Source organism: Ricinus communis, chromosome 1 (assembly GCF_019578655.1).
Source record: "Ricinus communis isolate WT05 ecotype wild-type chromosome 1, ASM1957865v1, whole genome shotgun sequence".
In the NCBI taxonomy this organism is placed as follows: Eukaryota; Viridiplantae; Streptophyta; class Magnoliopsida; order Malpighiales; family Euphorbiaceae; genus Ricinus; species Ricinus communis.
Genome location: NC_063256.1, coordinates 26,840,808 through 26,912,896, shown reverse-complemented (window position 1 = coordinate 26,912,896; position 72,089 = coordinate 26,840,808). Strand labels below are relative to the sequence as shown.

The window sequence follows — 72,089 nt, the reverse complement described above, 5'->3', positions numbered from 1 at the left end:
CATCGCACATCAGTTCAAAAGGCAGCCCCCAATCGGGAGAAACCATGATTGGGGTCGAGAAGTTTCTTAAGTAACTCAAAAGTCGCCAAGCATGCATCATCAAAAATAAAAGGTACATCTTTAACTAACAATTGAGTGAGAGGCCTAGCAATCTTAGAGAAATCTCTAATAAATCTCCTATAAAACCCTACATGGCCCGTAAAACTCCTAATACCTTGAACTAGGAGGAGGTAGCTTAGATATTACTTCTACCTTAGCTCTATCCACCTCCATCCCGACTGAGAGATCTTATGCCCCAAAACAATCCCCTCTCACCATGAAATGGCATTTTCCCAGTTTAGTACCAAGTTAGCCTCAATACACCTAGCTAACATGCACTCAAGGTTTGCCAAACAAAGAGAGAAAGAATTACCAAAAACAGAGAAGTCATCCATAAATACCTCCATAGACTCCTCAATCATGTCCTCAAAAATAGCCATCATGCACCGCTGAAATGTAGCCGGTGCATTGCACAGTTCGAATGGCATCCGTCTATAAGCAAACGTCCCATAAGGGCAGGTGAAGGTAGTCTTCTCTTGGTCCTCAGGTGCAATAGGAATCTGAAAGTAACCTGAAAAGCCATCAAGAAAACAATAAAACATGTGACTTGCTAAACGTTCAATCATCTGATCAATAAAAGGAAGAGGGAAATGGTCCTTCCGAGTTGCATCTTAAGCCTACAGTAATCAATGCAAACTCGAAAGCCTGGGATCAGCTCATCCTTCTCATTCCTTACCACTGTGATGCCTCCTTCTTGGGTACAACTGCATAGGACTAACCCAATCGCCGGAAATGGGATATATTAAACTGCATCAAGAAGTTTAATTACCTCCTTCTTTACCACTTCTTTCATGTTTGGATTGAGTCGTCTTTGAAATTTGAACAACCCAAACTGCCCTCCAATGAAATCTTATAAGAGCGGAAACTTGGATTTATGCCCGGGATATCTGCTATATTGAAAGCAAAGGCCTTCTTGTACTTCCTTAGAACTTCCAATGACATGGCTTTTCTTGGAGTTAGATCGGGCTGCTATGATTCTTGGTAAGCACTTCTCTTCATCCAAGAAGGCATAAACCAAGTGGCTCGGTAACTCCTTGATTCTAAGGCGGTGGGTCCTCGAATGAAGTCTTTACTTTCCGCACCCCGGACTGTCAAGAAAAGATAGGGATCGATTGACAAGCTCGGCTCAGAAGCCAATAAAACAGCGAGTTGCTCCAACACTTGCTCGTTGGACAACTCCTCCTCATCCTTAGCTATTGCTACTTGCAAAGGGTCAGACTATAAAATTTCTTGCAAATGGGACTCAACCACATCATCAATCACATCAATAGAATATACAGTATTATCATAGTCCAGTGACTGTCTCATGGAAGTGGCTAGGTCAAAGGTAATGGTCTCATCATCAACTCTAAGCTTAAGCTTTCCATCGCTTACATCGATAACAGCCCTCGATGTAGCTAGGAAAGGCCTACCCAGGATAAGAAGATGCACAGTGCTCTCACCCTCCATATCCATTACCACAAAATCCATAGGAAAGATAAATTTATCTACCTTTACAAGTACATCTTCAACAATACCTCTAGGAATTTTAACAGTTCTATCTGCTAACTGAACACTCATCCTAGTAGGCTTAGGTTCATGCAACCCTAATTTGGCAAATAAACTAGTGGGCATTAAGTTAATGCTAGCTCCTAAATCAGCCAATGCACCACTAATTGATAAATCACCAATCATACAAGGGATAGTAAAACTCCACGGATCCTACGTCGCTTGAGTGGCGTTTGTTCGGAGAATAGTTGAACACTCCTCATTAAGCACCACCTGACCAAGATCCTCCAACTTCCTCTTGTTGCTCAAAATCTCCTTTAAAAACTTGGCGTACTTCGGCATCTGTGAAATTGCCTCAATAAAAGGTAAGTTAATTTTCAGCTGCTTAAATAAGTCAAGAAACTTACTGTATTGCTTGTCCACCTTATCCTGCCTCAACCTTGCAGGATATGGAACCGGGGGCTGATGCTCCCGCACAGGGCTCTTTTGCCTGTATTCTTTCATTCTCTCATTCTCTACCACCTCAAGGTCTGGTCCTTCCTTAGCTGGCTCGACCTGCATTGTATTATCCTTATCAGCTAAAGGTGAAGAACCAGTCAATTTCTTACCTGAACGCAAGGTGATAGCCTTGCAATGCTCCCTCGGGTTTGACTCTATAGTGCTAGGGAGTGATCCTGGAGGTCTCTCTGAAAGCATCTTAGAAATTTGGCCAATTTGAGTCTCCAAGTTCTGAATCGAGGCCTGCTGATTCCTAAGTGCACTATCAGTCTGCTGGAATCTCGTTTCCGTAGATGTCACAAACTTCATCATAAGCTCCTCTAAATTTGACTGCTTTTCTTGTGGAGGAGGAGCTTGTGCGAGCCCGGTGGTTATTCTTTGTGGCGGTTGATGAAGTCTTTGAAAACTGGCGGACCACGGGCATTATTGTTCCTCCAAGTGAAATTGGGATGATTCGCCATCCAGGGTTGTATGTATTACTTTGTAAGGGTTATTCTACTTTGCCTTGGGAATTCCCCATATAATCAACTGTTCAACATCATAAGACATAGCGAATTAGATGGAAAACTAGTAGAAGATGAAGCAAACATACCTCCTTGATGCAGTTCGCCTTTATGTCGGGCCACCACAAAACTTCGCGACCAACGTTATTTGCATGAGCCATCCGGAGTTGGTTGATCTTCTTGGCTAGAAGCTCCACTTGGTACCAAGGCTGTAGAGTCCACTTGGTTGACCACTCCCTGTCTTCCTGGTCGGCTCCTAGAGGATTGCCAACGATAGTTGTTCATGGCCATTTCCTCTATCAAGTTCCCGAGCACCGCCGGGCGTCTTATTGTTTAGTGCCCCACTGTAGCATCCACCATCGCCTCGTTGCAAGGTTCAACCCGCCGTAGAAGGTCCGAACTGCATCCACAACCGCAATCCGTGATGTGGGTAGCATCTCAAAGATCTTTAAATCTCTCCCATGCATCGTACATGCTTTCATCATCAAACGCACAAAGAAGATATGTCATTTCTAAGTTTAGCAGTTTTAGCGGGAGGAAAATACTTATATAAAAATTTTGACCAACGCCCTCCGGTAGTAATTGTTTGTTGTGGAAGAGATTGCAGCCATCTCTTTACTCTGTCCCTCAAGGAAAATGGAAACAATCTCGGTAGAATGGCATCATCGATTGTTCCATTTATCTTGAATGTCACAAATCTCCAAAAGTTAGAGATATGTGCATTGGGATCCTCACTGGGCAATCCTCCAAATTGCACGCTTTCTTTGGATCATCCGGATAACATTGGCCTTTATCTCAAAATTATTGGGTACGCTCTGAGGTCTGACTATACTCGTTTTCGTCCCATCTAAAGATGGTCGAGCAAACTCGTACATCGTCCTCCCGATCGTCATTGGCACGGGGGTCATGGTTTTCCATCGTGTCTAGTCTATCCACAGGTACCTCAACCTCAATCTCCTCCTCTTCTAATTGCAACCTCTTCCTTAAGAGTTTGAAGGATCGTTCGGATCGGATAGAGGCTCTATAAGATTCGAGTTTGAGCTCCCCGGTTATAAACTACACCAAACCGAAAGTCCACACAACCACCAATCAACAAAACAATATAATAATAAATAATAAATAATAATTAAAAAAATTAAAAATAAAAATAAATAAAGAATAAATGAATAAACAAATAATGACTAAATTAACACAAAAACAATTCACTCTAGTTCACAATTCTGTTTATCCCATAGCGGCAAAACTTGATGGGCTCTTTATGCAACCTACACCTAAGGCGTTGAACCTACTGATGCAGCCTAGCACTAGTGAGTATCAAGGTCGTATCCACGGAGATCGGGTGAACCTAGAGTTACTACTGTTGCTATGTTATCTAGTCCGAAATAGGGTGTGAAAGTTCTAACGTACCGGTAATGGTTATGAGTGCAAATAAGTAAATGAAGAACAATGGATAATCAAAAGACAATTGCAAAGAGAGAAACAAACCCAAAAGGGAGCCTAAGTGATGGAATTCTAAAGATGGATTTTATGGATTGCCGATCTTGCTTACCTGTGACTAAATCCTGAATTGAATCCCGGTTCCTCTCTCGAGCTTACCGGATTCCTAAACCTGCACTAACCTAATGGAATCTCTTCCTATAGGATTACTACAGATTAGCATTAAGTATGATTTAAAACTATTAAGAGTTATTAGTTCTTAATCCGGCGAGTAAATCAACCTTATCTCTAAGTGTTAACTACCAGTTCTTACTATTCAATGTCCAGTTGTAACAAGCATTTCTCAATGTCAAGAAACAACCTAATAAACAATTAATCCAACGTCTCAAATTAACTGAATCAAACTTTTATTACTGAATAGTAAGAAGATTGCAAGAATGACAATTATAAAAACTAACAATTAAGCATAATCCATCAACAAAGGTGAACCCTAATGGATTCAAAAGATCTAGCTACTCATGTTCATGGTTAAAGCAATTAGGGAACAAAATAAGGAAAAACAAATTAAAGGCATGTACACCCTTCTCTTTCAAGCTGAATGAGAAACCCTAAATGTGCAAATTCGAAATCTCAAACCCTAGTTGCCTCTTGAATGCTCCCAAAGTTTGTCTTGATCTTCAATTCGATGTTGGAACAAGTGAAATCCCTCCTTCAATTGATGAAATTGATCTCTCAAGGTCTACAATTGAGGTATAGGAAACAATTAATTAAGTGTGTGTCTTGGAATTAAGTCCAAAAATTGTCCCCCTTCAAAAAGAATTCAAAATCGCTTATATAGTTGATTCAGCATGGCCGGTCAGTGTGATGATCAGACACGAGTCCGGTGTGATGATTCAAGACCGAGTCCAGTGTGATGATTCAGCGGAGTCAGTGTCAATCTGTGGAGTCTATTGTGCTGACTCCTTCCAGGCTATGCCCAAGCCTGTGCTGATCCACCACAGGCCGTGCTGGAGGCCGTGGTGGCTACGGAAGTCGTGCTGAATTGGCACAATTGGGGATAGCCTCTTGGTAATTTAGCACGGCCGGAGTCCAGCCTGTGCTCAACCCTCTGGGTGCTACTCCTCGCCCAATCTGATGGATTTTGGTCCGTAATCACACGTATGTCCCTCGATTACTGATGATGTCCTTCGAAAATGACCTGAAATGAGAAAGGAAACAAAAGATAGGTGATTCTAGCATAAAACGGGATAATCATGCATAAAAAATGTAAACAATCGGGCATGAAAACATGTGTATTATGATGCTTATCAGAGACTAAATTGCAAACTTTTCACAAACTTCCTCTATTTAGGGCCAATCAGTTCTATGTAGAGCCGACGGCTCTACACAATGTCGATTTGTGTTTTCTTGGTTTGACGTCATTCTTTTTATACTTTTACATCCAGATACATAATCTAGAAGGTATTTAACGATAATTGACAGACTATAATAATATTTTTTTGAATTTTAAAGATTTAATTTATTAGATATTGGTAAATAATTATCGATCCTTTAAGAAATAGCTTAAAATAAGATTGAAGTCTGTATGCTCCTCTAGGGTTTTCTTAAAAACCTACCTCTATAAATAGAAAGTGATGACTAGGGTTGGGGGGACGAACAACAATGATCGATCAAAAGATTATTATTGAAAACCCTACATTGATTTTAAAGTAGAAGGTATTTTTAGTAACTAAGGAGCGAGGATCACTAAGAAAGGATTCAAGATTTGGAAACTTTTGTGAAACGATAGAAGCTTATTCAATACTTTATCCAGTACTGCATTTCCAACCGATCTTCGATTCAACTACGTCATCATCTCCTGAGACTCGCAGAATAATCAACTACGGTGACTACTTGAGGGTTCCCCAACATCCATCATCATCAACATCACTCTCCCATTAAACTAGTTTTTCTGTTCTTTTATGTTTTTAGAAACATGATTAGGATTTCCTTATTGTTGTTTTACATATTTGATGTGATTAGAGTAGAATTTCTTATGAATTAAAATTTTACTGATTTTATTGGGATTGAATTTTATAATAAGAACACTAGGGTTTTGAATCTAATAATATGTCTATCTTTGGATTTTGAATATGATAGGTCAAATTATTAAGATATTATTATTACATTTGCATTCTCTTTATGTTTTGTCATCATATTAGTTTATTAGGGTTATATAATTAAAATATGAAATTTGCCATGTTTGTTCATTGTATGTTTAGACTTTTGGGGTTTGCATGACCTTTTAGGGGTTCTGGTTTAATTTGATGTTATTTGTAACTTTTATCTTGTTTATTTCGTGTTCTAATTAATTATTTACCTTCTGTGCATGTAAAATTAGCTCTAGGACATGACAATTGTAAAAAAAAAAAAAACTGTAGAAACCAGCCTGGAGAAGCCCTAGAGCCGATCGGCTCAGTGTAGAGCCAATTGGCTCTATGTTAGTAGATCGGCTTAGCTCATTTTCACTGATTTTTGGAATTTTATGGGTTTTTGATGTATTTTTTGTGATTTTATGTACTGTGACTTAGTTTTAAGGTTTTTCTTTACAATTTTCAGTTGTAGACTGAATTATAATAGCTAGATTTACTTTCTGCACTTTATTTTTTATTTATTTTTGGTTTAATGTATATCAAATAACTGTAATATGACTAGTTAACTAAAATAGGACACATAGACTTTAGGTTAAAATCAAATTCTATATGAAAACTGTAGTCCATTAGGATAATCAATATGGGCTTATGTTCTAAAATTAATATAGATTTAATTGGCTCTACCATGTTTTAGTTAGGTTAGTTGGGCCATATTAGATTTAGGTTCACACAGTTAGGCTTTATCGTAATAAGTAGTCCATCTAGGATTAAAGACTTGGTAAAACACAACTTATAATTAGGCTAGACTAAGAGGACCTTATACATAATTAACAAGTAAGTTAGATTAATAATTTTAACATGGGTTGGGCTTGATAAAAATAGGCTAGACTTAAGTGAACTATATGTGTTATTTGGTATGCTTGTTTATAAACTGTTGTGTTTATACGAAATGATTAGTTAAACAATAAAATTAAAGACTAAGACACACAAATAAGGAAGTTGGCTTCTGGATCCATCTTTGGATTTGTGACATAAGCTTCCTTAGTCATTAGTAAAGGTGCCCCGATGAGTTACCTCGGTGGCGACTCCCATCTCCGTGCTAGTCTCAGTGACTCCCATCGCTCGAAATCGCCGCCCATAGTGGCGACTCCACTTGAGAACTTGATTTCAGTGTATGTTTATCTTTAACTTTATTATTTAATAAATTATTCTTGCATCACTACACCATTTTCACACACTGTGCACTTTGGTTCCTGTAGCCCCGATGGCATTAGATAATGGTTTTTTGGTTCCACTCGAATCCTAGAATTGCAACACTAACTAACCATCACTCACCAGTAATGAGTGAATTCCCTTCATCGTATGGACCCTTCAGTGGGAAGAGGAGCCAAGGAAGACCACTTTTTACTTATGGGAGTCTTTATTCTTACCCAAGATTCAGCTCATGGTAATGACTGTAAAAATCTCCCTTAGGAACCCTATTGATTGCTTTATGAAATTTTTATCCTTATAAGTGTCTAAAACCCAAGTATAAAATGCTTGGGCCCAAAATATATGGAATCAGGCCCTAGACCCAAAATATTCAGGCTTTTATGCTTATACTGAGAAATATTGTCTTATTTAGTTTAAAATCTACTTTGAGAGCTTATGGCATGTGTGTCAGGCCTACTATCCCCTATTGATAGAAAGCCTAAACCCAAATTCCTAGGGAACAAAGCCTCACCACTAACCGTGTGTAGGAGTAATAAGATTGGAAGGATGAATTGTATATTATAATGTTTGCTAACCCTTTTCTTTTCTTTTTTGTCGTTGTGCATTGCACGTGCATCATACATATCACGTACCGCATGCATCATACTAATTCTTTTTTTAGCTACATAGATTCTCTTGTGGGTTAGAAGAGGCAAGATAGTGGGAGGCTGGAAAGAATACCTATTTCTTAGAGAATCCAGGTTATGTTAGAACATCTTGAAAGACCAAGATGTCAAGCTATTGAAGCTACATCTGAACTGACCAACGAAAGAGCTAACAAGCAAGACGTTGAGATCCTCATGAATGTCATCATTGATAAATTGAGAGGTGTAATTCGGGAAGAGCTCCAACAACTTTTAGCTGGGATGGCTGCAAACCAAGCCCCACATGCTGCTCCTATTGCACCAACTAATCCCCATGTTGCTGCTAACCCGGCTGTAGTTGCCATTGCAGTTGCTCCTGCTAATGCCAATGCTGAGGACCCAACTAGGAATGGAGTGCCCCAAAAAAAGTTTTGGGAACTTGATGAATTTATGCTAGATCAAGCTAAGAGGGAGACTGCCTTTACTACCAATAAAGCTACAAGTGGCTTGAGCGCTAGGCTTGACAAAATACAAGGCATGCTTGAAATCAAAGGTTTAGGCCCTGCATATGATTTCGAAGAGTTGATTTTGATAGGTGAAGACAAGCTGCCTGCAAAGTCTAGAATGCTCGAGATGAACAAGTTCAACATGACTGGTGATTCGAAAGTTCATATGAAATAGTATGTAACAATCATAGGAACTCTCAACTGAGTAGAACCCAAATTATCAAGCTATTTGTGTTGTCTCTTAAAGACCCACTGTAAATTGGTACCATGGTCTTGAAAAATCTGCCAAAGTTGAATGACGTGATTTATGTAACTCTTTTGTCAAACAATATAATTACAATACTCATTTGGAAGTGTCAATTAAAGATCTCGAGTCCACCAAGCAAAAGCCAAATTAGTCCTTATCTAATTTCTTGACTAGATGGAGGAATAAGGCTGGATTAATGAAAAATAAGCCCTATGAAAAGGACCAAGTTCATATGGTGGTCCGTAATGTTTTTCCAGGATTGGTTGAAAGGTTGTAGATGATGAACCCGAAGACCTTCATGGATTTGTACAATGATGGGCTAAAGGTTGAAGAGATCGAAAATGACAAAATATGTACTTTGATAGAGTAGTGAATGCAAGAGGTGTAGGGTTAGGAGTAGTTTTGATCACGCCAAGAGGAGAAATGCTACCAATGGCCTAAAGATTGGACTTTAGAGTGACCAATAACATGGCGAAGTATAAAGCATATTTTTTGGATTAGAAGCAGTCGTGGTAGCAGGATCTAAGCAGTTGATAGTCTACGAGGACTCCATATTGGTAATCCAACAAGCCCTCGAGGAATGGAAAGTAAAAGAAAAGAGGTTGAAGGCGTATGTTAACTATTTCAAGACTTTAGTATGTAATTTATCCAAGTGTTCCTTTGTACACTTACCTCGAGATGAGAATCAGATGGCGGACGTGTTGGCTACCCTATCGTCTATGTGGGTCAATCCCTCATAGCTTTCGGTGAAACCTTTGGTGATTGTGAAGTCGAGTGCGCCATGTTATCAAGGGGTCGGATAATGCAAGTTCATATATGAACAAAAGAGAAGCCTTGGTTTTATGATCTAAAGAGGTTTATAGAAAATAGGGAATATCCAGAGGAAGTGACTACAAGGGAAAGATACATGCTGAGGGTTCAAGCCAAAAATTGCATCAGCCATGAGGGAGTCCTGTATAAAAGGATGGTGTCTGGTGTACAGCTCCGATGTGTGACTAAAATAGAAGCTCAAGTAGTGATGAAAGAGATGCACAAAGGAGTATGCAGGCCTCATATGAATGGCATAGTGTTAATAAGGAAGATCATGGAGCAAGGATATTATTGGTTAACGATGGAAAAGGATTGTATAGCATTAGTGAGGAAGTGCTGTGAATGCCAATTATACAGTGACTTTAGTCACATACCTCCAACCGCGCTGCAAAAATAGCTTGGGGAATCGACATCATTTGGAGAAATAAAACCTCCCTCGAATGGTCACAGGTTCATAGTCGTGGCAATTGACTACTTCTCTAAATGGGTCGAAGCTAAGTCGTTCACTACTGTGGGAGCAAAGCAAATGGCCAGATTTATAAAAAGCAACATGATTTACAAATATAAGGTCCCACATCATGCTGTGATGGATAATAGGTACAGTTTATGGGGGAGACAGTGGACCTGCAAGCAGAATATAAGATCAAGCATCATAAGTCTTCTCCGTATAGACCTCAAGCAAATGGAGCGGTAGAAGTAGCCAACAAGAACCTGAAGAAAATACTCTTTCGAAGATGGTGTGGAATCATAAGGACTGGTCATTTTGGTTATCCTTTGCATTTTCGGGATATTGAACAACTGAGCAAACATCGACTGGGCAAACACCATACTCTATGGCTTATGGGACTAAAGCGGTTTTTCCGGTTGAGCTAGAATTGAAGTCTTTGAGAGTTGTATTTAAGGTTGAAATATTAAAGTATCAACGGGTTGAGGAAAGCTACTAGTAGTTGGCTTTAGTTGATGAAAAAAGGATGAAAGCCCTATACCACAGGCAAGTGTATCATAAAAGGACAGCTAGGGCATTTAATAAGAAAGTGAAGTCAGAAAAGATCAGAGCTGGTGATCTAGTATTGAAGCACACAAGACCTATTGCATTTGACCCGAGAGGAAGTTTAGACCGAATTGGGAAGGCTCATACTTGGTAAAGAAGATCCTGCCTAAATGTGCTGCTAAAATCTCAGACCTGGAAGAGAACGAGTTCATTGAACCAATCAACTTATATCGTCTCAAGAAATACTATGTATAAAAATAAATAATAGAAAAGAATAGCCTACTAATCGAAAAACTTAAAAAGGATGGTCAGGCAAAAAGAGAGAAAATAATTAGCTAGAAAATCTAAAAAGACTACTGATAATAGGAGTTATATCTTGAGAAATCAAAATGTACCCATCTGGACTTCTACTAAATGAATAAATTATTTAGAATTATTATCAAACAGATATATGTTTGTTTACCATTATCCGTACTAACTGAAAGAAAAAACAAAGCTAAAATTCCTAAGCAAAATAAATGAGATCTAAAAAAAAATATATTTTCTATCTTCTTCTCGCATATGCATCCCTAGATAAAGCAGCTAGCTCTCGAGTCCTCTTAAATCATGCAAAACAAGGAGAAGTGGAAATCTGAAGTTGAACCCAAGCCTTGAAGTTATCATCAGTAGTCAGATCTCCCTCAAAGTCAAGGTTGCGCTCTGTGTCTCGACGGGGTCAAAGTCTTTCAACCTTATCCAAGAAACCTTGTATGAGTGGGAAGCCTTCGAATTCAGGTAGGAATTCCAAGATCCATTGCTTCTGCCTATACTAACGGCAAAGTCTCAAAGGTGTGTAAAAGGTGGATGCCTGTAATTCAGGTAAGGGTACACGATCACCATACACCATGAGTGTGACTTGCTTGATTCTCCACCAAGGGCAAGCCCTGCCAATGACTGTGTCCAGGATGCCTTTTATCTAGGAAATCCAGCCATCATGTCCTTGTGGGGCAATAACAGATCGAATGTGCACGTGCTTTGGCTCGTACTTATCGACGTTCCTCGGGATGCTCAATATATAAAGCTTCTTGGCACAGCCAAATCTACAAAAAGAGATAGAAAAATAAAAAAAGAGAAAAAAGAGAAATAAGCTAAATCGAAAATTTGAAAGGGTGGCTTAGGCAAAACTAAAGTCTGCTAAGTCAAAAACTCGTAAGAGCGGCTTAGGCAAATGTTGGGATAAAAGCCTACTAAGTTGAAAATCTGAAAGGGCGACTTAGATAAAAATTAAAATGAAAAAAATGAATAATAAAATAGTAAAAGAAAGGAGATCTGGCTGTATATGTGTAAGAGAACGAGGCTACCACCAAACTGTTGATGGATTTTGTACATGTCTAACCCAATGATGATTTCAGCCAAGATGACTGAAATTGGATCTACTCCATGCTCCATATGGTCAATAATGCCAGTAATTTTGATATTTCCCCCTCTTTGGGGAGAAATCAGTAAAAATTAGGCATAAAGGCAAAAGCCCAGCATCCGAATCCAAGAAGCTGTGCCCTTTTCCTTCTTCTCACAACAAGAGATCAGCAAAGTAAGGGTAACGTATTCACCAATAGGATGGAAAAGTACCTCATCTTGGGGCATATCGAACAATTCCACCAGTTTGCCAGGAAAAGGCTCATCGAGTTTTGGCAGGGCAATAGGATGAGTAGAATCCATGGGGCCTACAAGAATAGCAGAGAATTCTTCAATTATGGGGCACAACTCTTGTCCATTGAATCTAAAGACATGGTCCCTTAGACACCAAAAGTTGATAGTATAATAGAGTAATCTATAATCAAGTTTGGCGTGTTACATGGCTTTGAAAGATGAAAGATGGAATTTTCCAAGTTTAATCCAATCATCACTTGTTAGTGTTTTTAGGAGAGTTTTTAGGCTTTTAGCACTCTTTAAAGACATATCTTCTGGCTGTTTAAAGTGTAAAAACACATATGAAGAAGTGAAGAGGCGCATGGGTAAATATAGGCCTTGAATCAGTGTCTAATTTGGACTCTGCAAACTACAGAGCTAATTAGGTAAGAGAGTGCACTTCCTACTTTCTCTTATAATCTTATTCAAAGTTATCATGGCTTCAGGTGTTAAAATACCCTTCCATGTGCAACCTTTTACATATCTATTGTGTAGTTGCACCATACATTTTTACTTAAGTACGTCTATTAACTTCACAATTGGAAAATTTCTAATTTTTCCTATCCAAGAGTTAAAAGACTATGTCATGTTGTTAGTGACATGATCACTCTTGGCTTCTTCATTGCCTCTTCCTAAGTATTAGTTCAAGCAATCCATGAAAAACATCGACCTAGCTTTGCACTCATTCTCTACAACTACTATTGCCAAAGGTAAACTCCTTTATTCATATCAAATAAAATAGGTGATAAAACACATCCTCTAAATGGCCCTTCAAGTAGCAGCCATCTAAACCTATAAAAGGCCTACACCCTTCTACAAATCCTTTAATAATTGGCTCAAAACTCAAAAAGAAGTACTTGAATGTTGGTGGGACATCAAATGATTTTATTCCTTGAAATTCCATTTTAACAGGTACTAGGATTGATTTGTCTCAAGAAATTAATATAAGTGTTGAGTTTCTTAAATGACTCCTCATGGGTAGATGCACTACATTCTCTTCCTTTAGTTCTAGCCCTATATAATTGCCACATAGGCACATCTATGCCTTATTTCTTTGTTAACTCGGCACACATCAATTCATAACTCAATTTAGGATTAATCTCCAACATATCAGATAACTTTTCAGTTACCCATTGAGTGGATGCATTTTTGTCTTTATTATCCACTGGCATTATACAAGTATGTTCCCCTTTCAAAGTCTTGATCATGAATGTTTTCTTGTCTAGAAGTTCAGAAGCAGGGATCCTCCATTGGCAATTTTCACCTAAGCATATAGTTGTCCCTCTATCTATATCATTCTTTGTCTTTTTAAGAGCATACCCTCCTTTTACAGCATAGTCTCTTAAGGCATTCCTAAAATCTTGCACACTAACAAATGTATGGCCTACTTCAAAACTATAGTCACCATCACCAGTACTATTGAAAGGATTAGAGTACATAGCTCTAAAAGGATCCCTCCCTCTCCTTTTCCTTTCTCTAGTCCTACCTATACTATCTTCATTTTCAAATGAAGATATCCCAATACTCACATCGGACCTTATATCACTAAGGCTATCATTATTATTCATTATGCAAAACTCATCCTCTCCAAACATTTCTCCATTCACTTAATTTTTAGAGCTACTGCTAGTATCTTCATCACCAACCTCTTTGATTTGTTATGTTTATCCTGGTCTATAACGGACGTGAAATATTATTAATGACCAATTAGATTTGTATATGGCATGTTAGACATGATTAATATTATGTTTTCTTATGCATTTTATTGAATATCGATTAGTAAGACTTACTACGGTACTTGGTAGCCTTAAGCCTACTCATTCCCTAGTACCGGTCACGGGCCCACAGATTCGGTCGTGATAAAGTTGGTATCAGAGCAGGACCCCTTTAGTAGATGTGCGATTCGAGGAGGAACCAAGCGGAAGCTGGTGGGCATGTGACAGCCTGGCCTAGAGAAGCGGTCCGACAAGGGCGGAAAGTGGACGCCGGAGCAAAAATAGGATGCCTGTACAAGGAGCGGCTTCTGGCAGGCTTCTAGGATGGCAGCACTCTAAGGTACAGAGGTACATGAATGAATCGAATTACACATTGAAATGGGATGGGAAATAGTTGATAACATATATATAAAGAGTTGGAACTAATCACATGAGGTGCCTTTTGGTTGTTTGGCTATAGAGTTGTAGGAACTCTAAAGTTAAACGTGCTTTGTTCAGGATGGGGGACCTCTTGGAAAGTTTGAGTAGGACCTCCTGGGAAGTTCTTGAACTCGCCAAAGGGACAAAATCGTGAGGCCAGTGAGGCTAAAGCAGTTAATATCTCATTTAATCCAGTTCCGGGTCGTTACAGATTGTTGAGGTATTTCAAATTCCAGTATGGTTGATTCAGCTATTTCAAGTCATGTTATAATTGGTTCAAGTACTTCAGGTTTTAGTATAGGTTGTTCAGGCATTTTAGGTTCAGGTATTTCAATTTCTGGTATAGTTGGTTTTAGTGTCTCAGGTTTTACAAGTGGATGAATACGAGTTCTATTCATAACTGGTTCACTAATAATGGCTTCAGGAGGTGTTGCATACCTCTCATACACCCTAATAGTGATTACAGGGCTGTCCTTGTATTGCCTAAACATATTATTTACATCCTCATTACTTCTCAAAACCATCATGTTATCCACCATACAATGTGTAAAGTCACTTTTTACAATGAACCTCCTAAAGACATTAGACATAAATTCAAAATATGAATACTTCTTTGGAAAGATATTATCAATAGTAACTTCTTGATCTTGAAATTGAACTTGCAACTTGTAGAACTCTACATATTTCTTTGTATAAAACAAAAACATATTAAAATCTCAATTTCTTTTGGAAAATCCTGGTTTTAATCAATTAAAGATTAAAATCCCAAAATCTTTTGAAAAGCCCTAATTTTAATCAATCACAATTATGTTTCAAATCCTAATTCCAATTTCTATTAAATTCTCTAACAGACAAACAAATCACTACAAAAATCACAATGCACAAATACAAACTGAACACAGTTCTATTGTACCTTTATTGCTTCCTTCAAACCCACATGTTGTGCTTCCTTCAAACGCACTATATTTTTTAGAATCAATTTCAAGGATATGAGAAATAATTTTGTGCTTTTGGTTTAAGTAATATTCATATTTCTAAGACAGTACGAGAAAGAGAAAGAGAGAGAGAGGAGAGTTAGGTTTTATTTTCAGATATTTTGTTTATAAAACAAAAAAGAAGTGCTAAAATTAAATTTATCTTTTCATGGCATATTAACGAAATATTGGACGGAAGGAGCTTCTAATAAATTGTTACAAAATATGGGAATGATTTAGTATAATTTCTAAAATTGAGGTACTCGTTAGTATAATATGGCAAATCTCAGGGCCCAAAGTAATTACCCCTTAAATTCAAAATCCAACTCTTATACTTCCTCGATTCAAGAACCAAACCATAAAATTTATTTTTCGTAGTTAATTGGATCAAAGGAATTAGTTTCCTTCACACGGTTCTTTAAAGAAAATTAAACGGCATGAAGTAACTACATGAAGTTTTCATTAATAGACAAGCGCATGGCCTTGCATGCATTTTTCATGCCCTATCTCTTCAACACACAAGAATTTATTTAAAGATTATTTAATTTTCCGTTAGATAATATATATGTTAGAAATCAACGTCTTCTTTTTATTGATGATTAGGAATATTTTCTTTTCCTTTCTCTATTAGAGTGTTGATCTTCTTTGTTAGCTTTATGCTATTTATAATATAATTTTAGGAATCCTTTGGTTTGTAAAAAATAAGATAGAGGATAAAAATGAAAATAAATAATTTTTATTGTTGATGTTTAATTCATTAAATATTATTACCGAATCAGAATAAAATTGCCCCATCAATGAAAATCATCCATTCTACCATTTTTCTTGAAAGAATGAAAAATTCAATTATAAATTATTAAACAAGATAATAACTTATAACTTATACAGTAATTAAATATCATTATTGATATCAACATCGACAATAAATAAATTTAATTATCATTCCCTACTCAACCAAACAACATAAAATAAAACCATTCTCATTTCTGACCTGACATAAAATATAATCGTGCGGGGTTTGAGTATATTTTCAAATATCGCCCGCAAACAACTTCGGCAACAAATTCAGAATATATTTCAAAGCCATAAAGAAAACAAGATTCTCATTTGTATTTTGTATCAAGGATTTGAACATGTACTGTATGCACATTCATCTTTACAAAGAAGGTTGTAGATATCTTTAAAATGTGCTCGAGGATCATGTGGATATTTTGACAAAGAAAAATCACAATGGTGTGATTATCATACTCTCAACACTGTCCTGTCTAAAGCTTTCATTTTATACTTCTAATAAGATTTTGGGGGGAAAAAATCGAAAGATTTGAGGATTAAAAAAATCAACAATTTTGTATCTCCAGGTATGCTATCGAGGTCTTGTATTCGAACTCCGAATTGTCACGCCATGTAAAAATTTGGTATATCCAAGGAAGCTCAATTTCCCATCAGAACTTCTAATCCAGTCATTGACTATAGAATGGGCAGTAGGACCCAAATTCATTTCCTGCACATTATTTACAGTGATGTACAGATGTTTGAAACCGAACTTCACAATTAGTTAATTTGCAAATGATGAACATACCATAGCCAATTCCTGAGCTGAAATAATCCTGTTTCCTTCTTGTTCAAAGTACTCAAAAGCAGTCCTTGCAATATCCTCCCACTCTTCAAGGGGCTCAAGTTGATAAGTACTGACTGCTGCCGCACAGAACTCCTCAAACCCCATTTTTCTATATGAGAGTGGTTCCATCTGCATCAGAAATAGCTCTAATCATTACAGTTTACAATAACAGAATGCCTCGGGCACAAATCATTATAGAGATCATATGGTCATATAAGATGAAAGTTAAATTTATATATAACCTATCCAATTTGAGATCAAAGACATTACGGAGAAAACAAGAGAGAAAAGCACATACAAGGCATATAATTCTAGGACAAATAGTTCTCCAGAACTGGAATGATGTACTCTTCTTTATCTTGCCTAATGTTTCATTACATGCCACTTTCAAGCTTGAGCACAGTAGTCATCGTTTTTAGAGCAGCCATTGGCATAAACATTCAAAATTTTAGATAATGTCCTGATGCTCTCATCTGAGACTAGATAATAAGCTAACTTCCTAAGTATGCTACATGGAGTCAGATGCAAGTATTTCGAATGTGGCTAGGTCTACAGATCCCACTTGCCAATTTTCCAGAAATTTTCAAAGATGTGCTCTTTCCACATTAACCTAAATATTTCTGTTGCTATTCGAAGTGTCAAGTGTAACATTCACGTCCAACTATCCTTTCTGACACAGGTGCCTAAGGGAAAATAACTAGTCAAAGTTACTGATTCCTCCAATTTAAATAGGTTGGTAATCATTTATTTCTTTTCAATTAGCTCTCATGCTAGGAAGGATGGGAAAAGACACAGGAGCTCAACAAGGAAAACATCGTGTCCTAAAGATGAAGCAAGAAAAAATGCCAAGTACAGACTTTTCTTTCTTCTGAGACAAAACAAATAAAATCATGTTGCAGAGAAGGTCCACTAAATCAAGAAACCTCACCACATTAAAAATGTCAAGAACCCGTGACTCCTTCATGGCATCAGTAACATTTCTCATTATTGCCTGCACTTGTTCACCAGACATTTCAATGTAGTCAAAATACTATACCAGATGAAAAATTATTACACCATAAAAATTGGATTCATTGATTTTGTCATTCTAAACTGGACTCATTGATCGTATTACACCATCCTACAGAATAAAAATATTTAATTTAAGGATGACAAATGTTACATTTTAGAGACTGAAGAGCAAAAAAGGATAAAGTGTTGACTAACCGCTTTAAAATTATTAAGGGATACAAATCCATCTTTTGGTTCCAAGAGCTTAAACTGAGCCTTAAGGTAAAATAGTTGATCTTCTGGGATAGCTTTCGAAAGAGCCTGCAACCATAACAAAGTATTGAAGACTAATATTACAGAGGAGACCAAGCTTACTCTTGGTTGATCATCAAGTGGAAGCCTAACTTGCCTTGAACAGTGGAACATAGTCCATATGCAATATCTCACATTTATGATTCCAGAAAAAGGCTGTCCTCCATATCTATCACTCAACATTTGTTGCATATCCAACCATACAGTGGATTGCTAGTATTTTCAATTTCTTCTCTTCCATTCTTAGTTTGGGTAGATGGGAAAATATTCCAGTTGATACAAGTATGTTTATGTTTAACTACCTTATTCAATTTTCTTCTCTTTAATTCTTAGTTTGGGTGGATGGGAAAAGATTCCCTTTTATACAAGTATGTTTATGTTTAACTACCTTCAATGCTGCACGTTTAAACGGTGTGGCCCGGACATATAACTTAACCAACTTGTAGATCAAAATATCCAAAGGCACAGGTCGCTTTTCATCTCGTAACCATGGATGAGCTGCACATGTATATACATATCATCAAACCAGCAAGAACCAATAAATAATATATACAACCATACATATTTACAATTTCCACAAGCAAATAGTTTAAGGAATCTATATAGTAGACTCTTAAAAAATATATATAAATAACTTACTTAGAGCTTGGGCAGCAGTCATTCTCTTCCTGTGGTCCTTGTTCAGAAGCCGTTTCACAAAATCTTTGGCTTCTGGTGATACCGCAGGCCAAGGTGAGTCAGCAAAGTTAGGATCGGCTCTTAACACAGAACGGAAAATTCCTGATTCGGTTCTAGCCCAGAAAGGTCTACTTCCACATAACAATATATATGTTATGACACCAATACTCCACATATCAGCTTCAACAGTGTATGATCTATGTAGCACCTCAGGTGCAACATAATATGCACTGCCAACAATATCATTGAGCCGTTGATCTGCAAAAGTAGAACTGAATATTTTGCTCTAAACTTACAATATTGTAATGTATGCCCATGACTTGAAGGTAATTCATTGCCAAGAAAGACATAATAAAAATGGAATCCTTGCAAATATTACTGAAATCATAGATACTTTGTTCTAATACCTAAAGCAAATGAGACTGAAATTTAAAAACTTTATTAATAAAATAATACACGTTGGATTTGGAACCTTAAAAGGTTTTAATTTCAATTTATGAAATTCGCAAAAATAGGGTCACTCCTATCAATTTTGATGGAATTCCCAAGGAATTACACAGTAGCTAAACTACAAATTGGACTAAGATAACTTGTTTCACTATAACAAACAACCAAATCCATGTATGTTGCTTTAGGTAGACTATTTGTTGACCGTCAGTCAATGCCCACTAAGAGAGGAAGAAAGGGAGAGAAGAAGCAACAAGACTAAAATCTCCAAAAGAGGGTAATTCTAATTGTCCAAAATTCTTTGGTTAGGAGAGCCATATACAAGAAAATCAAACCCATGTTTTAGCAAATAAATCTACATATGTATTTCATCATATCCCTAAAGAACATTTTCCTGAGACACAAAATAGGAGAATTACATTCTCTTCAAAACTGAGCCATTCAGCCCAACAATCAAAAGGCAGTTCCTTGGTAAAAATTCAGACACTGTAAATGAAACTTGGTTGGCCTAGCATAGAACATGAACTCTGAACTAGATCAATGCGAATGGGCTCTTTTGATATCACACTATTTATCAAAAACAAAAAACCACTAGAGAGAAAATAATATTATGAAGCACAATGTTACCTGGTCTAATAAAATCTGATAAACCAAAATCAATAATCTTCAATGGAGCATCCTCATCTCTTGTGGTAAACAGAAAATTCTGCAAGTGGTAAGAGGTTACTTGGTTAAGGTAGGGGTAGAGATATTACAGACAGTGTACGGGACCTTAAAGAAAAATTATCTTTATTATTCCAAAACATACAATTTCCAAATCCAATCAAAATAGTAAATGTATATGTGTAGGTACACGCATACATGTATTGCATCCTTTCGTAGTGCTATACCTCTGGCTTAAGATCACGGTGCACAACACCCTGCAGATGACAAAAGGCAACTACACTCAATATTTGCACAATAATAGTTTTAGCATCTTCCTCAGGATATCTTCCACCTCTATAACACAGAAATAATAAGGGTTAGTATAAAACAAATAGTTTCCAGAATTAGACAATAAATCACCTCAATGCTATGCATTTCAGTATTACCTTGATAAAATTCTGTCTAGTAGTTCTCCACCTTCACACAATCTGCCAATAACATAAATTGAAATGCTTCAGAACATATTATAAGTTTCCTAATGTTATGGAAAGTAACATAGATAAACCACACAGAAATTATTTCTTAAAATCTTTGGAAAACTTCTGCTTCTTTTTCCTTTTCACAATTTGGAAAAGGAAAGAAGAATGCCAGAGTTCGAATCCCTCACCTCCTGCTCTACAATCATCAGCTTTCTGTAAAAAATACAAAACAACACAAAAAACACACACCAAAGATGCTGATTAAAACACATTACAATAGAGGTAACATACTCCATCACTATGTAGACGTTATTGGCATCCTCAAAAGCATCATGAAATTTGATCATATGCCTATGTCCAGATAAGGCTTTCAATATTTTTACCTCCCGACGAACATCTTCGATGGATATTGCTGTTGTCATCTGAAAAATAGCCAAATATTGTTATAAAGACAGTAGGAAGTAAACAACTATCACTAGATCAAAAGAAAAAATTAATAAAGACTACTCACAAGCTTTATAAATTTATGACTTGGACTTCAATAGCATAATATGTAATGCCAAGTAATATTTTGCATGAAATTGTGAATCTTAAGGTTGCAGCCACACTAAGTCATTCTGGAAACAGATATAACAATGATATCAATGACTTCTATCCAACAACCACTCAGTTTCCATTCAAATCTTAGGACTGAGATTCCTTCAACTTCGAATTTAAAGTTGAAACATTAGGTTAACTCCATTAAAATGTTTTGGTCTACAGTACATTATGGCACAGCTTTTTCTTCACAACTTTGTTTCGTCTACAAAATAGACGAGAGCTAGAAAATGCGTTATTTAATATCTAAACTTAGGCTCAGTTAGAGCTTGAAAATGGTTCACTTATTATCTAAACTTAGGCTCACTTAGAGCTTGAAAATGCTTCACTTATTATCTAAACTTAGGTTCATTGTTTTAGAACCACGCGTTTGAAATTGATAGAGAAGTTATTCAATGGAAAAATATATCATTAGTTAAAGGAAACACTAACACTGAGCCATTTTCAAAGAGAACGACTTCCTGTTTCAGAACTGTCCAATAAAACTAGAAAGAAGATCTAACAACAGGAGTCTTCTACACATTCAAAGGCCATTTTACACCTTCTACGCAAGAGAACTGCATAAGTAACAATAACACCTACTAGTCTACCAAGCACAACCGATCTCCTTAGATTATTATCCACTGTTGCCGTCCCTGTGCTAGTTATCCTTTTTTGGGTATTTTGGCGTTAAGTAGATTAAATTAAAATTACAAACATAAAACTCTCGTAGCTATGAATATTCTTACAATCTTCCATAATGAGTTCAAATGTGTTCTCCTATTGCCCTCCAAGCACCCAAAAAGTTTCCATTCAATTTTTAGCATCAGAATCAAGCAACAAAACTTCGACCATTTTTTCAAAAATAATTTGATCAGGCATGTTAGATCAAGTAAAAAACCAATGGAGCTTTAAATCATTATAATAAAAACAGGGTGTATACAATCACAGAGTTTGTACCACAAACCTTCTACTTAGCACTCTAGAAGACAGCCCTCAGTGCTCTTTTATCCAAGTCAATTGCCAATAATTTGCATCAATGGACTAGTCCTCAACAATGTACACAAGTGTTAATCTAACTACACCTCCAATCCAACCTACGCTTAAAAAACTCCTTCTAACGAAATTCCACAGTAAGACCCGTAATTTTGACTAGAAATAACTTAAACTCACTTCATTGACTATCACTTCCATTTTTCTTTTTCCATAAAAGGACTAGTAATAGTAAAAAGGCAAAGGAGATGCACCTTGGCTTTGGAAATGATCTTAACAGCTACAGACTGTCCTTTAAGCTCTCCTTTCTTACCCTTAGCCCAACAAGTATGACCAAAGTGCCCTCGTCCAACCTCCTTACCTAACTCAAACTTCGCCTGAAAATTCTTGGGATATCCAAAACTCTTATCAAGCTGCCTATCTCCCTCCGGTCCATCTCCGCCGTCCTCTGGTATAGGGACCTCCTTCGGCTGTCCCCTCCGCCTCATAATCGCCATAATAGGCTTCGCCGGAGAAGGAGGAGGCAACGGCCATCTAAACTTTCTCCCCGGAGTACGTGCAGGAGAAGGAGACGGCCGAACTCCAGCAGGTAGAGGGCTCTGGAATGGACTGGCTGCAAAGGAGCTATCATCATTAACAGATGGCGGCGTCTCAGCTGCATGTACACTTGTTGGTGGCGGTGGTGATGGCGGCGGTGATGGCGGCATATTATGGTTAACGACGACGGCGGAACTTCCATCGTTTCTAACAGCGGTTACGTCTTTGCTGCAGCAATGACCCATTGTTCGATATGAAAAAGGTAAAGTCTTTTGTTAACTTAGTAATTCAAAAGCAAAAAAAAAAAAGTCAGACCATCGACGGCAGAGTAATTAAGTTAGCTAATGGAGACAGAATTTACTAATAAGAAAAAGAAAGAAAGAAAGTAAAGTTTTTTTAAAACAAGTCGCACAAGAAGAAGAAGAAGAAGAAATGTTGAAATTGCGGGCTGGTTGGTTCAGGGAAAGTGAGCTGGCGTCACATCGTACTGTACGCTTTTATGGTAAAGACCGAATTCTTGGCCGTTGATTACAAATATAATCTATGTAAAAGTGGGGCCTACATATTTCTTATGCTAAAAGACTTCTTTTTTAATGAACAAAAATGGTTTGTAATAATTGATTTTAGGATGCGACACGGACAGACAAAAAAAAAAAAAAAAAAAAGAAGGCGCTTGCTTTTCAGGTTTGAACTCCGTAGTTCACATGCCAATTTCCTTTCTTTTTTAATAACTAGAAAACGCGTTTTCTTTTCTTCTTTTATACATTTTATATTTCTTATAGTTAATTTGTTATTTTTGTCAAACAAAATATTTCAAGCTCACATAACCTGTTGTAAAGAGAAGTAGGAATATTAATATTTATTTAATAAATTTTAAAAAAATAGATTATTGATAACACTTGTTGATAGGTGTATCTTGTTCTTCTTGGCTCGATCTTCCAAGACAATCATAATTAGGATGACAGTGCCAGCAGGGAGACAATGCAATCATTTTAATGTTGAAATCAGCGGAAGGTTGAGAAGGACGAGAAAAAAGAAGCAAATGCTAAGGTGTTTAGGATTTTCTTAGGATTTTACCTTATTATCTCTTTCTTTGTATATGGAGGATAAATGGTATATCCTTTCTGCTGTCTCTCCATTAGTTGGTTCCATCTATTAGTTTAGCTTTTTCTGTTATTGATTTAGTCATTAGTTTGTTTGTCTATTATATGCTTTGTTCCATTATCTAGATATTTTATTTGTTAAGATTGCTCCTATAATAATGGAAACCTGATGTAACATAAATTGAGTCTTCATTTTAATAAAATCTCGGATTGCATTCTCAAACTCTTTATGGTATCAGAGTTTATTGCTGCTCTAACGAGTTTGATCATCTTCTTCTCTTTTTCCTGCTACACTCAACAAGCAATAAAAAACAGAGGCAAAAATGACCTCCACAACATTGCCTTTCCTTATCAACGCTGATAACACAAATTCAAATAATCAAATCATTCAATTCAACCCAACATCTCAGTTACCTATCAAACTACAAGGCAGCTCAAATTTCTCCACTTGGAAAACGCAATTAACATTACTTCTGGAAGGTCATGAATTATCTGGGCATCTCGATGGCTCTACGCCCCGCCCATCACAAACAATCACTCGGCTAGACAAAACTGAAATCAACCCAGCTTACCGTCTTTGGGTTCGTCAAGATCGACTAATTCACCAGGCTATGATGGCCTCTGTCGATAGCACCATAGCTTCCACCGTTGCTAGTGCCTCTAATGCAGAAAAAAGCGTGGTCTCTTTTGCACACCACTTATGCAAACAAAAGTCACACACGGATTTACAGCTTACGAGATCAACTTAGTCGAATCAACAAGGAAGACAAGAGTGTTGATGAATATCTTCATCAAATTCGAACCATTGCAGACGAACTAGTTGCTGCAGGCTCACCAGTGGTTGAAGCAGAATTAACTGTCAAAATTCTCAATAGGCTTGGTTCCGATTTTCGTGAAGTGGCAGCAGCAATCTGCAACTGGAGCATTCCGATAGAATATCCTAAGCTATATGAAAAGCTACTAGACCATGAAATCTTTCTGCAGCATCAAGGCCGACAAAATTCTACGTCAATAACAGCTGCTGTTGCAACCAAAATCAACACCAAACATGCAGGCTTCTCGCTCATATCGCAATTCACGTCGATTTTCCAACAATAAACACACTCAACAATCACAGTGGCGACAACAAAATCCCAATATTTTCAATAATGGTGTTCAATGTCAGCTATGCAATCGGTCGGGTCATATAGCATCAGTTTGTTGCTCCAAGTCTCATAATCATCTTGAAACAAAAGCAAAGTATATTGCTGGATACCAAGCATCTGCAAATCCATGGATCCTCGACACTGGCGCAACGCATCATATCACGACTGAGCCGTAGAATATGCCTAAGTACAACGATAATGAAGAAGTAACAATGGGAGATGGTAATAAAATTCCAATTACCCACACTGGTTCAACTCAATTATATGCATCTAATTCTGTTTTTCATTTGCAAAATACTTTATGTACTCCTCAAATTAAACGCAATTTAATATCAGTTTCTAATTTTTGCAAAGATAACTTAACGTCTGTGGAATCTTTTCCTTCTGATTTCTTTGTTAAGGACCTAACTATGGGGCAACCGCTGGTGCACAGTTGGAATAGACACGGGTTGTATGAGTGGTCTATCACTTCTTCACCAACTCCTCCATAAAGTCATATGGCCTCTCACAACACCACCATTGAAACATGGCATCGCAGACTAGGACATCCTCATGCTAGAATTTTAAAATTTATTTTACGTAATTTCTCTTTTCCTCTTCCTGTAAAAGACAAATTTCATTTTTGTAATTCTTGTTTAACAAATAAATCGCATCGTCTTCCGTTTTCTAGTCTTATTTTATCAAGTTCTAAACCTCTTCAAATTATTTTTAGTGATTTATGGGGTCCATCCCCTGTTATTTCTCTTGATAAAAAATTATATTATTGTATTTTTGTTTATCAGTACACGAAATACACTTGGATTTATACTCTGCGGCGCAAAAATGAAGTCACGTCCATTTTCTAAGAGTTTCATCCTTTAATGGAAAAGCATTTCAATTCTAAAATATTATCTCTCTATATTGATGGAGGTGATGAGTACCAAAGTCTCAGCTCGTACCTCAGCCTCAATGGCATTGAACACTTGATTTCTCCTCCATACACCCTACAAAGAGTTGCTACAGCTGAACAACATCACCGACACATAATAGAGCCAGGAAGAACGTTACTTTATGAAGCCTCCCTTCCATCCAATTTATGGTCCTTTGCTTGCCATCATGCTGTATACCTTATTAAGGTTGAGCATGGATCACTCCAATTCGGTTATCTATAAATCACCAGTACCATACCAAATCTCGGTTATTTTAAAATTGAAGGTACTAGTACCGTACCAAACATAAAAGGATCCAATACCGTATTGTACCAATTTTACGGTTAAATACAGTTCGGTTTGGTGCTATTTTCGGTTCTAAAAAATTTAGAAAATACAACTTTAATCTCATCTTTAATCAAATACATTTAGAGATAATATGGTTACCAACCTAAAAAAAGTAGCATGAAATCTGAATTAGAATTGCAATCACATTCTTGAACAACTTGTTTTGCAATTCAGTCACTTGTAAATATAATAATTCATTCAATATTCAAATACAAACCATTAAAATATATGTTACTACTAGCATAAAAATGTTTTGCAGATGGCAATCATTAAAATAAATAAATTTACAAACTTTATGTAGCACTAAAATACATGTCCAAAATTAGCAAAGGAATGTTATTACCTCCCCTCAAAATTAGCACTCCACATTTAATCTTGGCATAAAGGACTCACCAATCTCAGGATCTTGAATAATTTTTACAATAAAGTAAAAAAATTACGTCAATAAAACTTAACAGCATCAACAATAAACAAACATATGTAAGAAGTAAAGCCAATCTTGACAACAACTAAGGATCTCCGCTGTTATAGGAAGTAAAGAACTTCTATATTGATCTAGAGTTCGTCCTCCAGTACTAAATGCAGATTCAGAGGCTACTGTTGAAGCTTGGATAGCTAATACATCGCGTGCAACCTTGGACAAGATAGGATACCTTACTGAATTCACCTTCCACAATGCTAAAATATCGAAATCATTGGTGAGTTTCTTTGCAAATTCTTCGAAGTACCTATCTAACTCAGATATCTTAGACAAATTCTGCTGCGCTTCTTCCTCTAAAAAGAACTCATCAATCTCTTCTTTTATTTTCGTATCACTTGGCCCACTATTATATGCAGATTTCTCTGAGCTCCCTACAATCCCACCCATATATAATTGATCCTCAATTATCTTGTATTCATCCACCATCAACTTTAAAGCTGTTTTCACCATTTTTTTCAAAAATTTTGCCTCATCTTCACCATAATAAATGGTATAATTAGCTTTCAAGTACTTTAATTTGCACCTAGCTTTCAAGCACTTTAAATCTAGTATTATAATATGTATACTAGATTACTAGTATCAGTATATTATATGACATATTAATATATATAACTTATATTTTTTAGGGTTAATTGCAAAAGAATTCTCGACCTTTGGCGGTTTTCTCAATTTAATCATGTGTTTTTAATTGTAACAATGTCAGGCATGACATTATCAATTTTGTCAAATCGATACATAAATGAAATTTCTGGTGAAGTTTATTCCACGTGGATGCCGGCGCTCTGGTAACCTAAACACGTAGATACGGTACGTTTACGTAGATACAGTGCGTTTTAAAGTAAAAGCAGAAATGCTGCATTTTGCCTTATAGAAACGGTGCGTTTTTCACATATTAAATTGAAGATCCTTGTTCCCAAATGCATCGCGCTTCATATGCCCCAAATCCCTAATTCCTAAATTCATTTGCAATCTGTAACCCTAGTTTTTCTTATTCTCGTGGTTGACATTTGTCTGCTAGTTTGTAGGTCGCGCATGGAAGAGGTAATGGTGTTATATTAGATTGATTGAAAGATTCATTTGGAACTTCTGATCCTGCAATGCTTAAATTGCGAGCTGGATCAGTAGTTCGATGGCTTCACCCTGACATATGAATGTCTTCCTTATACGAAACAGGTGATGAATCATTTGAAGGCTAAAAGGATGCATTGGAAGAGATAATAAAAGTGAAGATGGTAACGGAGTCAACTATTGTAGAAAACTTGATGACTGCTGATGTGCGTAAAATACACACATCTAAATGGGGTTTTTAAGATCGATTTTATGGATACTTGGATGTGAATTGGTACCAACACTCACCCTATGCGTATGTTTATGTGCATTAGGTCCAAAAGAAGTCAAAGAATGAAAAAGGAAAGAATTGGAGCATAATTGGATGTCAAAGCTGCCGAAACGAGCTAAGTACGAGTATGAGGAAGCTAAACATGGCTGTGTTGGTCTCAACACTAGCCGTGTTCTAAGCACGGTCACAAACACAGGCCGTGTTACCAACACGGCCGTGTTGGTCATCAAAGAAGAAGTAGATCTTATAGAGCATGGCCACAGAGAGTAACACGGCCAGGAACACCAGCCCGTGTCCTTAACACGGCCAGGGACATGGCCGTGTTTGAGGCGACAGGGGGTATTAATTAAAAGAACGAAGAGAGAAAAAAAAAAGGCAGCTGGGTTTAGAACGTCCAAAACTCATCTTTTTCCCTGTCTAAGGGTTTTCTGAGTTGAAACTAAGAGAAAAGGAGACTTGGATCAAGGTTTCACTTGGATTCTCTTCAAAGATCAAAGATTGGCGAGGATTGTCGATTGGTTTCAATCCGAGTGAGAGGAACAAGAATCAATCCAAAATTGGGCACGAGGAATTGGAGTTGTTCACTCTCATCCAAGGGTGTATTCGGGTTCCTCTACCTTTAGTCATTTTTTTGTAATTGAATTCTTATTGGTTGTGATTATGGACATGATTACCTAAGCTTATTAACCCATTGGGGTTCTTTATCTAGGGATTTTTGTACTTAAATTTTGAATTGAATGTATTGATTGTCAATATTGGTTTGCAATGGAAGTATTTATTGATTTGTTCTTCATATCTTGTTGAATGATTTTTGAAATTTGAATAATCTTGAGAAAGACGTTTAGGTTTGGATTGTCCTTTGCAACCTAGAATTGAATTCACCTAAAGATAGGGTTTTCGTTCTACCGGATTGAGAATTAACAACTCTCAATAGTGTTAAATGGTACATAATGCTAATTTGGGTAATTAGAGTTAGGAAGAGATTTCAACCTAATTAATCTAAGTTAAGATGTTAGTGTCCTTGAGAAAGGCATTAATTGTGTAGAGATTTTCCCATGGAAATTGGATTCAATCAATCAATTCCACCCTTAGTTTCCATTCCTTAGAGACAAGAATTCCCAAAGGGTTATTCTTTTACTTGAATTAATCATTCCCTAGTATATGTAGTTCGACAACAATTAGAGTAGCTATTATTTAATTTAGAAATTATTCATCAACACCATTTATGTTCTGTGATTAGATATGGGAGAAGATTGAGTAGATTTAGGTTCACACGTTCTTTGGGGAATACGACACTTGGTACTCGGGTGCTATACTCCAGATAGGTACACTGCCTTAGGTCATAGTCTTGCTTGACTTAGCACACATCAAGTTTTTGGCGCCGTTGCCGGGGAACGGTTTCTGTGAACTAAATTGAAATTTTAATATATGTTAGTCTAGTCATTTCTCTTTTTGTTCATAATTTATTTCTGTGTATAGTTTTGTTCTTATCTCGTTTGTTGGTGTTGTTGTTCTTTATTGTGCTCGGGTAGTTTATGACCGGAGCTCTAATCCTAATCTTACAGAGCCTTTATCCGAACAGCTCTCTTGGATTGCTAAGGAGGCGTGTCACGGTGATAGAGGGAGGAGATTGGGCGAGATTCTGTTCGTGAAACTAGTGAGATGGAGAACCACAATGCAAATGAAGGTAATGATGAAAGGACCATGTCTGAGTTTGCTAGGCCCTCTGAGGGGCATAAGCGGGATAGTGAGGCCTCCGTGGCGGCCAATAATTTTGAAATAAAGGCCGAATGTAATCCGGATGATCCGAATACGGTGCAATTTGGAGGATTGGCGGCGAAGATCCGAGCAGCATATCGCCAACTTTTGGAAATATGTGATACCTTTAAGATTAATGGAACAACTGATGATGCCATACGGTTGAAACATTTCCTTTTCCTTGAGGGTAGAGCGAAAAGATGGGCTGCGATCCTTGCCAAAACGATCACTACTTGGACTTCTTTGGGCTGAAAAGTTTTGAATAAGTATTTTCCTCCTGCTAAGACGCTCAAATGCGAAATAACATATCTTCTTTTGTGCGGGGTGAAGGAGAATCAATGTCGGGCTTTGGGAGTGCTTGAGGACTTGTTAAGGTGTTGCCCACACCATGGTCTTCCTCTCTGGATGCAAGTGCAGACATTCTATAGTGGCATGAATACAACCACTAGACAAATGGTAGATGTAGGCTGCAGGGGGAGCTATTAATAGTAAAACACCTGAGCAAGCCTAGGATTTGATAGAAGAGATGGCCACCAACACTTATCAATGGAAAATTCCACGGGCTAGAGGTCAGGCCCATGTATATGGGAGGCGGGGGATCCTCGGCCTTGGCGCAAGCTACTTTCCAAAAAGATAGAGCAACTTGGATGCGGTCCAAGCGATTCAGCCCGGATATGAATTACATGGTGGACCGCATTACGTTGCCAATTGTAGTCGAGAGGTATGTTTGCATCTTCTATGCCTACTAATGTTTCTAACGTTGAGCATGTTGATTATGTAGGTAGGCGTGAGAAATGATCCCTGATGTCTACATACAACCCGGTGGAGGAATCATCCTAATTTTGGATGGAGGAACTCCAATAACCAAGGTCCACTAGGGATACCGGAGGTTGCATCGTGACAACCTATGTAATCTATTCCCCATCAACCGGAGGTAGTCAAGAGAAGAAACCTAACTTGGAAGAGTTGATGATGAAGTTCATTGCAACTTGAACAGGACAAGAACGGACACTACCGTTCGAAATCAACAAGCTTCAATTCAGAACTTAGAAACTCAAATTGGGCGTTGTCTAGGATGATGGTGAGAGGCGGCCAGACGCCTTTCAAGTAACACAGTCTAATCCAAGGGAGCATGCCAAAGCAATTACTTTGAGATCAGGTAAGGAACTTACTAGTTCATTTAAGCCTTTCGCTAATAATGATTCTAATGTGCAGGTGGATGAGTCGGAAAAGAAAGACAAGCCTGAAGAGAAAGAAAAGGGAGCAGTTGAAGAGAAGGAGGATTCGAAGAAGATTCCCTTGAGGCCATACCAACCTCCCATTCCATATCCTGTAAAACTCAAGTAGGATAAAGTTGATCAACAATTTGGTAAATTTTTAGATTTTTTTAAACAATTACGGATTAACTTGCCGTTTATTGAAGCTATTTCGCAGATGCCAAAGTATGCAAAGTTTTTAAAAGAAATCCTAAGCAACAAGAGGAAGTTAGAGGATTTGGGATTGGTGACCTTGAATGCAAAATGCTCAGCAGTGTTTCAGAGCAAGATTCCACTCAAACGACGCGACCCAAGGAGTTTTACTATACCTTGTTTGATTGGAGATAAATTGAAATTGCTAGCATTAGCTGATTTGGGAGCTAGCATCAATTTGATGCCTAGTTCATTGTTTGAGGAGTTAGGACTAAGCACTTCTAAGCTAACTCCTACCAGGATGAGTATACAACTAGCATACAGAACTGTTAAGTACCCGAAAGGGATTATAGAAGATGTGCTAGTTAAAGTTAACAAATTTATATTTCTTGTGGATTTTGTTGTCATGGATATGAATGGTGAGAGTGATGTCCCATTGATCCTAGGTAGACCATTTTTAGCTACATCTAAAGCTTTGATAAATGTTAGTAGCGGAAAGCTGAAACTTAGGGTAGATGATGAGAGCATTACATTTGATTTGACTAAATCCTTGAGATACCCATATGAGCGTGATGGTACTGTTTGTTCGATTGATTTTATCAATGATATTGTGGAATCTCAATTGCAGGAAATAATGATTGATGATCCTTTGCAAGTGGCAATGCAAGAAAATGAGGACAATTTATCCTATGAACAAGTGTTGGAGTAGCTACAGCACTTATTAGCTGCTGATGTTGATGATGAAAAGACTGATGGTTTTGTTGATCTTGACAGGTCAAGAGTAAAGAAACTGAAGCCTTCTTTGGAGGAGCCGCCCGTTCTTGAATTGAAAGAGTTGCCAGCGCACTTAATATATGCCTACCTAGATGAAGCAAAGCACTTACCGGTTATTATTTTCGCTCATCTTACACCTGAGGAGAGGGAGATGGTGTTGTGTATTTTGAGAAGGTATGCAAAGGCATTTGTGTATAAGACGGCTGACATACCAAGAATAAACCCGAGTTACTGCCTTCATAAGATTTTGATGGAGGATGAGTTCAAACCGGTGGTGCAGCCACAAAGGCGGTTGAACCCTCATATGAAAGAGGTGGTTAAAAAAGAGGTAATTAAACTTCTTGATGCAGGTTTAATTTACCCTATTTCCCGGCGAGTGCTTGGGTGAGTCCACATGCGGTGGTTCCTAAGAAAGGGGGCATGACGGTGGTGAAAAATGAAAGGAGGAGCTGATCCCTACACGAATGAATGTGCTTTGGGTTTGCATAGACTACCGACGCTTGAATGATGCAACCCGAAAGGACCACTTTCCCCTTCCTTTTATCGATCAAATGCTTGAGAGGCTTTCAGGCCATAAGTATTACTATTTTCTTGACGGTTTTTCTGGTTATTTTCAGATTTCCATAGCACCAGAAGACCAAGAGAAGACGACATTCACTTGTCCTTATGGCACATTTGCCTATAGGAGGATGCCGTTTGGCTTGTGTAATGCGCCTGTGACCTTTCAGCGGTGTATGATGGCCATTTTCCATGACATGATAGAGGAGTCGATGGAGGTCTTCATGGATGACTTCTCTGTATTCGGTAACTCTTTTTCCCATTGTTTGAAAAATTTGGAAAGGATGTTAGCTAGGTGTATTGAAACTAATCTAGTGTTGAATTGGGAAAAATGTTATTTTATGGTCCAAGAGGGTATAGTCTTAGGACATAAAGTGTCACATGCAGGGTTGGAAGTAGATAGAGCTAAAGTGGAAGTTATAAGTAACTACCCCCCTACTTCGGTTAGGGCTGTTAGAAGTTTCTTAGGGCATGCAGGGTTTTATAGAAGGTTCATTAAGGACTTTTCTAAGATCGCTAGGCCTTTAACTCAATTACTAGTAAAAGATATACCTTTTGAATTTGATGATGATTTTTTAAGAGCTTTTGAGTTATTAAAGGAAAAACTAACCACGGCTCCCATCATGGTTTCTCCTGATTGGGAGCTGCCCTTTGAGCTTATGTACGATGCTAGTGATTTTGCAGTTGGAGCTGTTTTAGGCCAGCGCAAGGAGAAGAAATTCCAACCTATTTACTACGCTAGCAAGACACTTACGGACGCCCAAGAACACTATACAACCACAGAGAAAGAGCTCCTAGCTGTCGTGTTCGCTTTTGATAAATTCCGTTCCTACCTTATGTTGTCAAAGACAATTGTTTACATGGATCATTCTGCTTTAAGGTATTTATTTTCAAAGCATGATTCTAAGCCAAGATTGATTTGTTGGGTTCTTCTATTACAGGAATTTGACTTGGAAATTAAGGACAAACGAGGAGCTGAAAATCTTGCAGCAGACCATCTTTCTCGATTAGAGAACCCGCACTTGGAGGAGCTTAATGAGCAAGAGAACGATGACTTCTTTTCGGATGAGCACTTATGCTCAATGCAGGTGGCAAATGATATTCCTTGGTTTTCTGATTATGCAAATTATTTGGCTGTAAGGGTACTCCCAAAGGGTATGACGGGCCAGCAAAAGAAGAAATTCTTTGCTGACTTGAAGTATTACATTTGGGACGACCCCTTCTTGTTTAGAATTTGTGTAGATCAAATTATCAAGAGGTGTGTATATGGGGAGGAGATTATTCAAATTCTCAAGCATTGTCATTAGGGACCGGTTAGTGGACACCAAGCCGCAAATCATACGGCCAGGAAGGTTATGGATGCTGGTTTTTATTGGCCGACTATCTTCCAGGATGCACGAGCTTATGTCCAAGTTTGTGATGCATGCCAACGGTCAGGTAATATTTCTGCCCGAGATGAAATGCCCCAACATAGTATACAAGTGTTGAAATTTTTGATGTTTGGAGCATTGATTTTATGGGTCCTTTTCCTTCTTCGTATGGATGTAAGTATATAATGGTGGCTGTTGAATATTTTTCTAAACGGCCTGAGGCACAAGCCTTGCCTACTAATGATGCTAGGGTAGTTGTGAGGTTCCTTAAGAGATTATTCTCTAGGTTTGGAACACCTCGAGCATTAATTAGTGATAGGGGAACCCATTTCTGTAATTCTCAACTTGAGAAAGTGCTGAAAAGATATGGAGTATCTCAGCGATTCTCCACACCTTATCACCCACAAATGAGTGGGCAAGTAGAGGTTACTAATAGGGGACTCAAGCACATTTTAGAGAAGATTGTAGGAGCCAGCAGGAAAGATTGGACTACAAAGCTAGATGATGCTTTATGGGCATTTAGAACTACCTATAGGACTTCTACAGGGTTCACTCCCTTTAGGCTTGTGTATGGAAAAGGTTGTCATTTACCTGTGGAGCTAGAACATAAAGCATTATGGGCACTTAAATCATGTAACTTTGATTTGGATACCGCAGGTAGACAAAGGCAGTGGCAGATAAATGAGCTAGAGGAGTGGCGTCAACAAGCCTATGAAAATTCAACAATCTACAAGGCGAAGACCAAACGATTGAAAAATTGGAAGGAATTTAACGTAGGAGATAGTGTGTTATTATTTAACTCTTGTCTCTGTTTATTTCTAGGAAAGCTGAAGAGTCGTTGGTCGGGGGCCATTTACAATGACACAAGTCTTCCCTTATGGTGCAGTTGAATCATCCAGAAAAGGGAAATTTCAAGGTTAATGGGCAGAGGTTGAAGCATTACCTTGGAGGGTCACTGGATGTGGAGGAGCGGGTGAATTTGGTGCTCCATTTCTGATTTAAAGAAAAGAATAAAGTCTAGCTTATGACTTTAAAGAAGCTTGTTTCTTTTAATTTCGTTTTAATTCTTTAGTTTTTGTTGTGAACTTAGTTTGATTAGATTTTACAGTTTATTTTTGGTAAGTTTTATTTATGTTGAGTGTATGAGTTGAGGACTTATTGGTTATACAGGTGAGAAAGAGTGAGAAAGTGTTGGGAATCACAACTTTTGCATTTTCTGGAGTTCAACACGGGCGTGTTCGAGACCGTGTTCGTTAACACGGTCCGTGTTCTAATTGAAGAAAATCAAATTAAGATGAACATGTTTACAGTAGGAAACACGGGCATTTATGCCCGACTGTGTCCACAACACGTTCCCGTGTCCAAGACCGTGTCCGAAACACGGGCGTGTTCTCAGAAATGGTAAGTCAGCACGTTTTTATTCGCTTAACACGGCCAGATATCCAGACCGTGCTCCTTAACACGGCCTCTGTTGGTGAACATGGGCATGTTCCGTACACTGCCTATATATACCACTTCATTTCAAAATCTCCAAAAATTTTATTCTCCCCTTAGTTTTAGCAATTCTCTCCTCTCTTACTCTCTTATTTCTTATTTCTCATCTCGAAGGCTTTGGATATTACGTTTGTCAAGTAAGTATCCTCCAACTTCATTTTCCATTATTTTATTTTGATATTAGTTCAAATTTATGTTTTCTTTGTGTTCGAATTTGTGTTTCAATTTTTTCTATCTTTTTTAATTTATTTCCTTATTTTATTATATGGTGGATGCATTTACATTCATGTTTGTGCTTGATTTTCTTTTATTTTCTGTAATGTAGTTTATATACTTAACTTGCTCATATTTTCCATTTTTATTTTCCACCATTATTTATGATTGTGATTAATTCCTTATTTTTCTCTTTATTATTATTGTCGGCCATTAGCATGTTGGTTTGCCTTGTGATAGATTATGGCGAAGTAAACTCCATATGGATGAATTGCAAATTTAATTGGTTAGCATTGCTTGGTAGTGTTGTGGATTAAATTTTCTTTGCAAGACATTGAGCAGTTTAATTTTATCGAGTTAAATCGTTTGGTTTGTTCATTTTATGCCGTTATGCTGCCAGAATTTTGTTGATCCTTAGTACTAAAAGTTTCCTTTTCAGGTACCATGTCCACCAGACGAGGATCAGGAGTTTACAAGAGGAGGCGGACCGATGGTTCCTCTTCCTCGCGATCGTCAGTCGCACCGACTAGTTCAGGCCAAATTAGACCATCGCGGCCATCGATTCCTACTTTTCCAAGGGCGGCCCACCTTTGAGCGAGAGATATCAATCGATGAGGCACAAAGATTTGGGAAAGGGGCGTAGGATAGACTGGCCAAGACTTGGAGGTATCGGACTTGCAACTACAACATATCTTGAGACGCCCCCATTTCAACATTTTTTGACATTGTTGAACCAACATATAGGAGTTGACTGGAGTTTGCCAAGACTTTCTTTCTGCAAAGCCGGTTACGGGACTTCCAATAACCGGATGCGATCAGTTTCGGACTAGCAAAGCAAACTTTCACGATGAGTTTACGTATTTGGGGTACACTTAGGCTTGTGGGACCGAGAAGGATGCAATTGAAGAGGTTTACAGTCGCTGTATACACACGCCTGGTGTGTCATATCCGCAAATGTGGGCTGAGATTTCTGATGACACTAAGGGATACAATGCCAGCAAGTCCAAGGCCTCTAACTTGCCTGAGGGACTGCGGTACTTGCATGCGTTGCTGGCTAGGACCATCACTGGCAGAGGAGATAGCGGTGGTGTAGTTACCCAGCCGGACCTATTTATACTTTACAGCATGCACCAGCACCAGTCTGTCGACATGGGGTACTTATTGGCCAGACAGATCAGTGCCTTCTGCAACAACTCAAATAAGGTATTTTTCTATTTTGGGACTTACATCACTCGACTGGCTAGGAGTTTTGGAGGAAGCAATACCACATTTGACAGAGCTGGGGGTGATGGAGATGTTGGGACTTCCCCAAATGGTTAGTATGGGGATAGTGACTCGTAGGTAGGGTCCGCTAGGACCAGAGTATAGACGAGGAATGCTCTCTTGGCAAAGACTCGAGAGGAGCGACCGCCCCACTTGAGCCCATGGTACACAGGATGTCCCACCTTCTTCCCGATATTTGAGTCTTCCTCCGCACTGCCTACTTCAGCTCTTTCTAGGTCTTCTTCACCGCTTTAGGAGTCTCCCAATTGAGTTTAGAGAGTACGCAGCTTAGAGTGCGAGAGGTTGGCGAGGAGAGTAGCAGCATTTCATTCGACAAGAGGCTTTTCACCGGATCTTTACAGCGGTCAGTCGTGAGGTTGAGCAGGATGATGGCCTCGCTGAGAGGCAGAGGGCTATGCTTTAGGCCCCGATTGAGGCGGGGAGGTAGGTTAGAGGCCTCTATGGCCAATGACATGTTTGATGATATTTTGCTACGGACTTTGCACTGCACTCCTGCCACAGAGCCGGGTTCCGAGGAGCCATTTTGACATCCCTCTAGCGGATGATCCAACCGGCCCTCCCTCTCCGACTGAGCACCCTTCAACACAACAGCCTAACGAGCCTCATATTGATGTTGCTCCTGCTGATCCACCAGCTCCTGCATGTGACACTACTTTCGATCCTCATAGAGCCCACTCCTCCACCACATACCAACACGATATACCGATGCACCTCTTTTCACCCTGGAGCCATAATCGTAGATAGTTTCCTTTTTCCTTTTCATTTCATATATTTTGTACACTGAGGACAGTGTGTCCTTCAAGTGTGGGGTGGTGATATCAATATATACTTGCTTTCATGTTCTATTATTTTGTATATGAAATTCAGATCCTTTTCTAGTGTATATATCACATTTCATTTATTCCATCTTAGTTATTTATTTATTCTTTGTGCAATTTTTTGTAAAATTTTAAAAATTTTTCACTTTGTTTCGATGCTCTTACTGTTGACTTGCTTTTGAAATCCTGTTTATGTCCATGTGATCGGGTAAAACCGATAGTGTTAAGTCTTGCGGAAGAATGTAAGATAATTAGTTTGAGTTTTGCACTAAGTTGCTTTAGTTTATTTAATTCTGTTTTGATGATTTTTGTTTGGAACCTACTCAAAAAGCACACTTGTGAGAAATTGAGCCTCAATTGTAAGCATACACTTTATATGCTTGTATTTATTTCTTGTTGAGAGTGTCGATTACTGTCTTTACCTTTAGAACTTGCTCGGTAATGCTTATGAGGGCCACAAGGAGAGTTTAATACTTTGGTATGATAGAGGCACTTAGGTTTTTCATTATAGCCAAATAGCCTTCATTTGTTTATTGATTCTATAGATAACCCCTTCTATCACCATTTCTTGTATCATATTCCATTACCACTTAGTTTTATTCTGCTTTGGGTTATGATTTTGCACATGAGTTGTTTTATTGGGAATTTTTATCTTGGGACTAGCTTTGGAATCTTGTAGCAACTTACTTCAATCCAAAAAGAAATTCACTCTATTATGTGAATGTTCTTCCCTTATGAAAAAAAAAGAAAAAAGAAAGAAAGAAGAAAAATATAGAAATAGAAGAATAAGAGGGAAAGGTGATGAAAAGAAAGAAAGTAAGTGAGCTAAACATTTTGACTTGATTCTTATTTCCCACCTTGGACTATTGTTCATTGTTTATCCCTTATAATTTTTGTGGCTTGTGTGCATGTCATGTATTTCATTGCAGAACACCATAGGTTCAACTCTGACTAAATTTACCTACCCCTACCTAATCCCTATTACAACCCTTATAAAGACCTCTTGACATGGTTGTTGACTCTCCATAAGTGGTAGGAGTAGGATTTAAGAGCAAGCATATAGCAAGTAAGGCAGTAGTTGATGCATTGAGCGATTCAACACTACCCCTTTAAACACTTTGAGTGATTTAGAGTGAATCTGGTGAGGAGTTGGTTCTAAATAATTTTGTTGAGATAGTATTTTGTGAATCAATAGCATCTTGGTTGTGATACTTGAATTGATTGCTTCGTTTCTTTCTGTTTGACTTACATTTGTTAAGGATATGTGCAGGAGCTTTCTAGTTTGTCTGTCAGTTTAAGTGTTGTCTCTTAGTGGTTTATTTTCCTTATTTTACTTTTGATTGCTTGAGGACAAGCAATGAGCTAAGTGTGGGGTTATTTGATGTGCGTAAAATACACACATCTAAATGGGGTTTTTAAGATCGATTTTATGGATATTTGGATGTGAATTGGTACCAACACTCACCCTATGCGTATGTTTATGTGCATTAGGTCCAAAAGAAGTCAAAGAATGAAAAAGGAAAGAATTGGAGCATAATTGGACGTCAAAGCTGCCGAAACGAGCTAAGTACGAGCATGAGGAAGCTGAACATGGCCGTGTTGGTCATCAAAGAAGAAGTAGATCTTATAGAGCATGGCCACAGAGAGTAACACGGCCAGGAACACCAGCCCGTGTCCTTAACACGGCCGTGTTTGAGGCGACATGGGGTATTAATTAAAAGAACGAAGAGAGAAAAAAAAAGGCAACTAGGGTTAGAACGTCCAAAACTCATCTTTTTCCTTGTCTAAGGGTTTTCTGAGTTGAAACTAAGAGAAAAGGAGACTTGGATCAAGGTTTCACTTGGATTCTCTTCAAAGATCAAAGATTGGCGAGGATTGTCGATTGGTTTCAATCCGAGTAAGAGGAACAAGAATCGATCCAAAATTGGGCACGAGGAATTGGAGCTGTTCACTCTCATCCAAGGGTGTATTCGGGTTCCTCTACCTCTACTCATTTTTTTGTAATTGAATTCTTATTGGTTGTGATTATGAACATGATTACCTAAGCTTATTAACCAATTGGGGTTCTTTATCTAGGGATTTTTGTACTTAAATTTTGAATTGAATGTATTGATTGTCAATATTGGTTTGCAATGGAAGTATTTATTGATTTGTTCTTCATATCTTGTTGAATGATTTTTGAAATTTGAATGATCTTGAGAAAGACGTTTAGGTTTGGATTGTCCTTTGCAACCTAGAATTGAATTCACCTAGAGATAGGGTTTTCATTCTACCGAATTGAGAATTAACAACTCTCAATAGTGTTAAATGGTACATAATGCTAATTTGGGTAATTAGAGTTAGGAAGAGATTTCAACCTAATTAATCTAAGTTAAGATGTTAGTGTCCTTGAGAAAGGCATTAATTGTGTAGAGATTTTCCCACGGAAATTGGATTCAATCAATTAATTCCACCCTTAGTTTCCATTCCTTAGAGACAAGACTTCCCAAAGGGTTATTCTTATTCTTTTACTTGAATTAATCATTCCCTAGTATACGTAGTTCGACAACAATTAGAGTATCTATTATTTAATTTAGAAATTATTCATCAACACCATTTATGTTCTGTGATTAGATAACAGAGAAGATTGAGTAGATTTAGGTTCACACGTTCTTTGGGGAATACGACACTTGGTACTCGCCGTTAGCTATACTCCACTGATAGGTACACTGCCTTAGGTCATAGTCTTGCTTGACTTAGCACACATCAACTGCAGAAAGCTTGATGACTGCAGAAAACTTGATGAATGCAGAAAACTTGATTACTGCAGAAAGCTTAATTCTGAGAAGAAAATGCTACAAAGAGAGTGTCCTAATGTGGTTTGAGAAAGTTTTGTATTGTACTACTCATTGGTATTGGTATTGTAATGCCTATGAGTTTAGCTTAACTGTTGGATAAATGTTTGTTTTGTAATTTGAACAGAAATATTGAATAAATGACAATGTTAATTTATGATTATTGAGCATTTTGACATAGGCCATATAACTTGAAGTTGGATGCCTTTCGCATATATGGTACTAGTATTAATCATAAATGGAGAATATAAGTGTTTAAGAAGAGTTCAAATTGATGAAAATAAAGGCATTATCTGCCTTCAAAATATTCTGTTAATATGTGTGGGTACAAAGGCAGTATTTGCCTACAAATAATTAGTGCAAAGGGTGCTATAAAGAAAGGCACAAGTCTGCAAATAAGATAACAAACACAATATTTGCCTAAAAAGGGAAATGCCATGCTCTACATTTAATTACAATTGCATTGTAGTACTCAATTTGCTTGACTCACTTGGGTTCCAACAGGTGCAGCACCTCTCCCACCATTTTTAGCTCTTCTGCCATGACCTTTGCCAGGTCTATTGTTTGTTGAACTTGCAATTGTTGGTCTGGCATAAGAGGGAACTGATTTGCCCTTACTTGCTGCTGCCTTTACTAATGCTGCCTTTGCTGCTGACTTTGTACCAGAAATGAATTTCACTCTCCTTTATTCAGGCATCTAGAAACCAAACACAATTGTTCCATTAGCCTAGGCATAAAATAATAACAAATAAAATGTTGTACTGAAATTACCCTCAAATACATGTTGCCAGAATCTTCAAAGACTCACTCCATAACCTTGGTCATCCTGTTTGTACAACCATAAGGAATACAAATTGCTTCCCACTGTTCAAATGTAAACCAAATACAAGTGTTCAAATAACTTACTAATGCAGTTTCTTTTTTCCTCCTTTGAGGTCCACTTGAAGGTGTGCCAACAAATTGACTTGGTCCACTTGATGAACTAGGGACATCAGATTGAGTTGTTGGGGAAGTTGCAGTAGATCGAAGTGCAGAAGTTGCTTTTCATGTCCTGCCACACTTGACTGGCAGTTTAGGAGGCCTTTTGAAAGGTGGATCATTTTTCATCTTATAACTCCTCTTGTTGTGCCCAACTCCTCCATAAACTGCACAAGTCATTTGAATTCCTTGTCTAGACAGCTTATTAGGATTCTTTGGATCTTCAGTGATATCTCTCTTCTTGTTCTTCTTAGGTCTGCCAAGCATTTTCTTAAATTTGGATGCCTTGATTAGAAGCCCATCAGCTTGTGGCCACATTTTTCTGCCATTCAGTGGCTCAAGAGCATTTTTGTAGGTTTCAATATAAGTTTCTACACTATAGTACGTGTCCACAAATGTTGCACTATCCTAGTTCATCCAATGAATGCTAGAACATGCATGGATACAAAGAATGCCTATTATCTGCCATGTTCTACAAGTACAAGTATGCGCATTGATATCAACAATAAACTGATCCTCTCCTATGTTCACTTGGAACTTGCCACCGACAGCAGGTTTGGAAGTACATAATCTGCTATTGTACTTGATTTCTTCAAGCTTAGTTCTAATTCTAGGTGTGATGGAGTCAGTTAAACCAGTAGCATGCATCAACTTACTGTGCATTCTCTCCATTAATGCACATCTAATCTCTTATAGCATGTCTATAATGGTCATACTCCTAAATTTCACAATGTAACCATTGCAGGTTTCACTAACATTGTTATCAATCATATCACACTTAGGAAGCTCATAAATAAATGACTTACAAAATTTGGATGGATCCCTCTGTAAAAAATTGTTATAGGCAGCTTCATTCTCTACTTTAATTTGATCAATGGCTTCCTTATAAGCAGCTTCATAAGTACTTCTAGCTGCACTCTAAAACATGTGCATCTTCAAATCGCATTCCAAGAACCAACTATAAATACTTATGATCATATCTGGGATCATATACAACCCTCTTAATCCTTTTTCTTGAAGCCTCTTCAATGCCATCCTCATCAGTACTGTCTGAATTCACATCCCCATCAGAGTCCTCGTATTCACTTACAAAGCCAGATGCTTCATGTCCAGCATTTTCTACCCCAGTAGTGCCATCAGTAGATGATCTTTTGAACTGCAAACCAGTGTTGCCATGTAATCTGTTAGCAAGCTCATCAATAGGCACATAATTCTTATACTTTGCTGTCCTTTTCCTTGCTTCCACATACTCATCATCATCTGACAGTTCATTATCATTTAGTCCATCATTTGTGTCACTCTCATCAACTGGTAAGTACTCATGATCCTCTTCTGATTCTACTTGTTGCTACAATTGCTCATTGGGTTCAACACTGACATCAAACACAGTTTCATCTAAAGGTGCTAAATTGTCACCCTCATCCTCAGTTTCATCTAAATCATCAGTCTCACTCTCACTCTCATCAACTGGTAAGTAGTTAGGATCCTCTTTTGATTCTACTTCCTGCAGCAATTGCTCACTATGTTCCTCAGTTTCATGTACACCTTCTGGATTTTCACTAATACAGCTAACACCACCAGGCAATGGTACTTGTCCTTTCTCTCCTTCGATATAGACTTGTAATACTCCATTGCCTTCATCTATATACTTAATCATTTCCATTAACCCTCTATCATCCACCATTTCCCTTAACCCATCATTCAAACTCATTCCTGGAATCTTATAAGAAAACTTTGGCCCATAATACCCTAGTTTTTCTGCTTCATCAAGTATGTCCAAATATCCTATCCTATCTGGGTCTAATCCATGTTTAGGCAAAATATCTCCACCTACATAAACCACATTCCCATAAACAGATGCAAAACGCCCACCATAGTTTATATATACAGAAAAGCTGTCAGACATTCTGTTGAAAGAGTGCATGAGTTAATATTTCAACAAGACAAACACAATACATACATGAATAAAACCCTACAGACCATGACAAACTCAAATAAATAAATACGAAAATCACAGTAAAGTCAAATACATTTTGAGAAACTCAAAAGTGCAGTAATAAAAAATTGATTGATGCCCTACCCCACACATATCGCACTCATCTCGTTAATGTAAAAGTTTCTTAGAAAAGCAATTAACAATGTAATAACTTACTTGTCTTTTTCCAGTGGTCGGTACTTCAAGGGACCACAATGTTCGATGGCTGCTGCTGTCTTTGCTGGTTGAAGGGACCACAACGTGTTTGATTCTTCAAAGCGGCTTCACTTTCACTCTCTTTTACTTTCACTCTATTCTTCAAATGGTTTAAGTAATCACAAACAGTAAGAAATAACGACTATTTCAATTTTGGGGATTTAAGTTTTCTTACACCATATACGCCATCGTTTCGATCTTTTTTTTGTTCTAATATGTGAAAAATGCACCGTTTCTATAGGGCAAAACGCAACATTTCTACTTTTGCTTTAAAACGCACCGTATCTGCGTGTTTAAATTACCAGAGCGCTGACAGCCACGTGGAATAAATTTCACTAGAAATTTCATTTATGTATCGATTTGAAAAAATTGATAATGTCACGCATGACATTGTTACAATTAAAAACACATGATTAAATTGAGAAAACTGCCAAAGGTCGAGAATTCTTTTGCAATTACCCCAACTTTAATAGAGTATAAAGTATATTATAATATTATAGTTATTTTTAATATATATTATTTTTTATTTCCGATAACAATTACTTGAATTATATAAATGATAAATATAAAATATTTTTTTATAGAGTATAAAGTATTTTATAATATTATAGTTATTTTTAATATGTATTATTTATATAATATAAACAACTATTAATAAATATATGTAAAAAATTTGGTTCTACGGTTTGGTCCGAATCAGTACAAGACAGATCGGTTCTAGTACGATTATAGTATGGTTTTTACTAAAGAACCAGTACCATACCATAAGAGTAAAAAAATTTGGATCGATTCAATTTGGTTATAAAAACTTTCGGTTATTTTGGTTATGGTATTTTTCAGTACGGTAATTCGGTTCGGGCGAGAATCATCGAGATCCATGCTCAGCCCTATACCTTATAAATCGTTTGCCAACAGACACCTTAAACTATAAATCCCCTTTTGAAAAACTCTTCCACTCAACACCAAACTACCAATCCTTAAAAACGTTTGGCTGCCTTTGCTATCCTTGGTTGAAACCATATTCTAAACATAAGCTTCAACCATGATCAATACCTTATGTATACTTAGGCTTCTCTAATTCTCATCATTGTCATCAATGTTTTGACCCTGTCAATAATAAAGTTTATTTATCTCGTGATGTTATTTTTGTCAAAATTGAGTTTCCATTTAAAATCATGTTTTTAAATATTTCGACCTACAAAAATCTAGCATGGGATCACTTGTCTTACATCAGTTCATAAAAGATTCGACAACTACCCTCCACAGAATCACCGCCAGTACCTACACCATCAACTGATTTGCCATCTTCAATCCCTGTATCTACTTCTACCTTGCAACATTACAATCCTTTACCCTTACATTTACCATCCCTTACCACAACAAATCCAACCACTCGTTCAACTCCAAAAAATTCCGCTTGTGCACCACCATCGGCTACATCCATCACGGATTGCATCCCTGACACTGAGCAATCGAACAACCCAACTTCTAATCCACCAGCCCCTCGCATGGTCACTCATTCTCAAAATAATATCCATACATCGAAAGTTATTTTTGATTACCTTACTCAAGTAGAAACTGATATCACTCCATAAACCTTTCATCAAGCCAACAAACACCCACAGTGGAAAGAAGCAATGAAAATAGAAAATGATGCATTATTGAAAAACCAAATGTGGGTACTTGTACCACCTGATTCATCTACTAATATTGTTGCTTGCAAGTGGTTGTACAGGATTAAAAGGAAGTCGGATGGAACAATCGACCGCTACAAAGCTCAACTTGTCGCAAAAGGCTTCACTCAAAGGCCTGGGGTAGATTATCACTCCACATTCAGCCCTATTGTTAAACCCACAATAATTAGGGTGGTTCTAAGTCTTGCTGTTCACAATAATTGGTCTATCAAACAGCTAGATGTGAATAATGTGTTTCTTCACGGTCACCTTGAAGAAGAAGTTTATATGCATCAACCCCCAGGCTTTGACAATCCTTTATATCCGACACATATTTGTCAACTCAAAAAGACTATTTACGGTCTTAAACAAGCCCCTCGTGCTTGGTATAATGAACTCAAAGCTCATCTTCTCACCATGGGATTTGTCAAGTCCGAGTCAGATAGTTCTCTGTTCATTAAGCAAGCTTCTGATTTTGCTGTTTATATCTTGATTTATGTGGATGACATCATTGTCACTAGAAGCAATCCCATGGTCATTCAAAAGGTTATCTTGTCTCTTGCAACCCGATTTTCAATTAAGGATCTAGGTGATATTCATTATTTCCTTAGTGTTCAAGTCTTTCGTCATTGGGACTCCTTATTCTTGTCTCAAACACGCTACATTACAGATGTTCTTCATGCTGAAAATATGGACAACTGTAATCCAGCCAAAACGCCAATGAACTCAACTGAAATATTTCATGTTTCTGATGGTTCACCTCCTACCAATGCTACCAAGTACAGGTAAGTTCTTGGAAAACTTCAATATCTCAGTTTCACAAGACCAGATATATCATATGCTGTCAACAAACTTTCTCAGTTTATGCATGCTCCATCAGAACAACATTGGAAAGCTGTTAAACGAGTACTTCAGTATCTCAAAGGGACTGTCAACTATGGCCTTCATTTAAAAAAAAGCGACAACTTGAATCTTGTTATGTTTTTTAATGCGGATTGGGCAGGTGATGTTAATGATCGCATATCCACTACAGTTTATCTTCAATTTCTTGGCAACAATCCAATCAGTTGGTCCTCGAAGAAGCAAACTACAATAGCCCGATCATCTACTAAGGCCGAGTATCGTGCTGTTGCAAGTGCTCTCGATGAAACAACTTGGGTAAAAAATCTACTTTTGGAACTTGGCATTATATTGAGTTGTTCACCGATAATCTACTGCGATAACATTGGGGTTACATATCTATGTGAAAATCTTGTTTTCCATAGTAGAATGAAGCATCTCGCTATTGATTTCCATTATGTTCGAGATCAAGTTCAATGCAAGATTATTACTGTTGCTCACATTCATGCTGCCGATCAACTTGCTGACTCACTCACCAAAGCATTGCCAAAGCCAGTTTTTTATTGCAATATTACCAAGTTGGTTGTACCCATACACCAAACTTGAGGGGGGCATTATTAGCACATGTTTAGCTTTTCTATTATTGATTTACTCATTAGTTTGCTTCTCCATTATCTGCAGTTTGTTCCATTATCTATGGCAAGATATTTTATTTGTTAAGATTGCTCCTACAATAATGGAAACCTGATGTAATATAAATTGGGTCTTCATTTTAATAAAATCTCAGATTGCATTCTCAAACTCTTTAATGCCCTTCTATTGGCTCCGATTTTGTCCACCTGCCTTCCTATTGGCTGATAGTTGTAGAGTAGGCTCTATGGTAATAATTTGACTTTTGTCCTTTGTGTTACTTATTGAGGATCGCTGAGGGGAGAAGCCAAGCAGCCCTTTGGGAGTCTATGATGTCAATGGCTCTTTCTTTGGGTTATGCTCCTGCCACCACATGTCCCTTGGTGGGGCCATTAGGTATTGGGCCTTCGTATCCAGTCTGTGTTGTGTCGCTCTTCTGGTCCCTAGGGAGATCAAGGTACTGGTCTTCTATGGTGACCTGTTACTAATAGTCCGCCCTCGGTAAATTAATCATTTATGTTCAGTTTTGCTTGTGTGGCTCTTTTTGTCTGTGCATTTAACACTTGTCTGTTAATTCTCTCGGGCACGATATAATGGTTGTGGCGGAATTTTAAATTTTAAAAATTGCATGAGTGACGTTGGTGATATTAGTGTTAGTTTCTTGAGATTTGGTAACCGCCTTTGGGGATTGTGCCATGTGTCGTTGCCTCTTCCCATTCCTGTCTTTTCCCATTTTGTCGAATGATTTATTTCTTCTTTTATATTTTTTCTCTTCTTACCTTTTACTTACATTTCTTCCTATCGTCTTCTTTTTCTTTTCCTTCTCCTGACTTCCTATGCCGTGTTGCTTGCCATTTTTTGCAACGTGCTATGGCTTTTGGAAATAGTAAGTATGACCCATTCTTTATTCCTTTCTTTGTTTTTATATTACTTGTGCCTTTATTTTGCTTTAGTGTTGCTTTTGCCACTATTTTTCTTTGTTGATGTGCTTTTATTTGTTGTTTTTTTCTATCCTCCTTTTACTCCTTCAGCTCAAGGGCTGGTGGCTCCTCAAATGAAGGTCTCAATTTCTGCACCCCTGACTTGTCAATATCAACAAAATGGTCAGTAGACCTGCTGGGCTAGCCAGTAAACAAGCAAGTCGCTCCAACGCATCCTCGTTGGACAACTCCTCCTCCTCATCAGCCTGTAATGCTACCTGCAAAGGATCATCAAGTAATATTTCCTACAATTGAGACTCCACAATATCATCCAAAACATCCACAGTATACAAGTATCATCATAGTCAAGTGAATGTCTCATAGAAGTGCTAAGATCAAGGGTAATAGTCTCATCACCTACTCTAAGTTGTAACTTCCCATCACACACATCTACAACAGCCCTAGATGTTGCAAGGAAAGGTCTACCTAGAATTAAAGGCACACTACTCTCGCCCTCCATATCCATAACAACAAAGTCAACAGGAAATATAAACTTGTCTACTTTAACAAGTACATCCTCAACTATTCCCCTAGGATATTTCACAGTCCTATATGCTAACTGTATGCTCATCCTAGTAGGTTGAGGCTCACTCAAACCTAATTTCTCAAACAAACTACTAGGCATTAGATTGATGCTAGCACCTAAATCAGCTAAAGCATCACTAATAGGCAAATCACCAAAAATACAAGTTACAGTAAAACTTCCTAAATCATGCCGCTTCACTGGCAACTTGTTTTGAAAAATGGCTGAGCACTCCTCATTTAATGTCACAAGTCCCAAGTCCTCCAACTTCCTCTTGTTGCTTAGAATCTCCTTCAAGAACCTCGCATACCTGGGCATCTGCGATGTAGCCTCAATGAAAGGTAAGTTAATTCTCAGTTGCTTAAATAAATCCAAGAACTTATCAAACTATTGATCAACCTTCTCCTGCTTCAACCTGGCAGGATATGGAATTGGAGGCTGGTTTTCCCTCACATAACTCCTCTTCTTGTCCTAAGTTCACACAAGCTCTATCACCTCAGGCTCTAGATCCGTCCTGGCTGGCTCATCATGCACAATAACATCATCATCAATAGTAGGTAAAGAACTAGATAACTGCTTACTTGATCTCAAGGTGATAGCCTTGACATGCTCTCTCAGGTTTGACTCTGTGGTATTGTGGAGCATCCCTAGTTGTCTCTCAGCCAACATCTTAGAAATCTGGCCTATCTGATTCTCTAAATTTTATATGGAGGCCTGCTGATTTCTAAGAGCTGTGTCTGTCTGCTGAAACCTGTTCTTTGAAGTGGACATGAACTTCATTATAAACTCCTCTAAATTGGGCTTCTTCTCCTGGTTCTGAGGGAGTTAAGGGAGAATAGTCTGTTATAGAGGCTGCTGCTGGTACAACCTCTAAAATCTTGGTAGACCCTGGGTGTTGTTATTTTGCCACCCGAAGTTACGATGGTTTCTCCATTCTAGGTCGTATGTGTTGTTGTAGGGGTTATTCTGCTGCCTGGGCGCATTTTCTATATAATCAACCTGTTCATGGTCAGCAAAAGAAGGTGAAGGAGAAACAAACATACCTCCCGCAGTACAGTTTGCACTGTAGTGTGGGCCACCACAAAACTCGCAGCCAAACTGTGCTACATGGACTTGCATCTGGAGCTGGTCGATCTTCTTGGCCAAAAGCTCCACCTGAGCTGCCAAGGCTGATGTAGAATCTACTTGGTTCACCACTCCCTATCATCCTAGCCTACTCCTAGAAGACTGCCACTGATATGTGTTTATGGCCATCTCCTCAATTAAGTTCTGGGCCTGCTCTGGCATCTAACTATTGATGGCCCCACCTGCAGCTGCATCCACCATCTGCCTCGTGCTTGAGTTCAAGCCGTTGTAAAAAGTCTGCACCTGCATCCATACTAGTAAACTATAGTGTGGGCAACATCTCATCAAGTCCTTGTACCTCTCCCATGCATCATGCATACTCTCATCATCAAACTACACAAAAGAGGAAATATCATTATGCATCTTTGTAGTCTTAGCAGGAGGAAAGTACGTATAAAGAAATTTCTTAGCCAAAGAATTCCAAGTGGTGATGGTGTTAGCTGGTAGGGACTATAGCCATCTCTTTGCTCTATCCCTCAACGAAAATGGAAACAGCCTAAGCCGAATGGCATCATCAGTAGTTCCATTAATCTTAAAAGTATCACAAATCTCCAAAAAGTTCGCGATATTGGCATTAGGATCGTCATTGGGTGAGCCCTCAAACTGTACACTCTACTGCACCATATGAATAACATTTGGCTTAATCTCAAAATTATTTGTTTTAATAGGTGGCCATAATATACTAGTGTGCGACCCCTCCAATGAAGGTCTATGATGGGTGCTACTCGTGTTAGCTACAATCTAAGGCAGTGTACCTATCGATGCAGTCTAGCACTAATGGCGAGTATCAAGGTCGTATTCCTCGGGAAAGTGAAAGCCCAGAGTTACTCCTTTGTTCTTTGTTATATTAACCTAAAATGGATAATGAATAAATTCTAAACTAACTATTAACTACAAGCCAAGTTCTGAGGGAGATGCAGGAGTAATTGATAAATGAAATAATCAAGACAATAAGACAAACCCAAAGGGAATCTAAACTAGTTGGCAACTGATGTGCGTAAAATACACACATCTAAATAGGGTTTATTAAGATTGATTTTATGGACATTTGGATGTGAATTGGTCTCAACACTCACCTTATACATATGTTTGTGTGCATTAGGTCCAAAAGAGGTCAAAGGATGAAAAAGGAAAGAATTGGAGCATAATTGAACGTCAAAGCTGCCGAAACGAGCTAAGTACGAGCATGAGGAAGCTGAACATGGCCGTGTTGATCTCAACACTGGCCGTGTTCTCAACACGGTCACAAGCATGGGCCGTGTTACCAACACGGGGACAAACACGACCGTGTTGGACATCAAAGAAGAAGTAGATTTTAGGGAGCACGACCACATAGAGTAACACGGCCAGGAACACCATCCCGTGTTGAGAACACGGCCAGGAACATGACCGTTTTGGAGGCAACAGGGGGTATTAATTAAAAGAACGAAAAGAAGAGAAAGAGAGGAGGCTAGGGTTAGAACGTCCCAAAACCCTAATTTTTCTCTCCCTAAGTGTTTTCTGAGCTGAGACCAAGGGAAAAGGAGACTTGGATCAAGGTTTCAATCGGATTTCCTTGAAGGATCGAAGATTAAGCTAGGTTCGTTGATTGATTTTCAAATCAAGCAAGAGGAACAAGAATCGATTCAATTGGAGCAAAAGGATTTGGGGCTGTTTACTCTCATCCAAGGGTGTAATCGGGTTTTCTCTACCTTTGCTTATTGTTGTAATTGAATTCTTGTATATTTTGAGAATGAACATGATTAGCTAGATTGATTAAATCCATTGGGATTTCTTTACTATGTTGGCTTGATATTATATTGTTGGATTGTTTGAGTTGGTTTTGTATTCTTCTTGTTTTTAGTATTAATAAGATTATGCATTATTTATGAGACGTTGTGAATTGTGATGTTTAGATTGCTTTATGAGATTGAGAAATCCGTTTGGCAATTGGAATTTTGAATAGCAAGAATCGGTTAATAATCGCTAGAGATAAGGATAATTAACTACTGGATTAAGAATTAACAAAGCTTAATAGAGGCGGATTAAAGCTTAATGCTAATTTAAGAATCAATCGTTAGGAAGAGATTCCAACTTTAGGTTATTAGGTTTAGGAATTCGGTTATCTCGAGAGAGAAACCGAATTCGGTTAAGAATTCGTCCACGGGTAGCATAATTAGACTCACCGATCCTTTATCTTTTGTTTGATTGCCAACTATGTTTAGATTCCCTTTGGGTTTTTCTTCTTGTCTTGATTATTTCGTTTATCAATCACTCGTGCATCTCCCTTAGGACTTAGCTTGTAGCTATTAGTTAGTTTAGAAATTATTTATCGCTAATTTTAGGTTAATATAATAAAGAACAAAGGAGTAACTCTAGGCTTTCACTTTCCCTAGGAATACGACCTTGATACTCGCCATTAGTGCTAGGATCGCATCGATAGGTACACCGCCTTATATCAGAAGCTAACACGAGTAGCACCCATCAAGTTTTGGCTACCGCTTAGGGAATTGTTTGAAAACTAGAGTGAAATTTGCTATTTGTTAATTTAGCCATTTTTTTCTTTCTTATTATTTTATGATTTTTATTTTTATTTGTTTATTTATTTTATTTTATTTGTACATATTTGTTTAGCTTAAGTTTATGATTCAGATAGTGAATGATAAGGAGGTTCAATGCTAAACTCAAAATCTTTGTATGACGCATTGGAAAAGAGAATAGGAACCAAGAGAGTGCTAAAATTGGGATGCCCTGCATCTTCAGATGCTCTGTGGAATCATTTCGCAGGGCTACCGAGCAACTCTCTTCTCCTATCCTTTCATCTCAAGTCTTTTGTGAATTTTGTTGTGGTTTACATGTGTGTAATGATTGTCCATTGTATAGTGATGTTGCTCATTGTTCTTATAACTGTGAACAAGTGAATTATACGGGAAGTTGGCCAAATGACTCGTATGGAAGCACCTACAATCAAGAGTGGAGCACTCATTCACCCTTTGGATGGAGCTTAGATGTCCAAGAACCACTAGAATTCAAAGCAACTACATCAGTAAATTTAATGTTGCACCTTCAACTCAAGATGAAGAGTTAGTGTCAGAGGAGCTGATGATGAGGTTCATAACAAGTCTTGAGGAAAGATTCCATCAAACAGAGAGGATACTTGAAGATCAATAAGCCTCGATTAACAACATAGAGCATCAAGTAGGCTTAATCTTCAAGTTACTAGTGGAAGAGCAATTGAGAACTCCATCAAATGCTGCTGAATCCGAGGAACATTTGAGCGCCATCACTTTGCGTTCAGGTGAGAATTTTTGTGGTTTATCTATTATGTTTGACGATGATGCTTATATGCAGGATGACTCTTTGAACATGGAGATAGAACCAGAAAAGGAAGAGGCAAACATGATCCCTCTGAAAGACTACCAACAAGAATACACAGTTAATGATGCTGAGTTGCAGTTAGAGGAATTTTTGGTGGATTTTCCACAAGTCCCTTCGATGATGGAAGATGAGCACGAGTTGTCCAATGAAGAAGTCTTGGAGGAGCTCGAGTTTCTCCTAGCAAGTGAACCAAGCCAAGGACTGAAGAAAACCATCAACACTCCTGAAGAAATTGCCCAACCGTCGATCTTTCCAATTGTTGAAACTCTAGCTTTCAAATTGGAAGAGCCCCTAGAGCATCATGACTACGTGCAAATATATGAGGAGCGAGTTTTGCCCATCATACTGGCAGCTTGCTTGACTACGGAAGAGGAAGTTGACGATTATCCCTCTAAGAGGATATTTGAAGCCATTTGCTTGGAAGAAGGATGGATGGTCGCCAATCCCCACCGTTTGCTTTTCACCATGAGTCCAGCTAAGAAGACTCATCACATCAAAAAGAAGCGCTTTTGGGAGGCACCCCAAATTCTATTTTTCAATTTGAATACTTTACCCTTGCATTGTGAACTTAGTTGATTAGGTTTTATAGTTGGTTTTTGTTAAGTTTTATTTATGTTGAGTGTATGAGTTGAGGATTTATTGGTTTTGCAGGTGAGAAAGTGCTGAGAATCGCAACTTTTGCATTATCTGGAGATCAACACGGGCGTGTTCAAGACCGTGTTCATTAACACGGCCTGTGTTCTGATTGAAGAAAATCAAACTAAGATGAACATGTTCACAGAAGCTAACACGGGCATTTATGCCCTGCCATGTCCACAACACGTTCCCGTTTCAAAGACCGTGTCCGTAACACGGGCGTGTTCTGAGAAGTGGTAAGTCAGCACGTTTTTATTCGCTTAACACGACCCGATATCCATACCGTGTTCATTAACATGACCCATGTTGTCGAACACGGGCGTGTTCCATACACTTGCCTATATATACCACTTCATTCAAAAAAATTTTTGCTCTCCCCCATCTCTTACTCTCTCACATCTTATTTCTCATTTCGAAGGATTTGGATATTGCGTTTGTCAAGTAAGTACCCTCCAACTTCATTTTTCATTATTTTATTTTGATATTAGTTCGAATTTATATTTTCTTTGTGTTTCATTTTTTTATTTTTTTTTTATTTTATTTATTTATTTTTTGTTTATTCCCTTATTTTATTATTTGGTGCATGCATTTACATTCGTGTTTGTGCTTAATTTTCTTTTATTTTCTTTAATATAGTTTATATACTTAACTTGCTCATATTTTCCGTTTTTCTTTCTACCATTATTTATGATTGTGATTAATTCCTTATTTTTCTCTTTATCATTATTGCTCACGCTAAACAATAGGCTCTGTCATAGATAGTCGACTGTTTGTATCTATTTTATATTAGCATGTTGGTTTGCCTTGTGATGGATTATGGCGAAGTAAACTCCATATGGATGAATTGCAAATTTAATTGGTTAGCATTAGTTGGCAGTGTTGTGGATTAAATTTTCTTTGCAGGACATTGAGCGGTTTAATTTTATCAAGTTAAATCATTTGGTTTGTTCATTTTATGCCATTATGCCGCTAGAATTTTGTTGATCCTTAGTACTAAAAGTTTCCTTTCGGTGTACCATGTCCACCGGACGAGGATCAAGAGTTTACAAGAGGAGGCGAACGATGGTTCCTCTTCCTCTCGATCGTCAGGCCGCACCGACTAGTTCAGTTAAATTAAACCACCGCAGCGCCATCGATTCCTACTTTTCCAAGGGCAGCCCACCTTTGAGCGGTAGATATCAATCGATGAGGCACAAAGATTTGGGAAAGGGGCGTAGGATAGACCGGCCAAAGATCGGAGACCGCTTGACGGTACCGCAATCACTGATATCTCGAGACACCCCCATTTCAACATTTCTTTGACATTGTTGAACCAACATATAGGGAGTTGATCATGGAGTTTGCCATGACTTTCTTTCTACAAAGCCGCTATGGGACTTCCAATAAATGGATGCGATCAGCCTGACTAGCAAGGGAAACTTTCACGATGAGTGTACAATAGTTTGGGGTACACTTAGGCTTGTGGACTGAGGAGGATGCAAATTTGGAGAGGTTTATAGTCAGATACACACGCTTGGTGTGTCATATCCGCAGATGTGGCCGAGATTGATGACACCGAGGGTTACGCCACCCAAGGCGCCTAACTTGCCCGAGGGATCATGGTACTTGCATGCATTGGCTAGGACCATCAACGCGGGGGAGATAGTGGTGGTGTAGTTACCCGTACGGACTGTTTATACTTTACAAGATGCACCAAAGACCACCGTCGACATGGGGTACTTATTGGCCGGATGACTGCCTTCCGCAACAACTCAAAGAAGGTATTTTTCCCGTTTTGGGACTTACATTACTCGACCGGCTAGGAGCTTAGGAGTTTTGGAGGAAGCGATACCACATTTGACAGAGCTCGGGGGTGATGGAGACGTTGGGACTTCCCCGGATGATTAGTATAGGGATGGTGACTCAGAGGTGGTCCGCTAGGACTAGAGTATAGACTGAGGAATGCTCTCTTGGCGACTCAAAGAGGAGCGACCGCCCCATGAGCCCATGGTACATGGGATGTCCCACCTTCTTCCCGATATTCCAGTCTTCCTCCGCACTGCCTACTTCAGCCTCCTTCGGGTCTTCTTCAAATTGCTTTTAGGAATCTCCCAATTGAGTTTAGAGAGCTGCAGCCAGAGTGCAGAGGTTGGCAGAGGAGCGGCAGCGATTTCATTCGACAAGAGGCTTTTCAACAGGACCTTTACGTCGAGTTTCGTGAGCCGATGATGGCCTTGAGAGGCAGAGGGCTATGCTTCAAGCCCTGATTGAGCAGGGAGGTAGGTTAGAGGCCTCTATGGCCAATGACATGTTCGATGATATTTTTGCTACAGACTTTGCACCTGCCTGTCCACAGAGCCGGGTTCCAGAGCAGAGCCATTTTGACATCCCTCTAGCGGATGATCTAGCTGGCCCTCCTTCTCCGACTGAGCACCTTTCAACACAGCAGCTTGACGAGCCTCCTATTGACGCTGCTCCTGCCGATCCACCGGCCTCCCGCATGTGACACTACTTCCGATCCTCGGAGAGCGGCCCACTCCTCCACCACAGACCAAATACCGATATACCTGCTGATGCACCTCTTTTCACTCCGGAGCCATAATCAGGGCAGTATTAGTTTCTTTTTCCTTTTTCATTTCATATATTTTGTACACTGAGGACAGTGTGTCCTTCAAGTGTGGGGTGGTGATATCAATATATACTTACTTTCATGTTCTATTATTTTGTATATGAAATTTAGATCCTTTTCTAGTGTATATATCGCATTTCATTTATTCCATCTCAGTTATTTGTTTATTCTTTGTGCAATTTCTTGTAAAATTTTGAAAATTTTTCACTTTGTTTCGATGCTCTTACCGTTGACTTGATTTTGAAACTCGTTTATGTCCATGTGATCGGGTAAAACCGATAGTGTTGAGTTTTGCGGAAGAGTGTAAGATAATTAGTTTGAGTTTTGCACTAAGTTGCTTTGGTTTATTTAATTCTGTTTTGATGATTTTTGTTTGGAACCTACTCAAAAGCACACTTGTGAGAAATTGAGCCTAAATTGTAAGCATACACTTTATATGCTTGTATTTATTTCTTCTTGAGAGTGCCAAGTAATCGCTCTTTACTTTTAGAACTTGCTCAGTAATGCTTATGAGGGCCACAAGGAGAGTTTAACACTTTGGTATGATAGAGGCACTTAGGTTTTTCATTCTAGCCAAATAGCCTTCATTCGTTTATTGATTCTGTAGATAACCCCCTCTTTCACCATTTTCTATCATATTTTATTGCCACTTAGTTTTATTCGCTTTGGGTTATGATTTTGCACATGAATTGTTTTTATTGGGAATTTTGTCTTGGGAATAGCTTTGGAATCTTGTAGCAAACTTTACTTCAATCCAAAAAGAAATTCACTCTATTATGTGAATGTTCTTCCCTTATGAAAAAAAAAAGAAAAAAAAAATATAGAAATAGAAGAATAAGAGGGAAAGGTGATGAAAAGAAAGAAAGTAAGTGAGCCAAACATTTTGACTTGATTCCTATTTCCCACCTTGGACCATCGCTCATTGTTTATCCCTTATAATTTTTGTGGCTTGTGTGCAGTCATGTAATTCATCAGAACACCATAGGTTCAACTTTGACCAAATTTATCTACCCCTACCTAATCCCCATTACAACCCTTATAAAGACCTCTTGACATGGTTGTTGACTCTCCATAAGTGGTAGGAGTAGGATTTAAGAGCAAGCATATAGTAAGTAAGGCAGTAGTTGATGCATTGAGCGATTAAACACTACCCTTTAAACACTTTGAGTGATTTAGAGTGAATCCGGTGAGGAGATGGTTCGAATAATTTCGAGATGATTTTGTGAATTATTGGCATCTTGGTTGTGATATGATTGCTTCATTTCTTTTTGTTTGACCTGTGCTTGTTAAGGATATGTGCAGGAACTCTCTAGCTTGTCTGTCAGTTTAAGTATTATTCCTTAGTGGTTTATTTTCCTTATTTTACTTTTGATTGCTTGAGGACAAGCAATGAGCTAAGTGTGGGGTTATTTGATGTGCGTAAAATACACACATCTAAATGGGGTTTTTTAAGATTGATTTTATGGACATTTAGATGTGAATTGGTCTCAACACTCACCTTATACATATGTTTGTGTGCATTAGGTCCAAAAGAGGTCAAAGGATGAAAAAGGAAAGAATTGGAGCATAATTGAACGTCAAAGCTGCCGAAACAAGCTAAGTACGAGCATGAGGAAGCTGAACATGGCTGTGTTGATCTCAACACTGGCCGTGTTCTCAACACGGTCACAAGCATGGGCCGTGTTACCAACACGGGGACAAACACGGCCGTGTTGGACATCAAAGAAGAAGTAGATTTTAGGGAGCACGACCAGAGAGAGTAACACGGCCAGGAACACCATCCCGTGTTGAGAACACGGCCAGGAACACGGCCGTTTTGGAGGCAATAGGGGGTATTAATTAAAAGAATGAAAAGAAGAGAAAGAGAGGAGGCTAGGGTTAGAACGTCCCAAAACCCTAATTTTTCTCTCCCTAAGGGTTTTCTGACCTGAGACCAAGGGAAAAGGAGACTTGGATCAAGGTTTCAATCGGATTTCCTTGAAGGATCGAAGATTAGGCTAGGTTCGTTGATTGAGTTTCAAATCGAGCAAGAGGAACAAGAATCAATTCAATTGGAGCAAAAGGATTTGGGGCTGTTTACTCTCATCTAAGAGTGTAATCGGGTTTTCTCTACCTTTGCTTATTGTTGTAATTGAATTCTTGTATATTTTGAGAATGAACATGATTAGCTAGATTGATTAAATCCATTGGGATTTCTTTACTATGTTGGCTTGATATTATATTGTTGGATTGTTTGAGTTGGTTTTGTATTCTTCTTGTTTTCAGTATTAATAAGATTATGCATTATTCATGAGATGTTGTGAATTGTGATGTTTAGATTGCTTTATGAGATTGAGAAATCCGTTTGGCAATTGGAATTTTGAATAGCAAGAACTGGTTAATAATCGCTTAGAGATAAGGATAATTAACTAGCCGAATTAAGAATTAACAAAGCTTAATAGAGGCGGATTAAAGCTTAATGCTAATTTAAGAATCAATCGTTAGGAAGAGATTCCAACTTTAGGTTATTAGGTTTAGGAATTCGGTTATCTCGAGAGAGAAATCGAATTCGGTTAAGAATTCATCCACGGGTAGCATAATTAGACTCACAGATCCTTTATCTTTTGTTTGATTACCAACTATGTTTAGATTCCCTTTGGGTTTTTCTTCTTGTCTTGATTATTTCGTTTATCAATCACTCGTGCATCTCCCTTAGGACTTAGCTTGTAGCTATTAGTTAGTTTAGAAATTATTTATTGCTAATTTAAGGTTAATATAACAAAGAACAAAGGAGTAACTCTGGGCGAATTCTTAACCGAACAAAAGATAAAGGATCGGTGAGTCTAATTATACTACCCGTGGACGAATTCTTAACCGAATTTGGTTTCTCTCTCGAGATAACCAAATTCCTAAACCTAATAACCTAAAGTTGGAATCTCTTCCTAACGATTGATTCTTAAATTAGCATTAAGCTTTAATCCGCCTCTATTAAGCTTTGTTAATTCTTAATCCGGCTAGTTAATTATCCTTATCTCTAAGCGATTATTAACCAGTTCTTGCTATTCAAAATTCCAATTGCCAAATGGACTTCTCAATCACACAAAGCAATCTAAACACACAATTCACAACGTCTCATGAATAATGATTATCTTATTAATACTGAAAACAAGAAGAATACAAAACCAACTCAAACAATCTAACAATATAATATCAAGCCAACATAGTAAAGAAATCCCAATGGATTAAATCAGTCTAGCTAAACATGTTCATGTTTAAAACAATCTAGGAAATCAACTACAATGAAAGAATAATGAAAATAAAACATGTACACCCTTTTCTCTCGAATTGGATGAACAGCTCCAAATCTGGATCTACACTTTGATTAATCTCCCAAACTGCCTCTTGAATTACTCCACTACTGTTTTACACTCGGAACCTTGCGATTCCGGGATTCTTACTCACCGTAACTCTCTCTTGCACTCAATACTGTGCAGAAACCGAACCAGCCGCCAGGGCTCTATGTCGCTCTTTTTCCCCTCCTCTTTTCTTTTTAAGAAAAATTCATTTTTCTTATATATTTAACTCAGCACGGCCGTGTTCAATGTATGCATTGCGGGCTCTTGTCCGATATTGATGAATTCTCGTCCGTTTCCGCACGTATTGATCTATAATTGCTTAAACACCGATGATGGTCCTATAAATGTTCCTGAAATGCAAAAGAACATAAAACACGGGTGATCTGGGAATAAAAGCACAATAATTGCTAAGAACATACGCAATAATATGCAAGCAAATATGTGTAAAACTATGCTCATCAAATTACCCCACACTTAAGCTATTGCTTGTCCTCAATCAATTAACAACTCAACCCATAAAACTACAGTTAGCAATTTATTTCAGTTTATGCCCCTAGTCCACAACAGAGAGTATTCAACACATCTCAAAGGATACTCAATCATAAATCAAATTACAAATCATTAACAAAGAATGGAAATAATATTAATGCATGAGTAACTTAAATGACAACTCAACACCAACATCATGAACCAATGCCTCACAGGGATCACTCAAGTCGCTCAAAGTGTATATTAGGTAAATAACAAATCCCTCAAAGCAAATGCACAAGACCCGCTCACCATAAGCTTGCTTATAAATCATATCTTCGCTACTGTGAATAAGTAAATACCAAAATCAAAGGGTTTTTACCAAGGTTGTAATGGGGCTAGGGTAAAGGTACGGAGATTTGGACAGAAGTATGAAAATGCTGGAATTCGTGCGATAAACAATATTATATGCTCAAAGGATTAAATGCCTAAGATCACGAAAAGAATCATTCACTAAAATCCCTACTTCATAGAATAACGCTCGCAAATGCTCTAAATCCAATAAAAAGATAAATAATTAAAGAGATTTGTTTGTTATATATATTTTTTTATTTCTTTTTCTTCTTCTTCTTCTTCTTCTTCTTCTTCTTCTTCTTCTTTTTTTTTTTTTTAAAAGAAATGAACTAGCAGCTTATTAGCCGCCGCTGCATACAACTCGAATAAACATAAAGAATAACAAATGCAAATTGGATCAAAGGGAGCATTTAAAATATTAAAAAGATTTAGTGAATTTACCAATATAGCAACTAGAATTTTAATCCCACATAAAGTTGAACAAATCACAGAAAGAAATTCCAGCATAAGGGTAAAGGAAAGATAAATGTAAAGAATGGTATAATTGAGTGTATAGGTGTAGATTATGAAGAAAAGGTTAAGGCTCAAAAACTGGCTAACTAATGGAAACATAAGGTGATAGGCTTTTTGATGTGTGCTACTTGTGTTAGCTACAATCTAAGGCAGTGTACCTATCGATGCAGTCTAGCACTAATGGCGAGTATCAAGGTCGTATTCCTCGGGAAAGCGAAAGCCCAGAGTTACTCCTTTGTTCTTTGTTATATTAACCTAAAATGGATGATGAATAAATTCTAAACTAACTATTAACTACGAGCTAAGTTCCGAGGGAGATGCAGGAGTAATTGATAAGTGAAATAATCAAGACAAGAAGATAAACCCAAAGAGAATCTAAACTAGTTGGCAATCAAACAAAAGATAAAGGATCGGTGAGTCTAATTATGCTACCAAGGATTTACTTAATCAATTCGGTTTCTCTCTCGAGATAACCGAATTCCTAAACCTAATAACCTAAAGTTGGAATCTCTTCCTAACGATTGATTCTTAAATTAGCATTAAGCTTTAATCCGCCTCTATTAAGCTTTGTTAATTCTTAATCCGGCTAGTTAATTATCCTTATCTCTAAGCGATTATTAACCAGTTCTTGTTATTCAAAATTCCAATTGCCAAACGGATTTCTCAATCTCATAAAGCAATCTAAACATCACAATTCACAACGTCTCATGAATAATGCATAATCTTATTAATACTGAAAACAAGAAGAATACAAAACCAACTCAAACAATCCAACAATATAATATCAAGCCAACATAGTAAAGAAATCCCAATGGATTAAATCAATCTAGCTAAACATGTTCATATTTAAAACAATCTAGGAAATCAATTACAATGAAAGAATAATGAAAATAAAACATGTACACCCTTTTCTCTCGAATTGGATGAATACCCAAACTGGATCTACACTTTGATTAATCTCCCAAACTGCCTCTTGAATTGCTCCACTCATCGTTTTTGCACTCCGGAATCTTACGATTCCGGATTCTTACTCACCGCAACTCTCTCTCGACTCAAGATTGTGCGTAAACCGAACCAGCCCACTAGGGCTCAATGTCACTCTTTTCTTTCCCCTCCTTCTTAAGAAAAACTCATTCTTTCTTATATATTTAACTCAAAGACGGCCGTGTTCAAGGCCGGTCAAGACGGCCGAGTCCAGCCGTGGCCGAAATCGTGGATCTCACTAAGTAGGGTTTCACCACTACCGTGTTCCTCCCCGTGTTGGCCACCACGGGCCGCGGTCAAGACCGTGGTGGCTACTAAACCGTGCCCAAAGTGCCAATTTCAAGAATCAGTTATTGGTTGAGCACGGCCGAGTCCAGCCGTGCTCAATGTATGCATTGCGGGCTCTTGTCCGATCTTGATGAATTCTCGTCCGCTTCCGCACGTATTGATCTATAATTGCTTAAACAACGATGATGGTCCTATAAATGTTCCTGAAATGCAAAAGAACATAAAACACGGGTGATCTGGGAATAAAAGCACAATAATTGCTAAGAACATACGCAATAATATGCAAGCAAATATATGTAAAACTATGCTTATCACTTTTGGTCAAATGTGGTGATTCCTAAATCGCCCAAATCATCTCATGGTATTCACAATATTCATGTAACTTCTACACGCATTACAAAGCAAGTTCTAGAAGCAAAGTTAAGTACAATGCACACTCAAACAAGAAATATAAAGAGCATAAGTATAATGAATGCTCAACCGGCTCAAAATCTCACTTTCGGGTGTGGTATTAGGTGCGATTGGTTCGCAACATCATTAATTGAATCATTACTTAAGAAACACATGCATATGATATTATCAACGTTCTAAGTTAAAATTCGGCAATTCGAAAACAATTAAATAACACCGGTTTAACCCTAAGTAGGTTGATGTGTAAAACACCATAAATTGTTTTCCAAGGACAATGAACAACAAAGAAAAGTAACTACAATTCTATAAATCAAGTCATCAATCAGCTCAAAAATAGCATACTCAAGTGCATAAAAACACAGTGTCCTAACATCCCCTAAAAATACACAACACCTAGCCATAGCAATTTCAGATATATTAACAACCATATGAGAGATTAAGGTTTACCCATAAGCACCCCACACTTGAAGAACACACTGTTCTCAGTGTAAAATGTTATGGATACCCCACATGAAATGCTCAACTAAGAGAACAAAGGCAATACAATCCAAGTGCATGACATGTATGAAAAATAAAGTAAATAAATGCGGAAAAATAAAAAGATCTAGGGGATCGCCTGATCATCCATCGAGGCCGATGTTGTGGAAATTCAGACCTCCTCAGAGAATCAAAATAATAAAATAAAGAAATAAAATCGAAACTGAAAATATGAAAACTAAAACTAATAAAATGTTTCAAAACAAAAAGGTTAAAAAATTAGAAATTAAAGATAAAAATTGGGGTGCCTCCTAAAAGCGCTTCTTTTTTATGTGATGAGTCTTCTTAGCTGGACTCATGGTGAAAGGCAAATGGGCGTGATCGAAGACCATCCATCCTTCTTCCAAGCAAATGTCTTCAAGTATCCGCTTAGAGGGATAATCGTCAATTCTCTCTTCCTGACTATGAAGCAAGCTGCCAGTATGATGGGCAAGACTCGCTCCTCGTATAATTGAATGTAGTCATGATGCTCTAGGGGCTCTTCCAATTTGAAAGCTAGAGTTTCAACAATTGGAAGGATCGACGGTTGGGCAATTTCTTCAGGAGTGTTGATGGTTTTCTTCAGTCCTTGGCTTGGTTCACTTGCTAGGAGAAACTCGAGCTCCTCCAAGACTTCTTCATTGGATAACTCGTGCTCATCTTCCATCATCGAAGGGACTTATGGAAAATCTACCAACAATTCCTCTAACTGCAACTCAACATCATCAATCGACATTCCAGTTTGGTAGTCTTTTAGAGGGATTATGTTTGCCTCTTCCTTTTCTGGTTCCATCTCCATGTTCAAGAAATCGTCCTGCACAGAAGCATTATCGTCAAACATAGTAGATAAACCAGAAAAATTCTCACCTGAACGCAAAGTGATGGCGCTCAAATGCTCCTCGGATTCAGTAGCGTTTGATGGAGTTCCCCATTGTTCTACCGCTAGTAACTGAAAGATCAAGCCTACTTGATGCTCTATGTTCTTAATTGAGGCTTGTTGTCCTTTAAGTACCCTCTCTGTTTGTTGGAATCTTTCCTCAAGACTTGTTATGAACCTCATCATCAGCTCCTCTGACACTAACTCTTCATCTTGAGTTGAAGGTGCAAGATTAGGTCACGATGTAGTTGCTGAATTCCTAGTGGTTCTTGGCCATCTAAGCTCCATCCAAAGGGTGAATGAATGCTCCACTCTTAATTGTAGGTGCTTCCATACGAGTCATTTGGCCAACTTCCCGTATAATTCACTTGTTCACAGTTATAAGAACAATGAGCAACATCACTATACAATGGACAATCATTACACACATGTAAACCACAACAAAATTCACAAAAGATTTGAGATGAAAGGATAGGAGAAGAGAGTTGATCGGTAGCCCTGCAAAACGATTCCACTCGAGCATCTAAAGATGCACGGGCATCCCAATTTTTAGCACTCTCTTGGTTCCTGATCCCATTTTCCAATGTGTCATACAAAGAGTTTGAATTTAGCATTGAACCTCCTTATCATTCACTATCTGAATCATAAACTTAAACTAAATAAATATGTACAAATAAAATAAAATAATTAAACAAATAAAAATAAAAATCATAAAATAATAAGAAAAGAAAAAAAATTGGCTAAATTAACAAAATGCAAATTTCACTCTAGTTTTCAAACAATTCACGAACGGCGCCAAAACTTGATGGGTGCTACTCGTGTTAGCTACAATCTAAGGCAGATACCTATCGATGCGCCTAGCACTAATGGCGAGTATCAAGGTCGTATTCCTCGGAAAGTGAAAGCCCGAGTTACTCATTTGTTCTTTGTTATATTAACCTAAAATGGATAATGAATAAATTCTAAACTAACTATTAACTACAAGCTAAGTTCTGAGGGAGATGCAGGAGTAATTGATAAATGAAATAATCAAGACAATAAGACAAACCCAAAGGGAATCTAAACTAGTTGGCAACCGAACAAAAGATAAAGGATCAGTGAGTCTAATTATGCTACCCGTGGATTTATTCTTAATTCGGTTTCTCTCTCGAGATAACCGAATTCCTAAACCTAATAACCTAAAGTTGGAATCTCTTCCTAACGATTGATTCTTAAATTAGCATTAAGCTTTAATCCGCCTCTATTAAGCTTTGTTAATTCTTAATCCGGCTAGTTAATTATCCTTATCTCTAAGCGATTATTAACCAGTTCTTGCTATTCAAAATTCCAATTGCCAAATGGACTTCTCAATCACACAAAGCAATCTAAACACACAATTCACAACGTCTCATGAATAATGATTATCTTATTAATACTGAAAACAAGAAGAATACAAAACCAACTCAAACAATCCAACAATATAATATCAAGCCAACATAGTAAAGAAATCCCAATGGATTAAATCAGTCTAGCTAAACATGTTCATGTTTAAAACAATCTAGGAAATCAATTACAATGAAAGAATAATGAAAATAAAACATGTACACCCTTTTCTCTCGAATTGGATGAATGTACCCAAATCCGGATCTACACTTTGATTAATCTCCCAAACTGCCTCTTGAATTACTCCACTACTGTTTTGCACTCGGAACCTTGCAATTCCGGGATTCTTACTCACCGTAACTCTCTCTTGCACTCAATACTGTGCAGAAACCGAACCAGCTGCCAGGGCTCTATGTCGCTCTTTTTCCCCTCCTCTTTTCTTTCTAAGAAAAATTCATTTTTCTTATATATTTAACTCAGCACGGCCGTGTTCAATGTATGCATTGCGGGCTCTTGTCCGATATTGATGAATTCTCATCCGTTTCCGCACGTATTGATCTATAATTGCTTAAACACCGATGATGGTCCTATAAATGTTCCTGAAATGCAAAAGAACACAAAACACGGGTGATCTGGGAATAAAAGCACAATAATTGCTAAGAACATACGCAATAATATGCAAGCAAATATGTGTAAAACTATGCTCATCAGTCTAGCAAACTCGTACATCATCCAATTTGCTTCAGCAGCGTTGTTGTCGTCTCCCATGTCTACTAGTATATGGACAGGAATCTCAATCTGCTCCTCCTCCTCCGCATTTAAACGCTTCCTCAACTGCTTGAGGGATCGCTCTAGTTTGGGCAGAAGATTTACTGGTACAGGATTAGAACTACTGGTCATAAACTACTTGAAATGAATAAGGTAGCAACAACCCAAACAAATAAATAAATAAATAAATAAATAAAAAGCAATGACAAAAATAGAAAAGAAAAATGGCTAAAGTAACAAATAGCAAATTTCATTCTAGTTTTCAAACAAAGTTCTCCGATAACGATGCCAAAAACTTAATGCGATGCTTATGCAACTACAATTAAGGTAGTGAACCTATCGATGCAGCCTAGCAAAATAACAAGTATTAAAAATATCGTATCCCTTGAGAAAATGAAATCCTAGAGTTATTAACGTTCCTTGTTATCTAGCCTGAAACTAATAATGAAGGTTTCTAAATTTGCTAATGACTAAAAGCTAAATTCTAAATGTAATGCAAGAGTGAATGAGAAAAGGGAATAATCAAGACAAGAAAGCAAACCCAGAGAGCACCTAGACTAATTGGCAACCAAACAAAGGATAATAGATTGTTGAGTTTGATTATGCAACCCGTGGATGGATTCTAAACTGAATTCGGTTTCCCTCTCGAGAAAACCGAATTCCTAAACCTAAAAACCTAAAGTTAGAATCTCTTCCTAACGATTGATTATTAAGTTAGCCTTAAGCTTTAATCCACCTCTATTAAGCTTTGCTAATTCTTAATCTCGCAAATTAATTGACCTAATCTCTAAGTGAAAATTAACTTGTTCGTACAATTAAATTTTTAAATTCAATTAGAATTTCTCAATTACTAAAAGAATTTTATGAACAGTAATTAACACATTCAATGTAAAAAAAACTGAATTTTTATTATTAATTGTAAAAAGAATACAAGAAAAAGAAACTCAAACAATCTTAATAATTCAGTACAAAAGCCAACATAGTAAGGAAACCTAATGGGTTCAATCAATTTAGCTACACATGTTCATGTCTAAAACAAATAGAAATTCAATACAATAAAAGAATAAAGAAATGGAAACATGTACATCCTTTTCCCTAGAATTGGATGAACAGCTCAAAGCCTTGATCTACACTACAAATGATCTCCAAAATGCCTCTTGAATTGCTCCAAAACCCCTCTTCTATATTCAATTGAATTCCAAGATTCACGAGTCTCATGTCTATTGCAAAACAAAACAAAATAATATATTATATTCAATCTAGCCTATTCTTGAAATAAACAACTCGCACACACCCACTTTCTTAATTCTAAATCATTTTTGATCCAATTGAACGAAATAGGATTTCCAGCTCGAGCAAGAATCAAACGAATCCCATTTTTATAGGAACTTCTATACTAGAAATAATGACATCAAAAGGTGGAATTAGTCTCTTGGAAGCCGCCTCGAGATGTCTGAAACGCGTCTAGAGATATTACAAAGAAAGATGAAGAGTCAAAATCGTGGGACCCTTTCTCTTTACTGGCTCATTCAATTTTATACAGCGCACCAACACGGGCGTGTTCACAACCCGTGCTCCTCAACACAGGCCGTGTTAGTTTCTAAATAACAAAATGAACTGAATCTAGCAAGGGCGTGTTCTGGCCTGTGTTAGCTAACAAGGGCCGTGCTCTGGGGTGTGCTTGCCTCGAGAACCGTGTTGCTTCAAAGTGCTTAAGCTACACGGCCTGGGAATTTCTACATGGGATCCAACACGGGTGGTGTTCCCTTCCAAAAAGTCAACCTAAGGTCAAATGCTTCTAATTACATTTACTTTTGCCCGGCATTGATCTAAAATTGTTCGAACACTAATGATGGACCTATAAAATCTCATGGAATATAAAAAGGACACAAAACATGAATGATCTTGGAATAAAATACAATAAATTCTAAGAAAATGCACAATAATATGCAAGCAAACATGTGTAAAACTATGCACATCAAATGCCTTTCATAGGGATGGTGCTATTATTTTAAGTAATGAGGAGGAGGATAAAGTGAGGCTACTTAGGCTTAATTCTAGGGGTCAAGAGTATGACTGTGCTACCTTAGTCGCGGACTTAAGGAGAGGGTATTCCTATATAGATCATAATACTATTCTATTTATGTGTTATCTCAATGATTTGCTTGCTCTGATGCTTTACTTATTTTTGTTTCCTTTTGTCTTGTAGAGGTTTCTCTACATCAATTAAATAGTAAGAAATTGAGGACACATAAGGCAAAAGCTCAAAAGGGGTCCTCTGAGCATACCATCGATCCTCCTACTACTATCTATGATCTAACGGCCGAGGTTGGTCATTAGGTCCCTCCTCCCCCAATCTTCCCTTTTGGAAAAATGAGTACTTTGGTGACCATTGGCCATCGAGGGAATAAGTAGGCTAAAGTGGATGCTATTGTCCCTTTTGGAGCAAGGGGTAAAGGTGGGGGCTCTCAGTCTTCAAGGTAATCAAGTGACTTCCATATGAGCTTTGTTGCGAAGCATTCTAGGTTTAGTCATGTGTGCCTCTAAAGAGGTGATGTATGCACCGATATAGTGTTGGCATGTTCTTCCCCGATGATGGTGAACTGAGGGAGCGTTGCTCTACTGATGACTAACTTTTGGACCTAGGCCATATGTTCTTCTTTCAAGTGATGATGCTATCTTATCATTTTCCTTTCTGTTTGCTCTCCCCTTCTCTTTTTTTATTTCAAAGCACTTTCTTCGAGTATCATATCGTTCCTTTGTTTCTTGCTGTGTGAATTTATATTCCAACTTGCTCAAATAGTATAAATGTATGGTGACCGGGTCTGTGGTTTTTATTTTAAAGAAGAGGCTAGCTCCTCTATTATTTGCCGTCTTGGGGAGGAGAAAAAGTTAAAGGACCAGGAGATCGAATAAGTTGAAACTAGCTAAAGGTTAGATTAAGGAGCTCTGTAATGAAGTTAAGGAGAAAGAGGTTGCACTAGTCCCTATTGAGGAACGTCACTAGAAGGAGCTGAATGATCTAAGTAGCAATGTGGGGGAACTTGTCAATCAGCCTTTGTTCCTCTTTAGCAATGTTAAATGTCGTATTATTATGGAGATGGTCAATGGCCATCTTGTTATAAACCTTTCTTTTATAGACAACATCACTCATGACCACTCCTCCCCTAATGTTGGCATTGGCACCATTGATGTTTTTTCTTGGTTTTTCGTTAGATTCTGCTCTAGAAACCAGCGATCACGAGGGCGCTATTAAAAGTACTTGGGGGAATGCCCCCTGAAACATGTTTGTAATAAGTTTCCCTTTATGGTTTTGAAAATTTGAATAATTGAGCTTTCATGCTCATTTTCGATTCTCTTCGTTATCGGTTTATTAATTTTAAAATTGCAATGGCGATCGTCCGGCCTCCTTATTGCCAAATCAAGTATGCTATTCGTAGAAATTTTCATTTTTATTATAGCGATCAACCGGTCAACTTGATGCATGACCGAATAAATTACTACTGAACCAGGTATAGGACCGAATAAATTACTTGCAGAAATTCTTAATTTTGCTATAGCAGTCATCCATTTTGCTCAATACAGGATCGGTTTAGATACTTATAGAAATTATCACTTTCAGTACGACGATCATCCGGTTTGCTGAATGCAGGACCGGGCATATTACTCGTGGCAATTTTCAATTTTATTATGGTGATCATCCAGTTTGCTCATTGCAAGACCGAGCATAATTGTAACGCCTGCATTTTCTCATCATCCATGTTATGTGCATTTACATTTAATCATTGGGCATATGATGGTATATCAATGATATTTTTATTTTATGAGAACATATATATATTAATTATAAGTAGAGAATAAGAAGCATGATATTAGATTATTAATTTAGATAAGTTGATTAAGTACTTGGGTTATGTGTATTAAGCCTTAAGACTTAATTGAACCAATAGTTGAAGGTTGGGTAAATAGATTGGACTTAAAAGATACAATTAAAAGTTAGTACCTATATATGGTTAGTAAGAATTAATTTAGGGTGATAAAAATAGTTTAGTAGGTGGTGGCATTAAGAGAGGAATATTGGAAATTGGAACCATGAGTAAGCTCATTTTACCTCTTCATTTCTCTAAAATTCGTACATGGCCAAAAACACAAAATTTGGAATAAGAGAGAGGAGTGGAATACCTAGAAAACTTAAGATTAAGATAGGATTTTGCCAACTATTGAAGGAGCCAAGCTAAAGCTAAAGGATTTAAGCATATTAGCAACCCAAAAGCTGAAATTGGTAAGTTGTTACTTGAGTGTTATAAATTCGCCATTAGGGTTCTTGATTACAAATTGGAAAAACTTCATTTGATGGTCTCATTGATTAATTAAAGGTCTGATTATCATGAATTAGTAGAGTATTGAATGATTGCATAAAGATTAAGCTTGATTTAAGTTTAAGTATGTTAAGATAGAAAACTGTCAAAATTCCAGCAACCTTGATGTTCTGTATTTTAGGCATAACATGGGTTATATAAGTCCAAATTAAGCTTAATTGGTGTCTATGGAAAGTTTAGAGAGTCCTCTATAACTTTGTAGTTTTGTGATTTTGCTATTTTTGCCGTTTTGGTTGCTTAAATTGAGCAAATAGATTGCTGCTCGGGTACAACTAGCTGTATGACCCTTGCTCAGTAATTTGAAAATAATTAAATCTATAGAAGTCGGAATTGAGTAATTCTTCTTGGAGATGAAACTAGACGCATAAATGGATATGTCAATTTAGTATGAGATTTTTGTATTAAGCCAATTTTGCCCAGCAATAAATATACCTTGGTACTAAATTCTGTCTAGAAAACAGAAATGTTGGAGATTAGTTTTATGCAATTTATTGATGTTAATTTGAGTTAGATTGGTATTTAACTAGATGGGAAATGTTTATAGGATATTAAAACAGTAATTGAGAGTCTTAGAGGAAGAGTTAGACCTATGAATTAGAGAGGGGATGATCTTGTAATGCATTAGAACTCGCATTTACATGAATATTTGTAATATGCATGAAATGTGAATTGATGAATGTGTTGACAGGTACTCAAAGGCCTGGAAAGGAAGTTGTGGAGAAAGGAGGTTCTTATATGCTAAAGGAATAAGTATATTTTGAGTAAGTAAATAGTTAATATTTGCTATGTTCATATATTTAATCAAATGTTCGCAAATGGTTGCGTTTTGCTTAATATTGTTTATGTTTGAATGACCGAGATGGAAATGATTGGTGTGGAGTGGAACAATTGTTATTGCTGAAATATGATATAAGTGAAATGATTGAATTGTGATGTTAAGTGCATATGTGCATGTGAATGGTGGATTCCCCTATGAAAAAAAGATATATATATATAAAGCCTTGGGAGGCTAAAGCCTAGAGAGGCTATAAAAGTGTATAATGTGAGATGAGGCGAGGCCTTACGTGTGTGATATGTGAGGATGAGGCGGAGCAGCACATTAAAGGGGATCCACAAGCCGTGAGAACTAACCATAATTGTTGAATTGTATTTCTTCTATGATGGTTGTAATGAATTGAGTAGAATGGTATGACTTTATACCTAAACTATGAATATCATGGAAAGTTATGTGATTGGGTGGAAATTGTATTAAGTGTATGTGATATAGATTATGTTGATTATTTATTTACCGAGCTGGAGGCTCACCCCTCTCCAAAATTTTTCTTTTCAGGTTTGTAAATAGTAGTGCATCCGTTGGTTGTATGCGAAGTCTAGCTTTTAGCGATTCGCCAAGTTGGGCCAGTTTTGTGAAGTCTCCTCCCGATGCATTTTTGTATGCGCTATGTGATATATATGGAAGTATGCCTTATAAGGCATAAGAAGATGTTTGTAATACTTGTTAAATGATGTTTAAGTATAATCATATGTTTATATTTTAATAACCTTGTGTCTGGATTCTTAACAACCTACATATTGACCTATCTACCTGTAGTATATATTCTACGACGCTTGTATGCTTCCTGGCTAATGTTTATTGGTTAGTATGTGATGGGGGTGTTACAATAATACTTCTAGATATTTTTGATTTCATTTTGGCGATCATTCGGTCTACTTAATGGAAGACCAAACATAATACTTATAGAAATTTTTGATTTTGTTCTGGTGATCATCCAGTTTGCTTAATGCAAGATCGAGCATAATACATGTAAAACTTCTATAATCAATATGAGGGACAAAAGTTGTTCATTGAACTGTGGGCT

General features: G+C 37.7%; 3 protein-coding genes and 2 non-coding genes across 7 annotated transcripts; 3 read left to right on the top strand and 2 right to left on the bottom strand.

The window, feature by feature from the left end:
* The first annotated feature begins 3,004 nt into the window (after window positions 1-3,004).
* Window positions 3,005-3,108, top strand: LOC112534171. Its single transcript, XR_003078477.2, has one exon. It is a non-coding gene; the product is annotated as a small nucleolar RNA R71 (small nucleolar RNA).
* Window positions 3,109-16,409: 13,301 nt separating this feature from the next.
* Window positions 16,410-22,994, bottom strand: LOC8276817 (CDPK-related kinase 4). 3 transcript variants are annotated; one of them, XM_002515589.4, is made up of 11 exons: window positions 22,316-22,994; window positions 20,784-20,914; window positions 20,460-20,501; window positions 20,259-20,367; window positions 19,996-20,074; window positions 18,883-19,179; window positions 18,632-18,741; window positions 18,148-18,252; window positions 17,870-17,932; window positions 16,903-17,070; window positions 16,410-16,824 (listed from the first exon to the last, which is right to left on the bottom strand). In XM_002515589.4, the coding sequence occupies exons 1-11, from the start codon at window positions 22,841-22,843 to the stop codon at window positions 16,687-16,689; spliced, it is 1,770 nt and encodes a 589-aa protein (XP_002515635.1). In that variant the 5' UTR covers window positions 22,844-22,994; the 3' UTR covers window positions 16,410-16,686. The 3 variants fall into 3 exon arrangements, with proteins under 3 accessions (XP_002515635.1, XP_015572632.1, XP_048233180.1); XM_015717146.3 differs by lacking the exon at window positions 22,316-22,994 and adding an exon at window positions 22,036-22,165; XM_048377223.1 differs by lacking the exon at window positions 22,316-22,994 and adding an exon at window positions 21,004-21,027.
* Window positions 22,995-30,264: 7,270 nt separating this feature from the next.
* LOC125369913 lies at window positions 30,265-31,798 on the top strand. The gene is made up of 3 exons (XM_048373313.1): window positions 30,265-30,390; window positions 30,896-31,012; window positions 31,115-31,798. The coding sequence occupies exons 1-3, from the start codon at window positions 30,265-30,267 to the stop codon at window positions 31,796-31,798; spliced, it is 927 nt and encodes a 308-aa protein (XP_048229270.1).
* A 16,011-nt stretch (window positions 31,799-47,809) lies between these two features.
* On the bottom strand, window positions 47,810-48,918 carry LOC125369910. The gene is made up of 3 exons (XM_048373309.1): window positions 48,745-48,918; window positions 48,088-48,567; window positions 47,810-47,971 (listed from the first exon to the last, which is right to left on the bottom strand). Exons 1-3 carry the CDS (start codon window positions 48,916-48,918, stop codon window positions 47,810-47,812), a joined length of 816 nt encoding a protein of 271 aa, XP_048229266.1.
* Window positions 48,919-49,633: 715 nt separating this feature from the next.
* On the top strand, window positions 49,634-49,737 carry LOC112534183. The gene has a single exon (XR_003078488.2). It is a non-coding gene; the product is annotated as a small nucleolar RNA R71 (small nucleolar RNA).
* The last annotated feature ends 22,352 nt before the right edge of the window (window positions 49,738-72,089 follow it).

What these genes read in the sequence shown, in the direction of transcription:
- LOC8276817 (XM_002515589.4), bottom strand. Translation starts at nt 22,843, where the DNA reads ATGGGTCATTGCTGCAGCAAAGACGTAACCGCTGTTAGAAACGATGGA. An exon ending in GACTGCTGCCCAAGCTCTAA is followed by an intron (nt 18,742 to 18,882) that starts GTAAGTTATTTA and finishes ATACATGTGCAG; the next exon opens with CTCATCCATGGTTACGAGAT. An exon ending in TTCTTGACATTTTTAATGTG is followed by an intron (nt 17,071 to 17,869) that starts GTGAGGTTTCTT and finishes TTTCTGATGCAG; the next exon opens with ATGGAACCACTCTCATATAG.
- LOC125369913 (XM_048373313.1), top strand. Translation starts at nt 30,265, where the DNA reads ATGGGAGGCGGGGGATCCTCGGCCTTGGCGCAAGCTACTTTCCAAAAA. An exon ending in ACCGCATTACGTTGCCAATT is followed by an intron (nt 30,391 to 30,895) that starts GTAGTCGAGAGG and finishes TCTAATGTGCAG; the next exon opens with GTGGATGAGTCGGAAAAGAA. An exon ending in AACCTCCCATTCCATATCCT is followed by an intron (nt 31,013 to 31,114) that starts GTAAAACTCAAG and finishes GCTATTTCGCAG; the next exon opens with ATGCCAAAGTATGCAAAGTT.
- LOC125369910 (XM_048373309.1), bottom strand. Translation starts at nt 48,918, where the DNA reads ATGTTGGCTGAGAGACAACTAGGGATGCTCCACAATACCACAGAGTCA. An exon ending in GGACGGATCTAGAGCCTGAG is followed by an intron (nt 48,568 to 48,744) that starts GTGATAGAGCTT and finishes GCTACATCGCAG; the next exon opens with ATGCCCAGGTATGCGAGGTT. An exon ending in ATGGGAAGTTACAACTTAGA is followed by an intron (nt 47,972 to 48,087) that starts GTAGGTGATGAG and finishes TCTCAATTGTAG; the next exon opens with GAAATATTACTTGATGATCC.